The 72,089-nt window shown below is 37.8% G+C and overlaps 2 protein-coding genes and 2 pseudogenes across 3 annotated transcripts; all 4 read left to right on the top strand.

The window, feature by feature from the left end:
- The first annotated feature begins 14,570 nt into the window (after positions 1-14,570).
- Positions 14,571-18,547, top strand: LOC143876241 (putative glucan endo-1,3-beta-glucosidase BG1). Its single transcript, XM_077377971.1, has 2 exons — positions 14,571-14,729; positions 17,299-18,547. Exons 1-2 carry the CDS (start codon positions 14,714-14,716, stop codon positions 18,264-18,266), a joined length of 984 nt encoding a protein of 327 aa, XP_077234086.1. The 5' UTR covers positions 14,571-14,713; the 3' UTR covers positions 18,267-18,547.
- Positions 18,548-20,580: 2,033 nt separating this feature from the next.
- On the top strand, positions 20,581-24,958 carry LOC143886050 (pyruvate dehydrogenase E1 component subunit alpha-3, chloroplastic-like; annotated as a pseudogene).
- A 13,142-nt stretch (positions 24,959-38,100) lies between these two features.
- LOC143876236 (putative glucan endo-1,3-beta-glucosidase BG1) lies at positions 38,101-65,387 on the top strand. Of its 2 annotated transcripts, none has more exons than XM_077377959.1 (2): positions 38,101-38,419; positions 64,158-65,387. In XM_077377959.1, exons 1-2 carry the CDS (start codon positions 38,404-38,406, stop codon positions 65,207-65,209), a joined length of 1,068 nt encoding a protein of 355 aa, XP_077234074.1. In that variant the 5' UTR covers positions 38,101-38,403; the 3' UTR covers positions 65,210-65,387. The 2 variants fall into 2 exon arrangements, with proteins under 2 accessions (XP_077234074.1, XP_077234075.1); XM_077377960.1 differs by lacking the exon at positions 64,158-65,387 and adding an exon at positions 41,011-42,259 and having other exon boundaries at positions 38,262-38,419.
- Positions 44,305-48,682, top strand: LOC143886046 (pyruvate dehydrogenase E1 component subunit alpha-3, chloroplastic-like; annotated as a pseudogene).
- Positions 65,388-72,089: the final 6,702 nt, after the last annotated feature.

Below are 72,089 nucleotides of genomic sequence, written 5' to 3'. Positions count from 1 at the left end.
CATTAATTTTCAAAAAGCAGCGTACGGCCCACACCATAGGATGACCCAAACCGTCCATTAGATGGGACACAACCTAAATAGGTTGTGCCCCAAAAATCATTTCCATAGCTTGATCCCAACCGTCCGATCTATGCAAGGACCTCACAATAGAGGGTTGATCCTAACCCTCTATAGAAGTTAGAATCAATTCTTATTCTTTGGAGTGCTTCCAGAATTAGAATTACGAGGAATCACTTTTTTATTTTATTGTTTGGAATAGAATATGTTGTCTCGTGTGAACGACAACCATTATTTTTCATAATCCTTTCTTATGCATGGGATGCCCATTCGGGATGCGATCAAGACCATACAACACGCCTCTTTAGGTATTTGCTAGGCAATTTCGTAGAAAGCCATTTGTGGCCAACTTTTGCACGAGAGAACAGCCACCTCAGATGAATTAAATGAATAAGACAAAATCTGCTGAAAAGTACGCCTGTGTGGCTGTTTTCTCATGCAAAGGCCAGCTGCGAAATGGCTTTACCTGAAACTAACTAGCAAATCCCAAATAATTAATATTGATAAAGAGTGATAAATATTGTAGGCCACTGATGTGGCAATAGATGCTTTGATAATGTGGTAGCTCGTCTTTTATTATTTAACCCGCTGACAAACAAACAGAAATTGAATTAGAACTATGGTTTCTCTACAAACTATCTAATTTTCCTTCTGGACGGAGGATTCTATAATGATCCCTTCATGTTCAAAAACAGATTTTATCTTCCATGACTGGAATGATGCATATGGTTTGACTAAGCTATTTCCTTATAAATTTAATGTTAGTTTGATTATGTCAATAACTAGATTATTGAGATTACTCTAGGTTAAGAGATTTTCAATAATACAATCAATCCAAAATGGCTTGATTGAATATTTACAGAATGGTCTAAATCTTATATATTATTTGGATAATCTTATAAGATGATGATTTTCATGATCTCTCTCTCAGTGCATGGTACAACACCTCGTGGTAGAAGTCACTGGAATTTATGTTTGTTTGTTTGTTTGCAATAAATTTCTGAACTAGAATTTATAAGGGTTCCTTTCTTGGCGTGTCTCACGTTTTGTCTAGATCGACTATAGCTTAACCCTTTCATTTCCTTCGAGACACCGTAGAACCGTGTTGTTATTCTGTCTTGGATGAGTGGTCCAACAATCTTATCTCTTGGATGGAAAGGAGTGTCCTTAAGGATCCTCTTAAGAAATTTTTACTTTTTGATATGTACAGATAATGGACGTTCCTAAGTGTCACATTCCCCACCATAATTGTTTAGTTAGCATTGGTTCGACATGGGTCACTTTCCCCTTCGTAACAGATTGGCTCTTTCTCTATTTGTAAATGAAGGTGGAATCTAGTATCATTTTTACATTGTTAAATGAAGGTGGAATCTCTCTCTCTCTCTCTCTCTCTCTCTCTCTCTCTCTCTCTCTCTCTCTCTCTCTCTCTCTCTCTCTCTCTCTCTCTCGTGCGCGTGCTCTATAACAGAATAAAAATGTAAAAATGAATGAAACTAGTATTTGGTTTAAATGCTTGAAATCCTGCTTCTGGAGGTCATGATATGTGGTACCCGGCCCCAGTTTTACTAAAGATAGAATTCTGTATGGGATGAGAGAGAAATCTCATTGTTAGAGGGAGAGAGAGAATTCTGTTTGGTTGCCACTCCACGGGGCACACCCATTGGAGATGCTAAAAACATGTCTATTGAGGGAGAGGGAGAATCCACATATATATAGCCCACAGACTTTGTCTCCCTTTCCGATGTGGGATCTCACAATGCACCTCCTTGGGGCCAGCATCCTCGTTATCAAATTGTACTGTGGGAAACTTGGCTTTGATATCATAATGTCATGTCCTGATCCCCACTGTGTAAATACTGTCCAGTTTTGGGTCTTCTACCCATTGCTCTTAGAAGCGTTATTGTGTCTGACCGTCTCGGCGGGGCTCGCCCCTTGGAGATGCTAAAAGCGCATCTACACAAGGGGAGTTAGAATCCACATATATAGCCCACAAACTTTCTCTCCTTTTCCGATGTGGGATCTCGCAAAATTCATATGACATTTACCTCTCTTATATGAAAGATTGACCGATTGTGTTGTTTTGTAGTAGGGACAAAATGAGGTGTCTATAGGCATTAACCTGCATATCTTTCCAGAGATAGGAAAAGATAATTAGATAATGGAACCAAGTAATGTCCTTCCGATATAGAAAAAAGTCTCTTGAATCTCGTTCATCACTTAATATCAAGGTAGGATAATTTTTAGGAGTTTTTGCAAAAGAAGTCTTCAACTATGCTTTATTTGCCAAAAGGTTGCAAATAGAGTCGCTAGGTTTGAGTGACTTTTGTAAATCAGGTTAAGCCATCGGTTTGTGATCAAAATACGCACGGCAGAATTTTTCCAACTCCCTGAAAAAGACGAAAATGTCCTGATACGTGGAAAGGCAAAAATTAACTATGTAAAAAGATGGAAATATCCATGGCACAGATCTTATATGATTGGTGGCCATGTAAACCCTTATTTTTTAAAATGTACAGTACGGCCCACTCCATATGATGATCCAATTGGTCCATCTGTTGGGCCACCAGGTAATTAGGTTGTGCGCAAAAAATCAAAATGATCCTATAAAAGCTTACATAATGTGCGGTCCCTCTATAGATCGGAGGGTTAGGATCATCACATTAAAATGATTTTTTGGCCACAACTTAATTACGTTGTGGCCCAACAATTGGACGGATTAGTGGGCAGTACAGTACTTTTTGAAAAATACGGGTTCACACTGCCACCCATCATATAAAATCTCTCCATGACAATCAATAATAAGTTTTCAATCCAGGGTGTGGGAATATCATTTCTATATATACCAGCTTTTTATGCATGGGTGTAAAAAGTTGTGCCCACTCCCTCAAAACGTGACATGTAAAATTGTGGACACACCATGCACACGGGCTTGGTGGAAATTGTGGGACCTACGCACCCGATGCATGGGTTTGAATTGAGCTGGTGGGACCCATCCTATCAAAACATATCATGGCCATCACGAGTATTTTGGTCCTTCACAAGGTAATTTTCATGTGAAAGACCCGTCAATATACGAGGCAAAATGGCAGGCCCCACCCTATGCATGGGTTTGAATTGAGCTAGTGGGACCCCTCCTATCAAAAGACATCACTGACGTAATTTTCACATATAAGGACATTTTGGTCTTTTGTGAGTAAAAAAAATCTGCCATGGGTATTTTGGTCACAAATTGATGGAATGACCTGCTTTGCAAAATTCACGCAAACCTTGTGACTCTATTCGCAAATTATGAAACTAGAAGACTCTTTTGGCAAACAAATTATGACTCTATTCTATATATACCAGCTCTTTTGCAAAAACTCCATAAATAGTATCTTCAATCATTTCAATAAACAATAAAAGCAAACTTTTACCCCAGATATTATAATGTATCCCATTATTTATCTCGTGTTGAGAAAATCCACCGGGCAAATCCGATCCAATCGTGCACACGTAAAGTGAAAATCTGAAATAAACACAAGCAACAAGATAGACACCGAGATTTTATGTGGCTTGGCCAAGCCCAGGGACGGAGGCATGAATTTGCTTCACGGGGAGCAAAGAATGGCGTTATAGCATGTTGGAGCCCACCATTTTAGACTTCAAATTTTATTGGTGGGCCCACCATCTCCCCCTATCCCATGCATAAGGTGGAGCCCAAAATTTAAAACCTCATATTTTGATATAATAGGGCCCAATATTTACACCTCATGTTATGATGGACAGAGCATGCTAATTTACACGCATGCATAGCATAGCCCAAGAAAAAAAGGATCTCTTTCTGCTATGAAAATCCAAATAATTCTCCAAATTTTATATGTTGGCCACACATGTAGTCCAATATGTCTCAAAAAGTACTAAGTCCACTTCATAGGATGATCCAAACCATTCATTTGTTGGGCCATAACGTAAATGGGCTGCAACGCATAAATAATCTCCATAAGATGATCCTATGAAGCAATCACATTGTAGATCGGAGCTTTAGTATCATCCTATGGAGAAGATTCAAGGAGTGCAGCCTATTACATTGTGGCCTAACAAATAAACTATTTGAATCATCCTATTAAGTGGGCCACAGTGCCACACAATAGTTTTTTGAAAAACATTGGACTTCACTTGCAGACAACATATAAAATTTCATTAATTACCTATCTCAGTTATGAGTTTTGTGTTGGGATGTATGGTCCACCATTTAACAAAAAGGATTGTACAGCCCACTTCATGGAATGATCCAAAACCGTTCATTTGTTGGGCTCAACCATAGATAGGTTGTGCCCCAAAACTCATTTCCATATGATGATCCTTACCCTCTTATCTGTAGAGGTTGTCCCTTTTAGATCGGAGGGTTAGGATCATCCTATGAAAATGATTTATGGGGCACAAACTATTTACATTGTGGCCAAACAAATGAAGGATTTGGATCATCCCATGAAATTGGGTACAATCCTTTTTGAAAATAACATACCGTCACACACAATATAAAATCTCAATTATTTCCGCTTTTGGCCCTCAAATTTCTAAGATATTTTGTTGTTGAGAGAGAGAGAGAGAGAGAGAGAGAGAGAGAGAGAATGCTATAATATAGGTGCTAACGAAAAAAATGCTTAATAAAACTCACTTCACGGATAAGAATCCTGGGATTTACCAAAAAAGGCTTTTAAAAAATTCCCAAACTTCAGGGGGGGCCATTGACTCCGTCCCTGGCCAAGCCTATTTCCACGGAGCGTATGTCTTCATTTGAATGACATACAGCTATGAAATATATGTAGCGTTTTTATCATATAGAGAGTATCTCCTACTAAATATATTTATAATGAGGAATGATAGACGCACGGGTGCCCTTCCATAAAGAGCTTAAAAAGGGGCCCATGATTGGATCCATGTTATTTTCGGTAACCTTTTAAAATCGATTAAGAAAGTAAATTCTATTGCACTTAATGACATGGATCTAATCAAGGGCCCTTTTCTGGCTTTTTATGGGCGGGCGCCCTTCCGTCTATCATTCTTCTTAAAGAAATTAAGAGATATTTACTTGAGGATAAAATAATCGATATTCAACTCTAATGCTCCTCATGGTCATGGGGCATTTCTAATTGGTACCTTCCTCCATGGAAGCATCTGCTGTTGCCGCACTGCACCGTAATCCTTACAATAATTTATTGCAACTCTGAGATTATTTCTAACAGGATTATTAGAATTCACAAATTGTGAGATGAATGGTGTGTATAGGGATGGTTTTCAGACTATGGGATATGAAGATACGGAAAATTTGAGTTAATTTTATCTCATTTTAATCTTAACATTTGAGAAATGATTTAGGGAGACACGATTGCCTCCATAATATTACGAAAGCCTCTACGAGCTTGTTTATAAGCTGCCAATGCCATGATAAACTTTTACACAAATTATTTGGATAAATCTTAGATGATGAGGCCTTTTCAGATTACAACTCTCTCTCTCTCTCTCTCTCTCTCTCTCACACACACACACACAATCAAGAAGTTATAGGGAAGTTATAGGGGTCCCTTTCTTTGCATGTCTCACGTTTTCCCTAGATTATAGCTCAACACTTTCAGACTGCCATGAAAGCTATTTTTAACATTTTGCACCATTCAATTGCCATCTACAATTAACACTATCGTTTTTCCTAGATTTCCTTTGCCACTTTGTACATTTTGGATATAAAATTAACTATTACAAATTTATAAAACCTTATAAATTTACAAAACCTTATAAATTTAAATTTCCAAGTTATTTAAACCATTATAAATTTAAATTTCCATATTGCTGTTATTAAATCATTTTTAAATCTAAAATTTCTTTATAGCGATTAAATAACTGATAGATGCAAAATTTCTAAATGCTGTACACGAAAATATACATATACATACTAAATGTATAAAATATATTTATACATACTAAATTTAATTTGCACTATATGATTGCCATGTTATTTTCACCCTCATGTAGTACCCATTCGCCCCACTTTTAATGTGATTTGACGCAAAAAAGCTTTAAAGTTGCCCACTGTTCACGTTATAAGGGGGGCGAATGCGTACTGAAAGGGGGGCGGGGGTGAAAATATCTCTCTCTCTCTCTCTCTCTCTCTCTCTCTCTCTCTATCTATCTCTCCTGCCTTTGTTTTAAAAGGAAGAAGAGGATCTCATATATTTTAGAGTCTGAGTGTTAATTTTGAGAAGAGAAGGTAGAGGTCTAGTTTTAGGGTTTGAAAAATTCATTCGCGGAGTAAGAAGGAGAAGAAAGATAAAGTGCTGCAATAAAATGTTCGAATTTACCAGATAAACGGACACGGATAATATCCGAATTCGAACAACATCCATCGGAGTCGAATTTGGTGATAGATATTAGATATCCATTGAATTCGAATCCAAATCCGAATCCGGATAGTTTATACTGTAATCGAATTCGGATATAGCCATATCCGATTCGAATTCTATCCGTTACCCTTACAAATGACATACCTATATATATATATATATATCTGTGTGTGTAGATATGTATACGTATGTATGTATATGAGGAATTGCTGAGGACCATATGCTTAGACTGTACTTAGAGTAGCGCTTTATTATGTACTGAGCTTTTCAGCTGACTGTGGTTATATAACATTTTCAGGTCTTGACCCTTGTGAGGTTAACGAGGAACAGGATGCTTAGCATTTGAACTGGACTTTGGCTTGAAGATTAGTTTAGTTATTTTCAATTCATTAGGAAATGAGTACTTTGAATAAGATGTAACGACTTTATTATTTTACTTTTGATTCAGGGGAGAGTTGAGATTTGATTTGACCTTGTTGGGCCTGCAGTAATTGAGACTTTGATATATATTTTAATTATGGAATGCCAGGTTTATGTTCTGTTATTGCTTTGTAGCCTTGTACATTTGTGTGACTCGTCTTGCAGGTGTACGACGCTGCCACGTCCTACGCCCAGGGTGGGGTTTGGGTCGTGACAGGGATTCTCCTTTTTTAAGTGGTGAAGAATGAGAAGAGCGAAAATATCTCATAGAATCTTGTTCGGCTACTCGGCCCGTTGAGCCCGTTTCAGAAATTTTACATTCTCTTACGACGAAAAACTCAAATTCTTCAAAGCGACTAATAATCATTTATGAAGATTCTCATCAATCTGTTTTTCCCGCTTTTCTTGGGAAAGAATGGGATGGCGGGTGTGTTCTGCAAGGCTTCTCATTTTTAGCTGAGAGAAACGGATTGATGAGATCTCGGAAGCAACTCCGGATTGATGAGATCTCTTAGGGTGAAAAAGGCGCAAAAGTGAAATTTTTTAGAAATGCACTTGTGGTGGGTAGGTGAGCCGAACAAGATTATTGTGATTTCTATTTTCTCTAATTCTTAGGAATACAAAATAGGCGTAAATAGATTTTATAATGGTTGTCGAACGCGCATGCTAAAAAATCTGATTGCTTTGGAGATTGTACAAAAGAGTGGTTCAGTCTTTTTTCTGTACAGTGAAACTGACAGGTCAATAAGTTGAAAATCGACCCTAAATGTCATTTCAGAATCTTTAAGAATTTAAATGGTAAATTTCTCATTAATTAATTTCAAATACTACATTGAAAAATAGGTTATTGTATTTTAATCTATCATGTTTTGATATTACACTCACTCGGCCTGTCTTTTATTATTTAACCCATCTGTCAAAGGTTATTAATTATTACAATCATGGTTTAAAATTTCGGTTTCGGCCCTCACCGAAACTGAAATTTCGGCTGAAATCCATTAATTAAAAAAAGTCCTGTTTTATTCATTCCGAAATTTTGGCAGAAAAATTTCGGTAATTTCATCCGAAATTCGGCAATAAAAAAAGTCTTGTTTTATTCATTTCGAAATTTCTATAATTTCGGCTGAAATCTGATAATTAAAAAAGGCTTGTTTTATTCATTCCGAAATTTCGGAATAATATTATTTTTTATATAAAAAAACCAATTTACCTAATTTTGAACCGAAATTTGAAATTTCGCAAAATTTGGGGTTTGGCCTAATTTCGACTGAAATTTCATATTTCGGATGAAATTTAAAACCATGAATACAATTCCTAAAAAGCTCCTATAATCCAATTAAAAAAATAAAAGACAAGGTTACTTAGTACAATTATTAAAGATGAATGCTAGATTCACAAGCGCCTTTGGACAATAGGGAGCAAAGGGTGGCCCTATTGGTCAAATTCCCCTAGAGACATTTTCTTGTTTTAGGTTTACGTGCCATCTTAAATGGGATTTGGCCAATGAGGGAGCCCTTTGCCTTCTTTTTTCCAAGGGCGCCCATGAGTCTAGACTCCCTCGTCATTTAAAACATCGTATGTCAATATCATTAAAATAATATGAACTTGTGAGTTTTAATATGATGAAAGGCCTTATAGTCCATTATTTTTCAAAAAGTAGCGTACAGCCCACACCATAGGATGACCCAAACCGTCCATTAGATGGGACACAGCCTAAATAGGTTGTGCCCCAAAAATCATTTCCATAGCTTGATCCCAACCCTCCGATCTATACAAGGACCTCACAATAGAGGGTTGATCCTAACCCTCTATAGAAGTTAGAATCAATTCTTATTCTTTGGAGTGCTTCCAGAATTAGAATTACGAGGAATCACTTTTTTATTTTATTGTTTGGAGTAGAATAATGTTGTCTCGTGTGAACGACAACCATTATTTTTCATAATCCTTTCTTATGCATGGGATGCCCATTCGGGATGCGATCAAGACCATGCAACACGCCTCTTTAGGTATTTGCTAGGCAATTTCGTAGAAAGCCATTTGTGGCCAACTTTTGCACGAGAGAACAGCCACCTCAGATGAATTAAATGAATAAGACAAAATATGCTAAAAAGTACGCCTGTGTGGCTGTTTTCTCATACAAAGGCCAGCTGTGAAATGGCTTCCCGTGAAACTCCCTAGCAAATCCCAAATAAATATTGATAAAGACTAATAAATGTAGGGCGCCACTGATGTGGTAATAGATGCTTTGATAATGTGCTAACTCATCTTTTATTATTTAACCCGCTGTCAAACAAACAGAAATTGAATTAGAACTATGGTTTCTCTACAAACTATCTAATTTTCCTTCTGGACGGAGGATTCTATAATGATCCCTTCATGTTCAAAAACAGATTTTATCTTCCATGACTGGCATGATGCATATGGTTTGACTAAGCTATTTCCTTATAAATTTAATGTTAGTTTGATTATGTCAGTAATTAGATTATCGAGATTACTCTAGGTTAAGAGATTTTCAATAATACAATCAATCCAAAATGGCTTGATTTGCAAATTTACAGAATGGTCTAAATCTTATATATTATTTGGATAATTTTATGAGATGATGATTTTCATGATCTCTCTCAGTGGGTACAACACCTCGTGGTAGAAGTCATTGGAATTTATGTTTGTTTGCTTTGCAATAAATTTCTGATCTAGAATTTATAAGGGTTCCTTTCATGGTGTGTCTCACGTTTTCTCTAGATCTACTATAGCTTAACCCTTTCATTTCCTTCAAGACATCGTAGAACCGTGTTGTTATTCTGTCTTGGATGCGTGGTCCAACAATCTTATCTCTTGGATGGGAAGGAGTGTCCTTAAGGATCCTCTTAAGAATTTTTTACTTTTTGATATGTACAGATATTGGACGTTCCTAAGTGTCACTTTCCCCACCACAATTGTTTAGCTAGCATTGGTTCAGAAATAGGCATACAAACATTGTTCGGGGGAAGCATAGACGTATTCATTGAATTAATACCCTCGGGGTTTCTGCTTTGGGTTATGTACAGCATCACAGAATTGACCGCTTCTTTGTCAAAAATCTTCATCAGAGACTGGAGGATATCGTCATTATCAACATCAACCAAAGTGGTTATGTACGGATCAACAATGTATCGACATTTTATCAATAGTAACACCCAAGGTTTAAAATTTTGGTTTCGGTACCGGTTTCGGACCCTGAAATTTCAAAATTTCGATCGAAATCCAAAATCAAAACTAATATTTTATTCAATATTAAATTTCGGCCGAAATTACCGAAATTTCGGTGAAATATTAAATTAATTTAAAAAAAACAATTTTTTTGGGTCAAATTTCGGAAAAAGGAAATTTCGGCCGAAATAAATGACCATTTTGGTTTTTGGTGGTTTCGGTGTTGGTCTCCACCGAAATCCGTCGAAATTTAAAACCATGGTAACACCTCCCTACCTATACTCCCCATTGTTTTGTGGATAAGATCTTCAAAATCTAGCAAACTAATCCGACGACTCACCGAAATCAATGACTTCCTCCCTCCGACATATTCCCAAGAAACTTCATCATTCAAATAACCATCATAGTGTAAAAGAAACTCAGGCATTTACGAATACCTGCAACGACACAAAATGAACACAATTTCAATCATGTGTAAAGATAAAAAATTCAATAAGGTTGCTAGTTATAAAGAGGGGTTATAAGGGACAAATATGGCTTACCTATTGCATACATTAACAATTTCAAGAAGGATCCCTTATGTCAAGTCTAGAACAAATTATAAAGACTATACATTACAAATATCACAATTGCAAGCAGATTGGCAGCTCTAACCAAGGGGTTATGAAATACACAAAGGTGTTATCTATTGGATACAAGGTCTATCTGTTATATATCATTGAGATAGCAACTATGAATTGTGTACAGGGTAGTTTTCAAACACGTATGTAAAAACATTACAATTTCAAGTCAAATTTGAACATGTGAGCAAGGGTTATTATGTACAGATATGGATTATGTATTGGATACTAGGCCTATCTTTTATTTATGAATTACAGAGGGTTATCCAATTCTATACAGAAGTTTTCAATTTATATTGAGGTTGTTCAACTCTATACTGATGTTTATTCTATACTGAGGTTATCCAATTCTATACAGAGGTTATCCAATTTATACTGAGGTTATCAATTTAGAAACAAGGGTTATCCAATTCTTTACAGAGTTTTTCAATTTATACTGAGGTTATCCAACTCTATACTGATGTTTATTCTATACTTTGGTTATCTATACTGAGGTTATCCAATTATATACAGAGGTTATCCAATTTATACTGAGGTTATCAATTTAGAAACAAGGGTTATTCAATTCTTTACAGAGGTTTTCAATTTATACTGAGGTTATCCAACTCTATACTGATGTTTATTCTATACGTATGTTATCTATACTGAGGTTATCTAATTCTATAAGAGGTTATCCAATTTATATTGAGGTTATCAATTTAGAAACAAGGGTTATCCAATTCTGTACTAAGGTTATCAATTTTATACTGAGGTTATCCAACTCTATACCGAGGTTATCCAATTCTATATAGAGGTTATCCAATTTATACTGAGGTTATCAATTTAGAAACAAGGGTTATCCAATTCTTTAATGAGGTTATCAATTTTAGACTGAGGTATCCAACTCTATACTGATGTTTATTTTATACTTAGGTTATTTATACTGAGGTTATTCAATTCTATACAGGGGTTATCCAATTTATACTGAGGTTATCAATTTAGAAACAAGGGTTATCCAATTCTTTACTGAGGTTATCAATTTATACCATACCAACTTCTTCAGAACACACCAACAAAATGAAACTAAAAAATCCAAATATCAGTTATTAGTTTTAAAATAGGTTTCAGATCATAAGAAAAACAACGTTTCCAAATATAAATGAGGGTTATCTAATATTTACAGGGGGTATCAAATCTAAACGACGGATTATCAATGTAACCCACCATCTTCCCCTGAAAGTAAGCCGGAAAAACCAGTATAGATAACGATTATCCAATATTTACATTAAAAAAAAAAACTGAAAAAAAAACTTCCACTTACCTATTTAGGTTTTTTTCTGTTTTCTTGTAAAAATGGGTTGGAGTGAAGAAGAAGATGAAAACATGGTGATTGTACGGTTGATGTTTTCTTCATTTTTCTTGTAAAAATGGGTAAGAGTGAAGAAGAAGAAAACATGGTGATTATACAGAAGAAAGAAGAAAGGAGAAAGAAGAAAACCTTAACTGTAAAAATGGTTTGGAGTAAAGAAGAAAAAAGAAAGAAGAAAGAAGAAAACCTCAGCTGTAAAAATTGTTTGGAGTGAAAAAAAAGATGAAAACATGGTTTACTTGCATGGGAAGTAAGTAAAAAGCTTTTGATTTGACAAGGGGCATTTGGGTCCATTTTTCAGGCGGGAAATGGGCGTAACACCAAATGGACATGTTGAAATTGGGTGACTTCAATTGGACATTTCCCTACTTTTCCGATGTCACTTGAAAAATTTTCCTTATTGTTTTAAGTTTCCGTGCCATCTTAAATGGGATTTGACCAATGAGGGAGCCCTTTGCCCTCTTTTTTCCAAGGTCGCCCATGAGTCTAGACTCCCTCGTCATTTAAAACATCGTATGTCAATATCATTAAAATAATATGAACTGGCGAATTTTAATATGATGAAAGGCTTTATAGTCCATTATTTTTCAAAAAGTAGCGTACGGCCCACACCATAGGATGATCCAAACCGTCCATTAGATGGGACACAACCTAAATAGGTAAATAGGCTGTGCTCCAAAATCCATTTCCATATATGGCTTGATCCTAACCCTCCGATCTATACAGGGACCGCACAATAGATGGTTGATCCTAACCCTCTATACAAGTTAGAATCAATTCTTATTCTCTTGAGTGCTTCCATAATTAGAATTACGTTTTTTAAGACATGTATAGGAATCACTTTTTTATTTTATTTTTGGAATAGAATCATGTTGTCTCGTGTGAACGACAACCATTATTTTTCACATTCCTTTTCTCAGCTCATGCATGGGACGTCCATTCGGGATGCGATCAAGACCATGCAACACGCCTCTTGAGGTATTTGCTAGGCAATTCCGCAGAAAGCCATTTCGTGGCCAACTTTTGCACGAGAGAACAGCCAAAAGTACGCCTGTGTGGCTGTTTTCTCATGCAAAGGCCAGCTGCGAAATGGCTTTACCTGAAACTAACTAGCAAATCCCAAATAAATATTGATAAAGAGTGATAAATATTGTAGGCCACTGATGTGGCAATAGATGCTTTGATAATGTGCTAGCTCGTCTTTTATTATTTAACCCGCTGACAAACAAACATAAATTGAATTAGAACTATGGTTTCTAAGTATCTAATTTTCCTTCTGGACGGAGGATTCTATAATGATCCCTTCATGTTCAAAAACAGAGTTTATCTTCCATGACTGGCCTGATGCATATAGTTAGATTAAGCTATTTCCTTAAAAATTTAATGTTAGTTTGATTACGTCAATAACTAGATTATCGAGATTACTCTAGGTTAAGAGATTTTCAATAATACAATCAATTCAAAATGGCTTGATTGAATATTTACAGAATGGTCTAAATCTTACATTTATTATTTGGATAATCTTATGAGATTATGATCTTCACGATCTCTCTCAGTGGGTACATCACCTCGCGTGGTAGAAATCATTGGCAGTTGTGTTTGTTTGGTTTGCAATAAATTGCTGATCTAGAATTTATAAGGGTCCCTTTCTTGGCGTGTCTCACGCTTTCTCTAGACTATAGCTAAACCCTTTCATACTGCTGGTAAAGTTATCTTTAACACAATTGGTTTGCCTATATTTCCTTCGGCACATCGTAGAACACAATTGGTTTGCCTATATTTCCTTCGGCACATCGTAGAACCGTGTTGTTATTCTGTCATGCATCATTCTTGCATGGGTCACTTTCCCCACCGTTAACAGATTGGCTCTTTCTCTATTTGTCATTAATTTGCACTATACAGTTGCCATGTTATTTTCACCCTCATGTAGTACCCATTCGCCCCACTTTTAATGTGATTTAACGCAAAAAAAAGCGTTAAAGTTGCCCACTGTTCACGTTATAAGGGGGGCGAATGCGTACTGAAAGGGTGGCGGGGGTGAAAATATCATCTCCCTAACACTATCGTTTTCCTAGATTTCCTTTGCAACTTTGTACATTTTGGATATAAAACCAACTTATTTAAACCATTACAATTTTAAACGCCTTATAAATTTGCAAAACCTTATAAATTTATAAAACCTTATAAATTTAAATTTCCAACTTATATCAACCATTATAAATTTAAATTTCCATATTGCTGTTATTAAATCATTTTTAAATCTAAAATTTCTCTATAGCAATTAAATATCTTATAACTGATAGATGTAAAATTTCTAAATGCTTTATATGAAAACTACATTCTAGGAATCTATATATATATTAATACAAACTAAATTTATTGTGGTGGTTTTGATGACCTGCATTGTAGGAATCCATTTATTAGTAGAAGATGTCTAGAAAATTTCGGGTGAAAGCCATTTCCTAGGAGAGAACAGCCACCTTGTACCAGATTTTGTATTATTCATTTCCATCTTATTTAAAATTTATTGTGGTGGTTGTGAGCACTTATACTAAAGAGATGCAAGTGTGGACAGGGTTGTAGAAATTTAGCACTCCTTCCCTCTATATAAGGAGCAAGGGTGCAAGGGTTGAGGCATCCGCATTTGCATTTGAGTCAGTTTTAATTCAGAGTGTTCTTCTTTGTCTGTGATAGTGTTTTCAATGGCATCTCCTTCAGGCATGACACTCTCTCTCTCTCTCTCTCTCTCTCTCTCTCTCTCTCTCTCTCTCTCTCTCTCTCTCTCACAAAATATGTGCATGTAATGAGGTGAAAGTCAGTTTTAATTCAGATTATTCTCTCCCATCAGAGTATCCTCTCCCATCTTGTTGAAACAACCAATTACTACAATAGCTTAAGCTGTTGGAGATGGCGTTATTTAATCTTTTATGGTTTGACACTCCCCCTCATGTGTGGCCCCTCTTTTTAGGGTCGGCCTACACACGGCACAAGTGGCTCCTCTTTTGGGTTGGCCATGGCATGTCGATTTTTAATATCATGGAGTTTTGAACCAAGAACATGTTACTCTATACCATGTTGAAACAACCAATTACACCAAAAGCTTAAGCTGTTGGAAATGGTGTTATTTAATCTTTTATAGTTCAACACATCTGCTGGTAATGGTAGTTTTACTATTTTGCACTATTCAACTAGAAAATCCCTATACATATATGTATATATATTACTGTTTAATGCATGTTGATATTATACATTTAATTTGTTGTGGTGATTGATACAACATACATGCCAAGTATGGACAGGTAAAGAAATTTAGAGCGAGGGTGCTAAGGGTTAAGGTAGCATTTTCATTTGAGTCAATTTTAATTCAGAACTAATTGCAGACCTGTGCGATGCACGGGCACGGGAATGGAAAAAAAAAAAGAAAAAGAAAAAAATCAAATGTAGATATTATACATTTAATTTGTTGTGGTGATGGATACAACATACATGCCAAGTATGGACAGGTAAAGATATTTAGAGCGAGGGTTCTAAGGGTTAAGGTAGCATTTTCATTTGAATCAATTTTAATTTAGAACACTTCATTTGAGTCAGTTTTAATTCAGAATGTTCTCTTTCTCTCTTTGTGCGAGTGTTCTCAATGGCATCTTCAACTCCATGTACATATATAGGGTTTCACTAGTGACTTTCTCAGAAAGATATTCTTCAGCTGGCTGTTGCGCGAGAGAGCAGCCACCTCAGATGAATAAGACAAAATCTGCTAGAAACTAAACCTTTGTCGCTGCTTCCTCATGCAACAGCTAGCTGCGAAATGCCTTTCTACGAAAGTCCCTAGCAAATAAGTCCCATACAAATAAAGAGCGGTGATATTTTCAATACCCCCGCGGCAGTACACATTCACCCCCCTTTTAACATGACTTGTCGTCAAAAAGTGTTAAAGTTGCCCACTGTTCACGTTATAAGGGGGGCGAATGCGTACTGACAGAGGGGGTGAAAATATCATCCCCCTAAATAAATATATATAATACACTAATCATGTTTCTTTCCGCTGTGATTCGTCTATTTTCTGAGATTTTTTTTTCTTTGAAAAATTGTTTCCACTACAAATTCTTGTTTGTAACCATTAATATGACTTTCTCCCTCTCAACTCAACTCAACAAAGCCTTCGTCCCAAACTAGTTGACTTTTCGGCCTCTAAAAATTTGAATTTTTCTCAATTAATTTGCCACTATTATTGTGGGTTTGCCACACCAAATAAAATCAAAATTTCCAATTCTTTGATTTTCGCGCTCCATTTTTCTCTCGCACGAAATCCCATCCGAATATGATTTTCGTTCCCTAAATATGAACCTATCTTAAATATGAAACAATTTATATTTTCATTATTCTCTTTCCCTAAAATCTCTCTCTACTCTCCTTAAAAGGCTAAAAGCTCTCTATTTACTATCTATTCAATAGAATTTTTCCCTATTAATCTGCTTCAGGTTTTGTAGCTCACCTACTAATTTGATTGTGTCAATGTGGTCCAGTAAAATTACCCAAAATCCAAGTGACTTATTTAAGATTTTGCTTAAATCTCTCTCTCTCTCTCTCTCTCTCTCTCTCTCTCTCTCTCTCTCTCTCTCTCACACACACACACACACACACACACACACACACACACACCCCACACTGCCACCCAGCAGCCCTTTCTCAACACTACTAAAACCGTCATATTCTCCCTTTGCCGTCAATTAAACAGGGTACACCATCAAAACACACACACACACACACATATACATATACATATGAGAAAACGGTTCCTACACATATGTGTAGAGAGTTCTCTACACACTAGCTTAAAATACAGTGGGGGCCCACATTGTTTGGGTGATCCAAGCCATCCATTTTAAAGGCCCTCACATAGATAGGGTGTCTACAAAAAATCAGATCCATAGGATCATCCCAACCCTACGATTTGTGGAGGTAAAATGGATGTCTTTAAACCTTCACAAATTAGTCCATTTTTTGCCTCCACAGTTTGAATGGTTAGGATGATCCTATGGATCTGATTTTTTGTGGACACCCTATCTATGTGAGGGCCTTAAAAATTAATGGTTTGGATCACCCAAATAACGTGGCGCCTACTGTATTTTAAGCTAGTGTGTAGATAACTATAACGTGGCCCCTACTGTATTTTAAGCTAGTGTGTAGATAACTTATCTGCCTTCTTCTATGGTCCCTTGCAAATCCTATATATATGATTATTATGATTATGATACTGATGAAAATGATGATGATAATTTTGCAGCCCCTGCTCTCAGTTTCGTCTACGGAAATGATAGGAGCAACCCAATACCTCCTCAAGACACGGTCAGACATTGCCAAATGAACAACATCACCAAATTGTGGCTTTCAAAGGCAGACCTTGGTAACCGTGATATTTTGGATGCGCTCCGCAATACCAACATTAAAGTCATCATTCCAGTTGACAACAGTCATCTTAATGTATTCGCCAAAAACCCTCAAGAAGCAGCTTTGTGGGTTGGCAATTTCATATTGAGGTATTGGCCTCACGTCGAATTCCAGTATATCTGTGTTGGTCAGGACGTGTTATTACTTGATGAATCTGAAAGCTTGCACCAGGCAATGATCAACATAAATGATGCAATCCAACAAGATCCAAGAACTAAGGGAAAAATCAAGGTGTCCACAACCATTGGAATACATGATCTGGAAAACTATGATGTTACCAATCCGCCCTCTCAATGTATCTTCAGGAATAGCGTCGGGGTCATCCTAGCACCCATCATTGACTTCCTTATCTCCAATAAAGCCCCACTCTTCGTTAATGTTTACCCGTTACCATATCGTTTCCATAGCCATCATAACCTGGATCTCGCTCATTACCTCTTCACTGCCACAACCCCTCTGGTAACCGATGGAAACTATATATACAAATATGTGTTTGATTCTATGGTGGATGCATTCGATTCAGCCATTTATGCTCTGAAAAAACGCCATGTGAATCTTATCGTGGCGGCAACTGGATGGCCTCATAATGGAGAATTCGAAGCAACGATTGAAAATGCCCAAACTTACAACGATAACCTAATTCAGCATGTGATGAATGGAACTCCAAAGTTGCCGGGGCGTCTTGAGACCTATATTCTTGGTATGTACGATGAGGACGGTATGACTATGAATCAATGGAGCCGTTACTATGGAGTATTCCATGAGAATGGGAGCGCATACTACAACTTCCCCTACGCTACCTGATTAATTTGCAGCTTGGCAAAGAGAGATGGGTACTACTACTACTAGTATTAAAATAAGGGAGCTGATTATCTTCTTGCTCTGTCTTTGTGTATCTACGAATGTAATAATAAAGAGCCGAGGCTGTTATGCGGATGAGCCTCGCATCAATAAATAAATCTTATGTGTGCAGTGTGCTATGTTTATATGACCGATGCATGTAGATGAGGCAATGATATATGTGATGATTGTGGTTCCTTTTGTTTCCAACTTCCAAATGAACAATGCATTCCTCGTGGTGTGAAGTTTTAGAGAAAGTACTAGGAATAACTTGCCTAAATCGTATGTTCACTATATGTTTACATCGACTATTGATTTGTTATTATAATGGGATCGAGTTATTATCCAAAGAAAGTATCTATTTATTTTTAATATGAAATATGAGCAGGGACCTAGGAGATCTTAATTATATGGATCCATGAGATGGTTGAAGAGACTTCTCTCTCTCTCTCTCTCTCTCTCTCTCTCTCACAGGGGCGATGGCACTTGACAGGGAAGGGGGACAATTGCCCCCCTTAATTTTTTGGGAAAAAAAACCCTTATTTTTTAATATTTTTTTTATACTAACTCCCTTTTTGTAAAAATATGCCCCCCTTTCCAATCATCCCTAAGAAAGAAAATAAGTTTAAAATTTTAATTTTACCATTTTTATATCCCATTTCTCCAAACGGTCCTGTATGCCAACCTGATAGAAGGGAAGTAATAGATTGCGGGCAAACCCAAGAAATTCCAAAGGTTCCAATTGCTCTTTTCCATAGATGATAAGCAAAGAGGCAATGCAACATTAAATGGTCCAGAGTTTCTTCATCTTGGTGGCATAGGACACACATGCTCGCCATACTGAACTGTCTTTTCTTTAGGCGGTCGCATGTATTAATCTTGCGATGCATCAAGGTCCATCCATAGGCCACCACTCTTGGTGGCGCTAGTGATTTCCAAACCCGCCTCATTAGAGAAATAGAGCTGTCGTTCAACAGATTAAAGAAAGACTTAGCAGTGAAAACCCCATCAGAAGCTGGAATCCAGATTCTTTCATCCTCATTATGTTGCGAACAATATGTCACTTCGATCAATAAGTCAGAGCAATCTCTCGAACTCATGAGTTTCCTCTTCCTTAAGATTCTGACGCAAACGAATATCCGAGAATCCTCTCCCCCCTTGACCTTCTCTGACCACGTAATCTGCAACTGTAGCTTCTGGCAATTCTGAAAAGGCTCGGGAATTCCAAGCATAATTTTGATTGGCCACACCAAAGATCAAGCCAAAATCTAACCTTAGAGCCATGTCCAACTTTGTAACAAATTGCTTGGTCAAAATCATCTTTAACGGAGCAGATAGATTTCCACGCACCTGAGCCCTTTCCTCCCACGGGCTTCTTAGAACTCCAATCCCCCCAGTTGGTGCCGTATTTTAGTCCAATAACCCGATGCCACAGAGCAGATTTCTCCTTGCCATATCTCCACAGCCATTTGCCAATTAAGGATTTGTTTCGCAATCTAATCTTGCTGATACCCAGGCCTCCATTCGCCTTAGGTTGTGTAACTTTATCCCAGCTTACTAAGTGCCTTACCTTCTTTAGGGACCCTTCTCCATCCCGCAAGAAGTTCCTTTGCAATCTTTCAATAGTCAAAGCTACCTTGATTGGAATTTTGTACAAGGACATGAAATATACTAGCAGGTTAGATAGGGCCCCTTTAATCAGTGTAATTCTTTCCCCGAAAGAAATAAACCTCTTCCTCCATATTGCAAGCTTCCTCTCAATTCGTTCATACCATCGTAGTTGAATCTGCACTTTTCATTGCTGTGAATGTTGGTGTTAAATAGGTTTCTATGCCTATGCGAGCATAGAAAAAGCCCACACCATAGGATGATCCCAACCGTCCATTTGATGGGCCACAATATAAATAGGTTTCGCCTCAGAAATCATTTCAACAGGATGATCCCAACCGTCCTTCTTTAGATAGGAGGGTTAGAAAAAGCCTATGGAAATGATTTATGGGCACAAGCTATTTACATTTTGGCCCATACAATGGGCGGTTTGGATCATCCGATGGTGTGGCCTGTGCAGTCCATTTTGAAAAATAGGGGTTGATTTCATCATAGATGGGAGTGAATTTATCTCTGTCTAAAAAATTAGCCAACTTCCAGTGCGGTTTCTTCCACACCATTCCTCTCTGTTTTCTCCGCCCTCCCTCTACCTATTTATTCCCTCTCCCCTCTCCCTCCTTCCTCCTTGAAATCACACCCCCCAAATCCTCCCAATCCAGCCCCCTAAAAAATGTCTTCTTTTTCCGCCATCAAGATCCTTCACCCTCCACCTTTCACCACCACACGATCTCCCCCCTAAAATTCCCTCACTCCCACCCCCTTCCTCAGCTCCACCAAAAAATTCCGCATTTTCCCCAAAATCTTACCCTCATCCTCCCCCCATTCTTCCCCCACTGCTGCTGTCTCTGATCTGGTCAAGGAAAATAAGCTCAAATCCAATTTCTCCTCCTCCAACCTGGTAATCATTAAAAAAAAAAACCCTAATATTTCAATTTTGTATCTCAGAAAACCCTAATTTCTCAATTTTCTATCTCAGAATACCCTAATTTCTCAATTTTGCATCTCAGAAAGCCCTGTTTTTCAATTTTACATCTCAGAAAAGCCTAATTTATCAATTTTGTATCTCAGAAAGCCCTAATTTATCAATTTTGTATCTTAGAAAGCCCTAATTTTTCAATTTTGTAATTCAGAATACCCTAATTTTTCAATTTTGTATCTCTGAATACCCTAATTTTTTAATTTTGTATCTCAGGATGCCCTGATTTCTCAGTTCTGTATCTCAGGAATTCCTCAATTTTCCATCTCAGAAAACCCTAAGTTTCCAACTTTGAATCTCAGGATTCCCTAATTTTCCAACTTTCCATCTTAGAAACCCCTATTTTTTCAAATTTCCATCTCAGAAAACCCTAATTTTTCAATTACCCATCTCAGAACACAAATTCTACAATATTCTATCTCGGAACTGAAAACCAACCTTAACCCTAACCCTAACTTTCATTGATTTCTCTTCGCAGCTTATAACGAAAGAAGAAGGATTAGATCTATACGAAGACATGATCCTAGGCCGATCATTCGAAGACATGTACGCCCAAATGTATTACAGAGGAAAAATGTTTGGATTTGTTCATCTCTACAACGGCCAAGAAGCAGTTTCAACTGGTTTTATAAAGCTCTTAAAAAAGGAAGATTCAGTCTGTAGTACATACCGTGATCACTTTCACGCCTTAAGCAAGGGCGTCTCAGCTCGCGCAGTAATGGCAAAACCACAGGATGCTGCCGCGGCCAGGGCGGCTCAATGCACATGTTCTCCAAAGAGCACAATGTACTTGGAGGGTTCGCCTTTATAGGAGAAGGAATTCATGTTGCCACTGGCGTGGCTCTTACTTCTAGGTATAGGAGGGAGGTACTGTGAAACAACCAATTAGTCCAAAAGCTTAAGCTGTTAGAGATGGCGTTATTTAATCTTTGAGGAATGCTAGACTGAGGGGGTGAAAGGGCACCCCCATGGGTTGAATGTAACCAAAGGGCACCCCCACACTAAATGTACTTTGGTTACATTCGACCAATGGGGCGCCCTTTCAGATTTTTGCAAGGGCGTCCCTAGTATTCCGCTTAATCTTTTATACTTTAATACTCTCCCTCATGTGTGGCGCCCTCGTTTTTAGGGTTGACCTACATGTGGCACATGTGGCCCCTCTTTTGGGTTACATGTGGATTTTTAGTATCAAAGAGTTTGAACTCATGACCTTTTGCTCTGATACAATGTGAAGTAACCAATTACTCCAAAAGCTTAAGCTGTTGGAGAAGGCATTATACTTAATCTTTTTTATTTTAGCACACCCCCTCACGTGTGGCCCCTCTGGCCCCTCTTTTTAGGGTTGGCCTACACATGGCACATGTCATCCCTCTTTTAGGTTGGCCATTACATGTGCAATTTTAATATAAAGGAGTTTTGAACCAAGGGCAATTGCTCCGATACCATGTGAAACAACCGATTACTCCAAAAGGTTAATGTGTTAGAGATTGCGTTATTTAATCTTTTATACTTTAACAGGTACTTAAAGAAGAGGATTGTGATCATGTGACTTTGGCGATTTTTGGAGATGGGACGTGTAATAATGGGCAGTTTTCTGGATGTTTGAATATGGCGGCGCTTTGGAAATTGCCAATTGTGTTTGTGGTGGAGAATAATTTGTGGGCGATTTGAGGGCGACATCGAATCCGGAGATTTGGAAGAAGGGGCCGGCTTTTGGAATGCCGGGGGTACATGTGGATGGAATGGATGTTTTGAAGGAGGTGGCAAAAGAGGCGATTGGAAGGGCGAGGAGAGGGGAAGGGGGCCGAGTTTGATTGAATGTGAGACTTACAGGTTTAGAGGGCATTCATTGGCTGATCCCGATGAACTTCGCGATCCTGGTGAGAATTTGAATTTGAGCTTACTTTTTTCTAATTCGATTAGTGTTGCGTTTTCGGTTTTCGTTATGATATATGCTTGTTATGCTAGTTGGACTGCGATTGAATGGAATGCATGTTTGTGGGGTTCTCTATTTATGGGTGTGGTTGTAGGGGGGTGGATCTGATCCGTTCTTTATATGTTGGTGGTGATAAAAAAATATTTTGGTTATATTCTTTTCTTAATTTTTTGCTGTATTGTTCTTGGATTGGAAATTCGTGCTTGGATAATAAATTTGTGCAGGTTGGTTTGTAGTCCAGAGCCGAGCAGTTGGTTGGTGAAAATTAGGTTAGTGAAGTCTGGTGCCCAAGTTATTTTTTGTCAAATTAGGGAAATTTGTTGGTTTAACGTGAGATATTTCTATGCTGATCCAAAATATGCCTTATGTGTTTTGGTGCCGTTGTTGTTGTTTCTGATGATTATGATGATGACGATGATGCTTCTATTTGATCCTTACTATGTTTTCCCGTCATCTGAGCTTCCTCTATTTGTTAAATATCTAATTTTTCAGTCTTTCCAATCTCTAATTGGGGCAACGAAACACTATTAACAATTCAGAAAAACTTTCTTCCTCATTGAAGATAGGAGCTTGAGGTTTTAGTATTTGTACTTGTTGCGTTCATTCTTTCCAAAGTTTTTTGCAGTTCTTTGTCAGTTCCTCTGCCAATATGAAACCATACTTCTACCTTTCTCGTAGAACTCAGCTTCTGACTCTGACCAGTTTTGATGTCTTTTGATACTACAATTTGTGGATTTGGCTCTACTTAAGTCTCGAAACCTTAAAATGTACTATTTAGATATCATTTCCTTAATATGCGTAGCCAAATTGCGTCAATCATATCCCAAGCCAGGTGATTCGACACAAGTAATGTAAGAGTCTGTTTGCATCTACGTGGGAGGTGGATGCTTTTCTATTTTCTTCTCTTTCATTGATATTTTGAATTTATATCCTAGTTATTTACCTGATTCTTCGTCAAATTTTAAGATTCTATCTAAATTTAAGCTTCCATTTATACGTCTCTCTCTAGCTTGTTTTTTTGAATGGCCATTCTCTCTAGCTTAGTATTCTCATTTCCTTTATGAGGATGAATATAAAAAGAAAAAAGAAGCATGTATGACTTGGGATTCTCATTTCATTTATGTTGAGGAACATAAAAAGAATGAAGAAAATTTGTGCTCAAAAGGTTATTTATATATGAAAGACCACGCACCTAAGCAATAGCGCCAAAAAAAAAGAGCCAAAAGAGGATACCGGTTAGCCGTATCCAACACATATCCACACCATTATCTTTATCGTATCATCTTCGAGCTGGGTATTCCACCCATTTTGAAGGATCCTGGTTCTATAGCCTTAGATTTTGTGATACATGTTATGGTTCTACAATAAAAATCAACTCACTCCCTTACTAACTTGACACAATTCTTCGGCTGGCATTGTTGCTCAGAAAACATTATCATACAATACTGAATCTTTTTTTTTGAATGGTACAATACTGCATCTATTATTGATGATTTCCCCTCACATGTTCTTTGTTTTGGCAGCTGAGAAGTCTCATTATGCTGCTAGAGATCCCATCGTGGCCCTAAAGAAATACATTATCGTGACCAATCTAGCCAATGAATCTGAGTTGAAGGCTATCGAGAAGAAAATTGATGAGATAATTGAAGATGCTGTGGAGTTTGCAGAAGCGAGCCCTCATCCACAACGCAGCCAGCTTCTAGAGAATGTGTTTGCTGATCCAAAAGGTTTTGGAATTGGCCCTGATGGGAGGTACAGATATGAGGGTCCTGGATTTACGTTAGGCCCTGCTCAGGTCTAGGCGTATCACTTTCATGGTTTACAATCTACATGCTTTCAAATGATCAGGTGCCTTAGCATTGATAGTGGTTTTTCTGAAGTTTCATTTTTTTCCATGAATGAGCATCCTATTTAAACAAGTTTTTTTTTTGCTGTTTTTCTTATTTCTTTTAGTTTATTTATATATTTTTTGTGCGCCATTCATTCCCCTTGCAGTCTATTTATTTTTTAACAGATGAGTTGTTCATATCGGGCATCCTAAAGGCTTGGTGGCCTTGATTAGCACGCTCACAAAGTGTTTCCATTTCTCAGGGTTATGTGCTTTAGTTGAAACCAATTGTAAAACTCCATATTTCTTGAGAAAATGGAGGTTTATGTGTATTAGGGTATCTTCTCTGCCATCTTACATCCATCTCCTATTTTCTCTGGCTTATGGAATGGTTTTCGTACAAGATTTCAATTTGAATGGCCTTTACATTTACTATGTTTGGGAAGAGTAATAAGAGTAACCCTCCCGATTATAATGCATTTAAGCCTTTTTTATCTAAGAGGCGTGTATAGTTTGATTGTTGATCTGATCACAAGTATGATCAAATATCAACTTGCACATTTTTATATCGATTTGTCGTCAACTTTTTCCTCATTCACACACTGGGTGGTACCCTGTTGAGCTTGGATGGAAATGTGTACGAGGATATGCAAATCTCACTTGGATGAGTAATTTGAAATTTAACTCTAGTCTTGGTCTATTCCCCTGCTACCACATTATGGTCGCGAGGAGCTTTTCAGAGTGAGGCTCCCATCTCTGATTGCTTTTTGTTTTCTATGGAGATTGTTTCATGTTTTCTATGGAGAACCCGTGCTCCTCATTTTAAACCTCCACATATTGGAGAGTTAGGATCATCCTGTAGAGAAGATTTTTGGGGAGCCACCTATCTATGTCAGACCCCCTAACAAATGGATGGTTTACACGGCACTGTCCTTTTTCTGCTGCATTTGCGTGCATGACCTTTCACCATATAAAAACTCTGGGACATGGATTTGTCTTAGGTTATTTCTCTTCAATTCCCAATATTCAAATCCCCATTGGAAACTAATGGCACAATGGCCTGGAGCCACAAAGCATCTTGTTTCTACCACCTCATACACGTGGAATGTCTACACTGATTAGAATCATTTCTCAATAGAAAATACCAGTAGGTTTAGCTAGAGCCATAGAGATTTGAACATTTTGTCTACATTCTGCACGTCACACTAATGTTTCCTAGTTCATCGGTTTGCTTTGTTTGGGTTCGGGTTCGGGTTCAAGATTCACAACTTCATGCGAACCCAATTCGTAACAAGTGGGCTTCTTTGACTCAATTCTGTTGGCTAGGTTGGTATTTTTGGAAGGGAGGGAGAGCAAGGGTTTATCTATAGATATGGAAAAAGCGCATGATCATGTGAATTTATTTAGGAAAAGATAGAATTTGGTGAAAGATGGAGGTGGATTAAATCATTGCTAATGTTCTCAATCTTAGTGAATGGGGCTCTGGCTGGTTTCCGTGGGAGTTCGAGAGGCATTCCACAAGTTAATCTCCTTTCTCCTTATCATTTTATTTTAATAGCGGGAGTTCCAAGTCTTATAGTATTTCGAAGGGAAGAAAGGAGTCTTATTAAAGGTTTGAAACTGGGTAGAAATGCACAGCCTATATCCCACCTTCGTTCACAAATGACGTTCTTATCTTCATTGATCACATATTTACTAGGTCTGCTTAAAATCTATTAGGGCCCGTTTGGATACCTCATGCATTTGTATTTTGATTTGAATACAAACTACATCAATCATCTTCATGATCATGTTTAAAGAGAGAGAAAGAGAAGGAGGGAGCGAGGGATGTCTCGTTGCTGCCGGAGCAACGTCGAAACTGAAATTTCGGCTGAAATCCGTTAATAAAAAGAAGTCATGTTTTATTCATTCCGAAATTTCGGCCGAAAATTTTTAGTAATTTCAGCCAAAATCCAGTAATTAAAAAAGTCTTGTTTTATTCATTTCGAAATTTCGGCTGAAATCTGATAATTAAAGAAAGTCTTGTTTTATTCATTCCGAAATTTCGGAATAATATTATTTTTTATATAAAAAAACCAATTTACCTAATTTTGAACCGAAATTTCAGAATTTTTTGCCGAAATTACTGAAATTTCAGCTGAAATTTGGAATTTTGCAAAATTTGGGATTTGGCCTAATTTCGACCGAAATTTTATATTTTGGACGAAATTTAAAACCATGATTACAATTCCTAAAAAGCTCCAATAATCCAATTAAAAAAAATAAAAGACAAGGTGTCTTAGCACAATTATTAAAGAGGAATGCTAGATTCACAAGCGACCTTGGACAATAGGGAGCAAAGGGCAGCCCTATTGGTGAAATTCCCCTAGAGACATTTTATTATTTTAAGTTTTCGTGCCATCTTAAATGGGATTTGACCGATGAGGGAGCCCTTTGCCTTCTTTTTTCCAAGGGCGCCCATGAGTCTAGACTCCCTCGTCATTTAAAACATCGTATGTCAATATCATTAAAATAATATGAACTTGTGAGTTTTAATATGATGAAAGGCCTTATAGTCCATTAATTTTCAAAAAGCAGCGTACGGCCCACACCATAGGATGACCCAAACCGTCCATTAGATGGGACACAACCTAAATAGGTTGTGCCCCAAAAATCATTTCCATAGCTTGATCCCAACCGTCCGATCTATGCAAGGACCTCACAATAGAGGGTTGATCCTAACCCTCTATAGAAGTTAGAATCAATTCTTATTCTTTGGAGTGCTTCCAGAATTAGAATTACGAGGAATCACTTTTTTATTTTATTGTTTGGAATAGAATATGTTGTCTCGTGTGAACGACAACCATTATTTTTCATAATCCTTTCTTATGCATGGGATGCCCATTCGGGATGCGATCAAGACCATACAACACGCCTCTTTAGGTATTTGCTAGGCAATTTCGTAGAAAGCCATTTGTGGCCAACTTTTGCACGAGAGAACAGCCACCTCAGATGAATTAAATGAATAAGACAAAATCTGCTGAAAAGTACGCCTGTGTGGCTGTTTTCTCATGCAAAGGCCAGCTGCGAAATGGCTTTACCTGAAACTAACTAGCAAATCCCAAATAATTAATATTGATAAAGAGTGATAAATATTGTAGGCCACTGATGTGGCAATAGATGCTTTGATAATGTGGTAGCTCGTCTTTTATTATTTAACCCGCTGACAAACAAACAGAAATTGAATTAGAACTATGGTTTCTCTACAAACTATCTAATTTTCCTTCTGGACGGAGGATTCTATAATGATCCCTTCATGTTCAAAAACAGATTTTATCTTCCATGACTGGAATGATGCATATGGTTTGACTAAGCTATTTCCTTATAAATTTAATGTTAGTTTGATTATGTCAATAACTAGATTATTGAGATTACTCTAGGTTAAGAGATTTTCAATAATACAATCAATCCAAAATGGCTTGATTGAATATTTACAGAATGGTCTAAATCTTATATATTATTTGGATAATCTTATAAGATGATGATTTTCATGATCTCTCTCTCAGTGCATGGTACAACACCTCGTGGTAGAAGTCACTGGAATTTATGTTTGTTTGTTTGTTTGCAATAAATTTCTGAACTAGAATTTATAAGGGTTCCTTTCTTGGCGTGTCTCACGTTTTGTCTAGATCGACTATAGCTTAACCCTTTCATTTCCTTCGAGACACCGTAGAACCGTGTTGTTATTCTGTCTTGGATGAGTGGTCCAACAATCTTATCTCTTGGATGGAAAGGAGTGTCCTTAAGGATCCTCTTAAGAAATTTTTACTTTTTGATATGTACAGATAATGGACGTTCCTTAGTGTCACATTCCCCACCATAATTGTTTAGTTAGCATTGGTTCGACATGGGTCACTTTCCCCTTCGTAACAGATTGGCTCTTTCTCTATTTGTAAATGAAGGTGGAATCTAGTATCATTTTTACATTGTTAAATGAAGGTGGAATCTCTCTCTCTCTCTCTCTCTCTCTCTCTCTCTCTCTCTCTCTCTCGTGCGCGTGCTCTATAACAGAATAAAAATGTAAAAATGAATGAAACTAGTATTTGGTTTAAATGCTTGAAATCCTGCTTCTGGAGGTCATGATATGTGGTACCCGGCCCCAGTTTTACTAAAGATAGAATTCTGTATGGGATGAGAGAGAAATCTCATTGTTAGAGGGAGAGAGAGAATTCTGTTTGGTTGCCACTCCACGGGGCACACCCATTGGAGATGCTAAAAACATGTCTATTGAGGGAGAGGGAGAATCCACATATATATAGCCCACAGACTTTGTCTCCCTTTCCGATGTGGGATCTCACAATGCACCTCCTTGGGGCCAGCATCCTCGTTATCAAATTGTACTGTGGGAAACTTGGCTTTGATATCATAATGTCATCTCCTGATCCCCACTGTGTAAATACTGTCCAGTTTTGGGTCTTCTACCCATTGCTCTTAGAAGCGTTATTGTGTCTGACCGTCTCGGCGGGGCTCGCCCCTTGGAGATGCTAAAAGCGCATCTACACAAGGGGAGTTAGAATCCACATATATAGCCCACAAACTTTCTCTCCTTTTCCGATGTGGGATCTCGCAAAATTCATATGACATTTACCTCTCTTATATGAAAGATTGACCGATTGTGTTGTTTTGTAGTAGGGACAAAATGAGGTGTCTATAGGCATTAACCTGCATATCTTTCCAGAGATAGGAAAAGATAATTAGATAATGGAACCAAGTAATGTCCTTCCGATATAGAAAAAAGTCTCTTGAATCTCGTTCATCACTTAATATCAAGGTAGGATAATTTTTAGGAGTTTTTGCAAAAGAAGTCTTCAACTATGCTTTATTTGCCAAAAGGTTGCAAATAGAGTCGCTAGGTTTGAGTGACTTTTGTAAATCAGGTTAAGCCATCGGTTTGTGATCAAAATACGCACGGCAGAATTTTTCCAACTCCCTGAAAAAGACGAAAATGTCCTGATACGTGGAAAGGCAAAAATTAACTATGTAAAAAGATGGAAATATCCATGGCACAGATCTTATATGATTGGTGGCCATGTAAACCCTTATTTTTTAAAATGTACAGTACGGCCCACTCCATATGATGATCCAATTGGTCCATCTGTTGGGCCACCAGGTAATTAGGTTGTGCGCAAAAAATCAAAATGATCCTATAAAAGCTTACATAATGTGCGGTCCCTCTATAGATCGGAGGGTTAGGATCATCACATTAAAATGATTTTTTGGCCACAACTTAATTACGTTGTGGCCCAACAATTGGACGGATTAGTGGGCAGTACAGTACTTTTTGAAAAATACGGGTTCACACTGCCACCCATCATATAAAATCTCTCCATGACAATCAATAATAAGTTTTCAATCCAGGGTGTGGGAATATCATTTCTATATATACCAGCTTTTTATGCATGGGTGTAAAAAGTTGTGCCCACTCCCTCAAAACGTGACATGTAAAATTGTGGACACACCATGCACACGGGCTTGGTGGAAATTGTGGGACCTACGCACCCGATGCATGGGTTTGAATTGAGCTGGTGGGACCCATCCTATCAAAACATATCATGGCCATCACGAGTATTTTGGTCCTTCACAAGGTAATTTTCATGTGAAAGACCCGTCAATATACGAGGCAAAATGGCAGGCCCCACCCTATGCATGGGTTTGAATTGAGCTAGTGGGACCCCTCCTATCAAAAGACATCACTGACGTAATTTTCACATATAAGGACATTTTGGTCTTTTGTGAGTAAAAAAAATCTGCCATGGGTATTTTGGTCACAAATTGATGGAATGACCTGCTTTGCAAAATTCACGCAAACCTTGTGACTCTATTCGCAAATTATGAAACTAGAAGACTCTTTTGGCAAACAAATTATGACTCTATTCTATATATACCAGCTCTTTTGCAAAAACTCCTTTTATCGTATCTTCAATCATTTCAATAAACAATAAAAGCAAACTTTTACCCCAGATATTATAATGTATCCCATTATTTATCTCGTGTTGAGAAAATCCACCGGGCAAATCCGATCCAATCGTGCACACGTAAAGTGAAAATCTGAAATAAACACAAGCAACAAGATAGACACCGAGATTTTATGTGGCTTGGCCAAGCCCAGGGACGGAGGCATGAATTTGCTTCACGGGGAGCAAAGAATGGCGTTATAGCATGTTGGAGCCCACCATTTTAGACTTCAAATTTTATTGGTGGGCCCACCATCTCCCCCTATCCCATGCATAAGGTGGAGCCCAAAATTTAAAACCTCATATTTTGATATAATAGGGCCCAATATTTACACCTCATGTTATGATGGACAGAGCATGCTAATTTACACGCATGCATAGCATAGCCCAAGAAAAAAAGGATCTCTTTCTGCTATGAAAATCCAAATAATTCTCCAAATTTTATATGTTGGCCACACATGTAGTCCAATATGTCTCAAAAAGTACTAAGTCCACTTCATAGGATGATCCAAACCATTCATTTGTTGGGCCATAACGTAAATGGGCTGCAACGCATAAATAATCTCCATAAGATGATCCTATGAAGCAATCACATTGTAGATCGGAGCTTTAGTATCATCCTATGGAGAAGATTCAAGGAGTGCAGCCTATTACATTGTGGCCTAACAAATAAACTATTTGAATCATCCTATTAAGTGGGCCACAGTGCCACACAATAGTTTTTTGAAAAACATTGGACTTCACTTGCAGACAACATATAAAATTTCATTAATTACCTATCTCAGTTATGAGTTTTGTGTTGGGATGTATGGTCCACCATTTAACAAAAAGGATTGTACAGCCCACTTCATGGAATGATCCAAAACCGTTCATTTGTTGGGCTCAACCATAGATAGGTTGTGCCCCAAAACTCATTTCCATATGATGATCCTTACCCTCTTATCTGTAGAGGTTGTCCCTTTTAGATCGGAGGGTTAGGATCATCCTATGAAAATGATTTATGGGGCACAAACTATTTACATTGTGGCCAAACAAATGAACGATTTGGATCATCCCATGAAATTGGGTACAATCCTTTTTGAAAATAACATACCGTCACACACAATATAAAATCTCAATTATTTCCGCTTTTGGCCCTCAAATTTCTAAGATATTTTGTTGTTGAGAGAGAGAGAGAGAGAGAGAGAGAGAATGCTATAATATAGGTGCTAACGAAAAAAATGCTTAATAAAACTCACTTCACGGATAAGAATCCTGGGATTTACCAAAAAAGGCTTTTAAAAAATTCCCAAACTTCAGGGGGGGCCATTGACTCCGTCCCTGGCCAAGCCTATTTCCACGGAGCGTATGTCTTCATTTGAATGACATACAGCTATGAAATATATGTAGCGTTTTTATCATATAGAGAGTATCTCCTACTAAATATATTTATAATGAGGAATGATAGACGCATGGGTGCCCTTCCATAAAGAGCTTAAAAAGGGGTCCATGATTGGATCCATGTTATTTTCGGTAACCTTTTAAAATCGATTAAGAAAGTAAATTCTATTGCACTTAATGACATGGATCTAATCAAGGGCCCTTTTCTGGCTTTTTATGGGCGGGCGCCCTTCCGTCTATCATTCTTCTTAAAGAAATTAAGAGATATTTACTTGAGGATAAAATAATCGATATTCAACTCTAATGCTCCTCATGGTCATGGGGCATTTCTAATTGGTACCTTCCTCCATGGAAGCATCTGCTGTTGCCGCACTGCACCGTAATCCTTACAATAATTTATTGCAACTCTGAGATTATTTCTAACAGGATTATTAGAATTCACAAATTGTGAGATGAATGGTGTGTATAGGGATGGTTTTCAGACTATGGGATATGAAGATACGGAAAATTTGAGTTAATTTTATCTCATTTTAATCTTAACATTTGAGAAATGATTTAGGGAGACACGATTGCCTCCATAATATTACGAAAGCCTCTACGAGCTTGTTTATAAGCTGCCAATGCCATGATAAACTTTTACACAAATTATTTGGATAAATCTTAGATGATGAGGCCTTTTCAGATTACAACTCTCTCTCTCTCTCTCTCTCTCTCTCTCTCTCTCACACACACACACACACACACACACAATCAAGAAGTTATAGGGAAGTTATAGGGGTCCCTTTCTTTGCATGTCTCACGTTTTCCCTAGATTATAGCTCAACACTTTCAGACTGCCATGAAAGCTATTTTTAACATTTTGCACCATTCAATTGCCATCTACAATTAACACTATCGTTTTTCCTAGATTTCCTTTGCCACTTTGTACATTTTGGATATAAAATTAACTATTACAAATTTATAAAACCTTATAAATTTACAAAAGCTTATAAATTTAAATTTCCAAGTTATTTAAACCATTATAAATTTAAATTTCCATATTGCTGTTATTAAATCATTTTTAAATCTAAAATTTCTTTATAGCGATTAAATAACTGATAGATGCAAAATTTCTAAATGCTGTACACGAAAATATACATATACATACTAAATGTATAAAATGTATTTATACATACTAAATTTAATTTGCACTATATGATTGCCATGTTATTTTCACCCTCATGTAGTACCCATTCGCCCCACTTTTAATGTGATTTGACGCAAAAAAGCTTTAAAGTTGCCCACTGTTCACGTTATAAGGGGGGCGAATGCGTACTGAAAGGGGGGCGGGGGTGAAAATATCTCTCTCTCTCTCTCTCTCTCTCTATCTCTCCTGCCTTTGTTTTAAAAGGAAGAAGAGGATCTCATATATTTTAGAGTCTGAGTGTTAATTTTGAGAAGAGAAGGTAGAGGTCTAGTTTTAGGGTTTGAAAAATTCATTCGTGGAGTAAGAAGGAGAAGAAAGATAAAGTGCTGCAATAAAATGTTCGAATTTACCAGATAAACGGACACGGATAATATCCGAATTCGAACAACATCCATCGGAGTCGAATTTGGTGATAGATATTAGATATCCATTGAATTCGAATCCAAATCCGAATCCGGATAGTTTATACTGTAATCGAATTCGGATATAGCCATATCTGATTCGAATTCTATCCGTTACCCTTACAAATGACATACCTATATATATATATATATATATATATATATATATATATATATCTGTGTGTGTAGATATGTATACGTATGTATGTATATGAGGAATTGCTGAGGACCATATGCTTAGACTGTACTTAGAGTAGCGCTTTATTATGTACTGAGCTTTTCAGCTGACTGTGGTTATATAACATTTTCAGGTCTTGACCCTCGTGAGGTTAACGAGGAATAGGACGCTTAGCATTTGAATTGGACTTTGGCTTGAAGATTAGTTTAGTTATTTTCAATTCATTAGGAAATGAGTACTTTGAATAAGATGTAACGACTTTATTATTTTACTTTTGATTCAGGGGAGAGTTGAGATTTGATTTGACCTTGTTGGGCCTGCAGTAATTGAGACTTTGATATATATTTTAATTATGGAATGCCAGGATTATGTTCTGTTATTGCTTTGTAGCCTTGTACATTTGTGTGACTCGTCTTGCAGGTGTACGGCGCTGCCACGTCCTACGCCCAGGGTGGGGTTTGGGGTATGACAGGGATTCTTCTTTTTTAAGTGGTGAAGAATGAGAAGAGCGAAAATATCTCATAGAATCTTGTTCGGCTACTCGGCCCGTTGAGCCCGTTTCAGAAATTTTACATTCTCTTACGACGAAAAACTCGGATTCTTCAAAGCGACTAATAATCATTTCTGAAGGTTCTCATCAATCTGTTTTTCCCGCTTTTCTTGGGAAAGAATGGGGTGGCGGGTGTCTTCGGCAAGGCTTCTCATTTTTAGCTGAGAGAAACGGATTGATGAGATCTCGAAAGCAACTCCGGATTGATGAGATCTCTTAGGGTGAAAAAGGCGCAAAAGTGAAATTTTTTAGAAATGGACTTGTGGTGGGTAGGTGAGCCGAACAAGATTATTGGGATTTCTATTTTCTCTAATTCACATGTCAATAAGTTGAAAATCGACCCTAAATTTCATTTCAGAATCTTTTAGAATTTAAATGGTAAATTTCTCATTAATTAATTTCAAATACTACATTGAAAAATAGGTTATTGTATTTTAATCTATCATGTTTTGATATTACACTCACTCGGCCTGTCTTTTATTATTTAACCCATCTGTCAAAGGTAAGGGTGTCAATTGTGGCTCGGGCTCGGAAGCTCGCTCGAGCTCGGCTCGATAAAAGCTCGGCTCGAATCCTTAACGAGCCGAGCCGAGCCGGCTTGCTAGGCTCGTTAAGCTTAACGAGCCGAGCCCGAATTAGGCCAAGCTCGGCTCGGCTCGGCTCGGCTCGTTAAGGCTCGTTAAGAAAAATAGTCATATATTTATATATAATACAGTAACAGCTGAGGCATAATCATGACTTTTTCAGTAATTGTCATAACTTCCTACCGTTTGGTTGTATTTTTTTTATAATTGTCATAATTTCCTACCTTTTTTGGTAATTTTTCATTTAAAACTATATACATTCAGATATTTTACTTTTTCGTAATGATGACTTCTTTTTTTTATTATTTCGCTTTTGCTAGCAACCTTTGCTACCCACCTTGGCATGTGCGAATCTCACACCCTTGATAATCCAAACCGTGATAATCCACTGTGATAATCCAAACCGTGATAATCCAAACCGTCCATTTAATTCGTATATTCCAGATTATAACCCAAGCTCGATAGGCTCGCGAGCCTAGCCGAGCCGAGCCTGGTTCGAGCCCGAGCCGAGCCTTTGAGCTTAACGAGCCGAGCCGAGCCTGGCCAAGCTCGGCTCGGCTCGGCTCGTTTACACCCCTAGTCAAAGGTTATTAATTATTACAATCATGGTTTAAAATTTCGGTTTCGACCCTCACCGAAACTGAAATTTCGGTTGAAATACATTAATTAAAAAAAGTCATGTTTTATTCATTCCGAGCGGAAAAGTTTAGGTAATTTCGGCCGAAATCCGGTAATTAAAAAAGTCTTGTTTTATTCATTTCGAAATTTCGGTAATTTCGGCCGAAATCTGGTAATTAAAAAATGTCTTGTTTTATTCATTCTGAAATTTCGGCCGAAAAATTTTGGTAATTTTGGCTGAAATTTCAGAATAATATTGTTTTTATATAAAAAAACCAATTTACCTAATTTTGAACCGAAATTTAGAATTTATCAAAATTTGGGATTTGGCCTAATTTCGATTTGGGTCGATTTCGGTCCGAAATTTCAGATTTTGGACAAAATTTAAAACCATGATTACAATTCCTAAAAAGCTCCTATAGTTTAATTAAAAAATAAAAAGACAAGGTGACTTGGCACAATTATTAAAGAAGAATGCTAGATTCATAAGCGCCCTTGGACAATAGGGAGCAAAAGGCGGCCCTATTGGTCAATTCCCCTAGAGACATTTTATTGTTTTAAGTTTCCGTGCCATCTTAAATGGGATTTGACCAATGAGGGAGCCCTTTGTCCTCTATTCTCCGAGGACGTCCGTGAGTGTAGACTCCCTCGTCATTTAAAACATCGTATGTCAGTATCATTAAAATAATATCAACTTGCGAATTTTAATATGATGAAAGGCTTTATAGTACATTATTTTCCAAAAAGTAGCGTACGGCCCACACCATAGGTTGATCCAAACCGTCCATTAGATGGGACACAATAGAGGGACCGCATAGCTTGATCCTAACTCTCCGATCTATATAGGGACCGCACAATAGAGGGTTGATCCTAACCCTCTATAGAAGTTAGAATCAATTCTTATTCTTTGGAGTGCTTCCAGAATTAGAATTACGTTTTTTAAGACACGTATAGGAATCACTTTTTTATTTTATTTTTTGGAATAGAATCATTTTGTCTCGTGTGAACGACAACCATTAATTTTCACAATCCTTTCTCATGCATGGGACGTCCATTCGGGATGCGATCAAGACCACGCAACACGCCTCTTGAGGTATTTGCTAGCTTGATAGGCAATTCCGCAGAAAGCCATTTCGTGGCCAACTTTTGCACGAGAGAACAGCCACCTCCGATGAATTAAATGAATAAGACAAAATCTGCTAAAAAGTACGCCTGTGTGGCTGTTTTCTCATGCAAAGACCAGCTGCGAAATGGCTTTACCTGAAACTAACTAGCAAATCCCAAATAAATATTGATAAAGAGTGATAAATATTGTAGGCCACTGATGTGGCAATAGATGCTTTGATAATGTGCTAGCTCGTCTTTTATTATTTAACCCGCTGACAAACAAACAGAAATTGAATTAGAACTATGGTTTCTAAGTATCTAATTTTCCTTCTGGACGGAGGATTCTATAATGATCCCTTCATGTTCAAAAACAGAGTTTATCTTCCATGACTGGCCTGATGCATATAGTTAGATTAAGCTATTTCCTTATAAATTTAATGTTAGTTTGATTACGTCAATAACTAGATTATCGAGATTACTCTAGGTTAAGAGATTTTCAATAATACAATCAATTCAAAATGGCTTGATTGAATATTTACAGAATGGTCTAAATCTTACATTTATTATTTGGATAATCTTATGAGATTATGATCTTCACGATCTCTCTCAGTGGGTACATCACCTCGCGTGGTAGAAATCATTGGCAGTTGTGTTTGTTTGGTTTGCAATAAATTGCTGATCTAGAATTTATAAGGGTCCCTTTCTTGGCGTGTCTCACGCTTTCTCTAGACTATAGCTAAACCCTTTCATACTGCTGGTAAAGTTATCTTTAACACAATTGGTTTGCCTATATTTCCTTCGGCACATCGTAGAACACAATTGGTTTGCCTATATTTCCTTCGGCACATCGTAGAACCGTGTTGTTATTCTGTCATGCATCATTCTTGCATGGGTCACTTTCCCCACCGTTAACAGATTGGCTCTTTCTCTATTTGTCATTAATTTGCACTATACAGTTGCCATGTTATTTTCACCCTCATGTAGTACCCATTCGCCCCACTTTTAATGTGATTTAACGCAAAAAAAAGCGTTAAAGTTGCCCACTGTTCACGTTATAAGGGGGGCGAATGCGTACTGAAAGGGTGGCGGGGGTGAAAATATCATCTCCCTAACACTATCGTTTTCCTAGATTTCCTTTGCAACTTTGTACATTTTGGATATAAAACCAACTTATTTAAACCATTACAATTTTAAACGCCTTATAAATTTGCAAAACCTTATAAATTTATAAAACCTTATAAATTTAAATTTCCAACTTATATCAACCATTATAAATTTAAATTTCCATATTGCTGTTATTAAATCATTTTTAAATCTAAAATTTCTCTATAGCAATTAAATATCTTATAACTGATAGATGTAAAATTTCTAAATGCTTTATATGAAAACTACATTCTAGGAATCTATATATATATTAATACAAACTAAATTTATTGTGGTGGTTTTGATGACCTGCATTGTAGGAATCCATTTATTAGTAGAAGATGTCTAGAAAATTTCGGGTGAAAGCCATTTCCTAGGAGAGAACAGCCACCTTGTACCAGATTTTGTATTATTCATTTCCATCTTATTTAAAATTTATTGTGGTGGTTGTGAGCACTTATACTAAAGAGATGCAAGTGTGGACAGGGTTGTAGAAATTTAGCACTCCTTCCCTCTATATAAGGAGCAAGGGTGCAAGGGTTGAGGCATCCGCATTTGCATTTGAGTCAGTTTTAATTCAGAGTGTTCTTCTTTGTCTGTGATAGTGTTTTCAATGGCATCTCCTTCAGGCATGACACACTCTCTCTCTCTCTCTCTCTCTCTCTCTCTCTCTCTCTCTCTCTCTCTCTCTCTCTCACAAAATATGTGCATGTAATGAGGTGAAAGTCAGTTTTAATTCAGATTATTCTCTCCCATCAGAGTATCCTCTCCCATCTTGTTGAAACAACCAATTACTACAATAGCTTAAGCTGTTGGAGATGGCGTTATTTAATCTTTTATGGTTTGACACTCCCCCTCATGTGTGGCCCCTCTTTTTAGGGTCGGCCTACACACGGCACAAGTGGCTCCTCTTTTGGGTTGGCCATGGCATGTCGATTTTTAATATCATGGAGTTTTGAACCAAGAACATGTTACTCTATACCATGTTGAAACAACCAATTACACCAAAAGCTTAAGCTGTTGGAAATGGTGTTATTTAATCTTTTATAGTTCAACACATCTGCTGGTAATGGTAGTTTTACTATTTTGCACTATTCAACTAGAAAATCCCTATACATATATGTATATATATTACTGTTTAATGCATGTTGATATTATACATTTAATTTGTTGTGGTGATTGATACAACATACATGCCAAGTATGGACAGGTAAAGAAATTTAGAGCGAGGGTGCTAAGGGTTAAGGTAGCATTTTCATTTGAGTCAATTTTAATTCAGAACTAATTGCAGACCTGTGCGATGCACGGGCACGGGAATGGAAAAAAAAAAAGAAAAAGAAAAAAATCAAATGTAGATATTATACATTTAATTTGTTGTGGTGATGGATACAACATACATGCCAAGTATGGACAGGTAAAGATATTTAGAGCGAGGGTTCTAAGGGTTAAGGTAGCATTTTCATTTGAATCAATTTTAATTTAGAACACTTCATTTGAGTCAGTTTTAATTCAGAATGTTCTCTTTCTCTCTTTGTGCGAGTGTTCTCAATGGCATCTTCAACTCCATGTACATATATAGGGTTTCACTAGTGACTTTCTCAGAAAGATATTCTCCAGCTGGCTGTTGCGCGAGAGAGCAGCCACCTCAGATGAATAAGACAAAATCTGCTAGAAACTAAACCTTTGTCGCTGCTTCCTCATGCAACAGCTAGCTGCGAAATGCCTTTCTACGAAAGTCCCTAGCAAATAAGTCCCATACAAATAAAGAGCGGTGATATTTTCAATACCCCCGCGGCAGTACACATTCACCCCCCTTTTAACATGACTTGTCGTCAAAAAGTGTTAAAGTTGCCCACTGTTCACGTTATAAGGGGGGCGAATGCGTACTGACAGAGGGGGTGAAAATATCATCCCCCTAAATAAATATATATAATACACTAATCATGTTTCTTTCCGCTGTGATTCGTCTATTTTCTGAGATTTTTTTTTCTTTGAAAAATTGTTTCCACTACAAATTCTTGTTTGTAACCATTAATATGACTTTCTCCCTCTCAACTCAACTCAACAAAGCCTTCGTCCCAAACTAGTTGACTTTTCGGCCTCTAAAAATTTGAATTTTTCTCAATTAATTTGCCACTATTATTGTGGGTTTGCCACACCAAATAAAATCAAATTTTCCAATTCTTTGATTTTCGCGCTCCATTTTTCTCTCGCACGAAATCCCATCCGAATATGATTTTCGTTCCCTAAATATGAACCTATCTTAAATATGAAACAATTTATATTTTCATTATTCTCTTTCCCTAAAATCTCTCTCTACTCTCCTTAAAAGGCTAAAAGCTCTCTATTTACTATCTATTCAATAGAATTTTTCCCTATTAATCTGCTTCAGGTTTTGTAGCTCACCTACTAATTTGATTGTGTCAATGTGGTCCAGTAAAATTACCCAAAATCCAAGTGACTTATTTAAGATTTTGCTTAAATCTCTCTCTCTCTCTCTCTCTCTCTCTCTCTCTCTCTCTCTCTCTCTCTCTCTCTCTCTCTCTCTCTCTCTCTCTCACACACACACACACACACACACACACACACACACCCCACACTGCCACCCAGCAGCCCTTTCTCAACACTACTAAAACCGTCATATTCTCCCTTTGCCGTCAATTAAACAGGGTACACCATCAAAACACACACACACACACACATATACATATACATATGAGAAAACGGTTCCTACACATATGTGTAGAGAGTTCTCTACACACTAGCTTAAAATACAGTGGGGGCCCACATTGTTTGGGTGATCCAAGCCATCCATTTTAAAGGCCCTCACATAGATAGGGTGTCTACAAAAAATCAGATCCATAGGATCATCCCAACCCTACGATTTGTGGAGGTAAAATGGATGTCTTTAAACCTTCACAAATTAGTCCATTTTTTGCCTCCACAGTTTGAATGGTTAGGATGATCCTATGGATCTGATTTTTTGTGGACACCCTATCTATGTGAGGGCCTTAAAAATTAATGGTTTGGATCACCCAAATAACGTGGCGCCTACTGTATTTTAAGCTAGTGTGTAGATAACTATAACGTGGCCCCTACTGTATTTTAAGCTAGTGTGTAGATAACTTATCTGCCTTCTTCTATGGTCCCTTGCAAATCCTATATATATATGATTATTATGATTATGATACTGATGAAAATGATGATGATAATTTTGCAGCCCCTGCTCTCAGTTTCGTCTACGGAAATGATAGGAGCAAACCAATACCTCCTCAAGACACGGTCAGACATTGCCAAATGAACAACATCACCAAATTGTGGCTTTCAAAGGCAGACCTTGGTCACCGTGATATTTTGGATGCGCTCCGCAATACCAACATTAAAGTCATCATTCCAGTTGACAACAGTCATCTTAATGTATTCGCCAAAAACCCTCAAGAAGCAGCTTTGTGGGTTGGCAATTTCATATTGAGGTATTGGCCTCACGTCGAATTCCAGTATATCTGTGTTGGTCAGGACGTGTTATTACTTGATGAATCTGAAAGCTTGCACCAGGCAATGATCAACATAAATGATGCAATCCAACAAGATCCAAGAACTAAGGGAAAAATCAAGGTGTCCACAACCATTGGAATACATGATCTGGAAAACTATGATGTTACCAATCCGCCCTCTCAATGTATCTTCAGGAATAGCGTCGGGGTCATCCTAGCACCCATCATTGACTTCCTTATCTCCAATAAAGCCCCACTCTTCGTTAATGTTTACCCGTTACCATATCGTTTCCATAGCCATCATAACCTGGATCTCGCTCATTACCTCTTCACTGCCACAACCCCTCTGGTAACCGATGGAAACTATATATACAAATATGTGTTTGATTCTATGGTGGATGCATTCGATTCAGCCATTTATGCTCTGAAAAAACGCCATGTGAATCTTATCGTGGCGGCAACTGGATGGCCTCATAATGGAGAATTCGAAGCAACGATTGAAAATGCCCAAACTTACAACGATAACCTAATTCAGCATGTGATGAATGGAACTCCAAAGTTGCCGGGGCGTCTTGAGACCTATATTCTTGGTATGTACGATGAGGACGGTATGACTATGAATCAATGGAGCCGTTACTATGGAGTATTCCATGAGAATGGGAGCGCATACTACAACTTCCCCTACGCTACCTGATTAATTTGCAGCTTGGCAAAGAGAGATGGGTACTACTACTACTAGTATTAAAATAAGGGAGCTGATTATCTTCTTGCTCTGTCTTTGTGTATCTACGAATGTAATAATAAAGAGCCGAGGCTGTTATGCGGATGAGCCTCGCATCAATAAATAAATCTTATGTGTGCAGTGTGCTATGTTTATATGACCGATGCATGTAGATGAGGCAATGATATATGTGATGATTGTGGTTCCTTTTGTTTCCAACTTCCAAATGAACAATGCATTCCTCGTGGTGTGAAGTTTTAGAGAAAGTACTAGGAATAACTTGCCTAAATCGTATGTTCACTATATGTTTACATCGACTATTGATTTGTTATTATAATGGGATCGAGTTATTATCCAAAGAAAGTATCTATTTATTTTTAATATGAAATATGAGCAGGGACCTAGGAGATCTTAATTATATGGATCCATGAGATGGTTGAAGAGACTTCTCTCTCTCTCTCTCTCTCTCTCTCTCTCTCTCTCTCTCTCTCACAGGGGCGATGGCACTTGACAGGGAAGGGGGACAATTGCCCCCCTTAATTTTTTGGGAAAAAAAACCCTTATTTTTTAATATTTTTTTTATACTAACTCCCTTTTTGTAAAAATATGCCCCCCTTTCCAATCATCCCTAAGAAAGAAAATAAGTTTAAAATTTTAATTTTACCATTTTTATATCCCATTTCTCCAAACGGTCCTGTATGCCAACCTGATAGAAGGGAAGTAATAGATTGCGGGCAAACCCAAGAAATTCCAAAGGTTCCAATTGCTCTTTTCCATAGATGATAAGCAAAGAGGCAATGCAACATTAAATGGTCCAGAGTTTCTTCATCTTGGTGGCATAGGACACACATGCTCGCCATACTGAACTGTCTTTTCTTTAGGCGGTCGCATGTATTAATCTTGCGATGCATCAAGGTCCATCCATAGGCCACCACTCTTGGTGGCGCTAGTGATTTCCAAACCCGCCTCATTAGAGAAATAGAGCTGTCGTTCAACAGATTAAAGAAAGACTTAGCAGTGAAAACCCCATCAGAAGCTGGAATCCAGATTCTTTCATCCTCATTATGTTGCGAACAATATGTCACTTCGATCAATAAGTCAGAGCAATCTCTCGAACTCATGAGTTTCCTCTTCCTTAAGATTCTGACGCAAACGAATATCCGAGAATCCTCTCCCCCCTTGACCTTCTCTGACCACGTAATCTGCAACTGTAGCTTCTGGCAATTCTGAAAAGGCTCGGGAATTCCAAGCATAATTTTGATTGGCCACACCAAAGATCAAGCCAAAATCTAACCTTAGAGCCATGTCCAACTTTGTAACAAATTGCTTGGTCAAAATCATCTTTAACGGAGCAGATAGATTTCCACGCACCTGAGCCCTTTCCTCCCACGGGCTTCTTAGAACTCCAATCCCCCCAGTTGGTGCCGTATTTTAGTCCAATAACCCGATGCCACAGAGCAGATTTCTCCTTGCCATATCTCCACAGCCATTTGCCAATTAAGGATTTGTTTCGCAATCTAATCTTGCTGATACCCAGGCCTCCATTCGCCTTAGGTTGTGTAACTTTATCCCAGCTTACTAAGTGCCTTACCTTCTTTAGGGACCCTTCTCCATCCCGCAAGAAGTTCCTTTGCAATCTTTCAATAGTCAAAGCTACCTTGATTGGAATTTTGTACAAGGACATGAAATATACTAGCAGGTTAGATAGGGCCCCTTTAATCAGTGTAATTCTTTCCCCGAAAGAAATAAACCTCTTCCTCCATATTGCAAGCTTCCTCTCAATTCGTTCATACCATCGTAGTTGAATCTGCACTTTTCATTGCTGTGAATGTTGGTGTTAAATAGGTTTCTATGCCTATGCGAGCATAGAAAAAGCCCACACCATAGGATGATCCCAACCGTCCATTTGATGGGCCACAATATAAATAGGTTTCGCCTCAGAAATCATTTCAACAGGATGATCCCAACCGTCCTTCTTTAGATAGGAGGGTTAGAAAAAGCCTATGGAAATGATTTATGGGCACAAGCTATTTACATTTTGGCCCATACAATGGGCGGTTTGGATCATCCGATGGTGTGGCCTGTGCAGTCCATTTTGAAAAATAGGGGTTGATTTCATCATAGATGGGAGTGAATTTATCTCTGTCTAAAAAATTAGCCAACTTCCAGTGCGGTTTCTTCCACACCATTCCTCTCTGTTTTCTCCGCCCTCCCTCTACCTATTTATTCCCTCTCCCCTCTCCCTCCTTCCTCCTTGAAATCACACCCCCCAAATCCTCCCAATCCAGCCCCCTAAAAAATGTCTTCTTTTTCCGCCATCAAGATCCTTCACCCTCCACCTTTCACCACCACACGATCTCCCCCCTAAAATTCCCTCACTCCCACCCCCTTCCTCAGCTCCACCAAAAAATTCCGCATTTTCCCCAAAATCTTACCCTCATCCTCCCCCCATTCTTCCCCCACTGCTGCTGTCTCTGATCTGGTCAAGGAAAATAAGCTCAAATCCAATTTCTCCTCCTCCAACCTGGTAATCATTAAAAAAAAAACCCCTAATATTTCAATTTTGTATCTCAGAAAACCCTAATTTCTCAATTTTCTATCTCAGAATACCCTAATTTCTCAATTTTGCATCTCAGAAAGCCCTGTTTTTCAATTTTACATCTCAGAAAAGCCTAATTTATCAATTTTGTATCTCAGAAAGCCCTAATTTATCAATTTTGTATCTTAGAAAGCCCTAATTTTTCAATTTTGTAATTCAGAATACCCTAATTTTTCAATTTTGTATCTCTGAATACCCTAATTTTTTAATTTTGTATCTCAGGATGCCCTGATTTCTCAGTTCTGTATCTCAGGAATTCCTCAATTTTCCATCTCAGAAAACCCTAAGTTTCCAACTTTGAATCTCAGGATTCCCTAATTTTCCAACTTTCCATCTTAGAAACCCCTATTTTTTCAAATTTCCATCTCAGAAAACCCTAATTTTTCAATTACCCATCTCAGAACACAAATTCTACAATATTCTATCTCGGAACTGAAAACCAACCTTAACCCTAACCCTAACTTTCATTGATTTCTCTTCGCAGCTTATAACGAAAGAAGAAGGATTAGATCTATACGAAGACATGATCCTAGGCCGATCATTCGAAGACATGTACGCCCAAATGTATTACAGAGGAAAAATGTTTGGATTTGTTCATCTCTACAACGGCCAAGAAGCAGTTTCAACTGGTTTTATAAAGCTCTTAAAAAAGGAAGATTCAGTCTGTAGTACATACCGTGATCACTTTCACGCCTTAAGCAAGGGCGTCTCAGCTCGCGCAGTAATGGCAAAACCACAGGATGCTGCCGCGGCCAGGGCGGCTCAATGCACATGTTCTCCAAAGAGCACAATGTACTTGGAGGGTTCGCCTTTATAGGAGAAGGAATTCATGTTGCCACTGGCGTGGCTCTTACTTCTAGGTATAGGAGGGAGGTACTGTGAAACAACCAATTAGTCCAAAAGCTTAAGCTGTTAGAGATGGCGTTATTTAATCTTTGAGGAATGCTAGACTGAGGGGGTGAAAGGGCACCCCCATGGGTTGAATGTAACCAAAGGGCACCCCCACACTAAATGTACTTTGGTTACATTCGACCAATGGGGCGCCCTTTCAGATTTTTGCAAGGGCGTCCCTAGTATTCCGCTTAATCTTTTATACTTTAATACTCTCCCTCATGTGTGGCGCCCTCGTTTTTAGGGTTGACCTACATGTGGCACATGTGGCCCCTCTTTTGGGTTACATGTGGATTTTTAGTATCAAAGAGTTTGAACTCATGACCTTTTGCTCTGATACAATGTGAAGTAACCAATTACTCCAAAAGCTTAAGCTGTTGGAGAAGGCATTATACTTAATCTTTTTTATTTTAGCACACCCCCTCACGTGTGGCCCCTCTGGCCCCTCTTTTTAGGGTTGGCCTACACATGGCACATGTCATCCCTCTTTTAGGTTGGCCATTACATGTGCAATTTTAATATAAAGGAGTTTTGAACCAAGGGCAATTGCTCCGATACCATGTGAAACAACCGATTACTCCAAAAGGTTAATGTGTTAGAGATTGCGTTATTTAATCTTTTATACTTTAACAGGTACTTAAAGAAGAGGATTGTGATCATGTGACTTTGGCGATTTTTGGAGATGGGACGTGTAATAATGGGCAGTTTTTTGGATGTTTGAATATGGCGGCGCTTTGGAAATTGCCAATTGTGTTTGTGGTGGAGAATAATTTGTGGGCGATTTGAGGGCGACATCGAATCCGGAGATTTGGAAGAAGGGGCCGGCTTTTGGAATGCCGGGGGTACATGTGGATGGAATGGATGTTTTGAAGGAGGTGGCAAAAGAGGCGATTGGAAGGGCGAGGAGAGGGGAAGGGGGCCGAGTTTGATTGAATGTGAGACTTACAGGTTTAGAGGGCATTCATTGGCTGATCCCGATGAACTTCGCGATCCTGGTGAGAATTTGAATTTGAGCTTACTTTTTTCTAATTCGATTAGTGTTGCGTTTTCGGTTTTCGTTATGATATATGCTTGTTATGCTAGTTGGACTGCGATTGAATGGAATGCATGTTTGTGGGGTTCTCTATTTATGGGTGTGGTTGTAGGGGGGTGGATCTGATCCGTTCTTTATATGTTGGTGGTGATAAAAAAATATTTTGGTTATATTCTTTTCTTAATTTTTTGCTGTATTGTTCTTGGATTGGAAATTCGTGCTTGGATAATAAATTTGTGCAGGTTGGTTTGTAGTCCAGAGCCGAGCAGTTGGTTGGTGAAAATTAGGTTAGTGAAGTCTGGTGCCCAAGTTATTTTTTGTCAAATTAGGGAAATTTGTTGGTTTAACGTGAGATATTTCTATGCTGATCCAAAATATGCCTTATGTGTTTTGGTGCCGTTGTTGTTGTTTCTGATGATTATGATGATGACGATGATGCTTCTATTTGATCCTTACTATGTTTTCCCGTCATCTGAGCTTCCTCTATTTGTTAAATATCTAATTTTTCAGTCTTTCCAATCTCTAATTGGGGCAACGAAACACTATTAACAATTCAGAAAAACTTTCTTCCTCATTGAAGATAGGAGCTTGAGGTTTTAGTATTTGTACTTGTTGCGTTCATTCTTTCCAAAGTTTTTTGCAGTTCTTTGTCAGTTCCTCTGCCAATATGAAACCATACTTCTACCTTTCTCGTAGAACTCAGCTTCTGACTCTGACCAGTTTTGATGTCTTTTGATACTACAATTTGTGGATTTGGCTCTACTTAAGTCTCGAAACCTTAAAATGTACTATTTAGATATCATTTCCTTAATATGCGTAGCCAAATTGCGTCAATCATATCCCAAGCCAGGTGATTCGACACAAGTAATGTAAGAGTCTGTTTGCATCTACGTGGGAGGTGGATGCTTTTCTATTTTCTTCTCTTTCATTGATATTTTGAATTTATATCCTAGTTATTTACCTGATTCTTCGTCAAATTTTAAGATTCTATCTAAATTTAAGCTTCCATTTATACGTCTCTCTCTAGCTTGTTTTTTTGAATGGCCATTCTCTCTAGCTTAGTATTCTCATTTCCTTTATGAGGATGAATATAAAAAGAAAAAAGAAGCATGTATGACTTGGGATTCTCATTTCATTTATGTTGAGGAACATAAAAAGAATGAAGAAAATTTGTGCTCAAAAGGTTATTTATATATGAAAGACCACGCACCTAAGCAATAGCGCCAAAAAAAAAGAGCCAAAAGAGGATACCGGTTAGCCGTATCCAACACATATCCACACCATTATCTTTATCGTATCATCTTCGAGCTGGGTATTCCACCCATTTTGAAGGATCCTGGTTCTATAGCCTTAGATTTTGTGATACATGTTATGGTTCTACAATAAAAATCAACTCACTCCCTTACTAACTTGACACAATTCTTCGGCTGGCATTGTTGCTCAGAAAACATTATCATACAATACTGAATCTTTTTTTTTGAATGGTACAATACTGCATCTATTATTGATGATTTCCCCTCACATGTTCTTTGTTTTGGCAGCTGAGAAGTCTCATTATGCTGCTAGAGATCCCATCGTGGCCCTAAAGAAATACATTATCGTGACCAATCTAGCCAATGAATCTGAGTTGAAGGCTATCGAGAAGAAAATTGATGAGATAATTGAAGATGCTGTGGAGTTTGCAGAAGCGAGCCCTCATCCACAACGCAGCCAGCTTCTAGAGAATGTGTTTGCTGATCCAAAAGGTTTTGGAATTGGCCCTGATGGGAGGTACAGATGTGAGGGTCCTGGATTTACGTTAGGCCCTGCTCAGGTCTAGGCGTATCACTTTCATGGTTTACAATCTACATGCTTTCAAATGATCAGGTGCCTTAGCATTGATAGTGGTTTTTCTGAAGTTTCATTTTTTTCCATGAATGAGCATCCTATTTAAACAAGTTTTTTTTTTGCTGTTTTTCTTATTTCTTTTAGTTTATTTATATATTTTTTGTGCGCCATTCATTCCCCTTGCAGTCTATTTATTTTTTAACAGATGAGTTGTTCATATCGGGCATCCTAAAGGCTTGGTGGCCTTGATTAGCACGCTCACAAAGTGTTTCCATTTCTCAGGGTTATGTGCTTTAGTTGAAACCAATTGTAAAACTCCATATTTCTTGAGAAAATGGAGGTTTATGTGTATTAGGGTATCTTCTCTGCCATCTTACATCCATCTCCTATTTTCTCTGGCTTATGGAATGGTTTTCGTACAAGATTTCAATTTGAATGGCCTTTACATTTACTATGTTTGGGAAGAGTAATAAGAGTAACCCTCCCGATTATAATGCATTTAAGCCTTTTTTATCTAAGAGGCGTGTATAGTTTGATTGTTGATCTGATCACAAGTATGATCAAATATCAACTTGCACATTTTTATATCGATTTGTCGTCAACTTTTTCCTCATTCACACACTGGGTGGTACCCTGTTGAGCTTGGATGGAAATGTGTACGAGGATATGCAAATCTCACTTGGATGAGTAATTTGAAATTTAACTCTAGTCTTGGTCTATTCCCCTGCTACCACATTATGGTCGCGAGGAGCTTTTCAGAGTGAGGCTCCCATCTCTGATTGCTTTTTGTTTTCTATGGAGATTGTTTCATGTTTTCTATGGAGAACCCGTGCTCCTCATTTTAAACCTCCACATATTGGAGAGTTAGGATCATCCTGTAGAGAAGATTTTTGGGGAGCCACCTATCTATGTCAGACCCCCTAACAAATGGATGGTTTACACGGCACTGTCCTTTTTCTGCTGCATTTGCGTGCATGACCTTTCACCATATAAAAACTCTGGGACATGGATTTGTCTTAGGTTATTTCTCTTCAATTCCCAATATTCAAATCCCCATTGGAAACTAATGGCACAATGGCCTGGAGCCACAAAGCATCTTGTTTCTACCACCTCATACACGTGGAATGTCTACACTGATTAGAATCATTTCTCAATAGAAAATACCAGTAGGTTTAGCTAGAGCCATAGAGATTTGAACATTTTGTCTACATTCTGCACGTCACACTAATGTTTCCTAGTTCATCGGTTTGCTTTGTTTGGGTTCGGGTTCGGGTTCAAGATTCACAACTTCATGCGAACCCAATTCGTAACAAGTGGGCTTCTTTGACTCAATTCTGTTGGCTAGGTTGGTATTTTTGGAAGGGAGGGAGAGCAAGGGTTTATCTATAGATATGGAAAAAGCGCATGATCATGTGAATTTATTTAGGAAAAGATAGAATTTGGTGAAAGATGGAGGTGGATTAAATCATTGCTAATGTTCTCAATCTTAGTGAATGGGGCTCTGGCTGGTTTCCGTGGGAGTTCGAGAGGCATTCCACAAGTTAATCTCCTTTCTCCTTATCATTTTATTTTAATAGCGGGAGTTCCAAGTCTTATAGTATTTCGAAGGGAAGAAAGGAGTCTTATTAAAGGTTTGAAACTGGGTAGAAATGCACAGCCTATATCCCACCTTCGTTCACAAATGACGTTCTTATCTTCATTGATCACATATTTACTAGGTCTGCTTAAAATCTATTAGGGCCCGTTTGGATACCTCATGCATTTGTATTTTGATTTGAATACAAACTACATCAATCATCTTCATGATCATGTTTAAAGAGAGAGAAAGAGAAGGAGGGAGCGAGGGATGTCTCGTTGCTGCCGGAGCAACGTCGAAACTGAAATTTCGGCTGAAATCCGTTAATAAAAAGAAGTCATGTTTTATTCATTCCGAAATTTCGGCCGAAAATTTTTGGTAATTTCAGCCAAAATCCAGTAATTAAAAAAGTCTTGTTTTATTCATTTCGAAATTTCGGCTGAAATCTGATAATTAAAGAAAGTCTTGTTTTATTCATTCCGAAATTTCGGAATAATATTATTTTTTATATAAAAAAACCAATTTACCTAATTTTGAACCGAAATTTCAGAATTTTTTGCCGAAATTACTGAAATTTCAGCTGAAATTTGGAATTTTGCAAAATTTGGGATTTGGCCTAATTTCGACCGAAATTTTATATTTTGGACGAAATTTAAAACCATGATTACAATTCCTAAAAAGCTCCAATAATCCAATTAAAAAAAATAAAAGACAAGGTGTCTTAGCACAATTATTAAAGAGGAATGCTAGATTCACAAGCGACCTTGGACAATAGGGAGCAAAGGGCAGCCCTATTGGTGAAATTCCCCTAGAGACATTTTATTATTTTAAGTTTTCGTGCCATCTTAAATGGGATTTGACCGATGAGGGAGCCCTTTGCCTTCTTTTTTCCAAGGGCGCCCATGAGTCTAGACTCCCTCGTCATTTAAAACATCGTATGTCAATATCATTAAAATAATATGAACTTGTGAGTTTTAATATGATGAAAGGCCTTATAGTCCATTAATTTTCAAAAAGCAGCGTACGGCCCACACCATAGGATGACCCAAACCGTCCATTAGATGGGACACAACCTAAATAGGTTGTGCCCCAAAAATCATTTCCATAGCTTGATCCCAACCGTCCGATCTATGCAAGGACCTCACAATAGAGGGTTGATCCTAACCCTCTATAGAAGTTAGAATCAATTCTTATTCTTTGGAGTGCTTCCAGAATTAGAATTACGAGGAATCACTTTTTTATTTTATTGTTTGGAATAGAATATGTTGTCTCGTGTGAACGACAACCATTATTTTTCATAATCCTTTCTTATGCATGGGATGCCCATTCGGGATGCGATCAAGACCATACAACACGCCTCTTTAGGTATTTGCTAGGCAATTTCGTAGAAAGCCATTTGTGGCCAACTTTTGCACGAGAGAACAGCCACCTCAGATGAATTAAATGAATAAGACAAAATCTGCTGAAAAGTACGCCTGTGTGGCTGTTTTCTCATGCAAAGGCCAGCTGCGAAATGGCTTTACCTGAAACTAACTAGCAAATCCCAAATAATTAATATTGATAAAGAGTGATAAATATTGTAGGCCACTGATGTGGCAATAGATGCTTTGATAATGTGGTAGCTCGTCTTTTATTATTTAACCCGCTGACAAACAAACAGAAATTGAATTAGAACTATGGTTTCTCTACAAACTATCTAATTTTCCTTCTGGACGGAGGATTCTATAATGATCCCTTCATGTTCAAAAACAGATTTTATCTTCCATGACTGGAATGATGCATATGGTTTGACTAAGCTATTTCCTTATAAATTTAATGTTAGTTTGATTATGTCAATAACTAGATTATTGAGATTACTCTAGGTTAAGAGATTTTCAATAATACAATCAATCCAAAATGGCTTGATTGAATATTTACAGAATGGTCTAAATCTTATATATTATTTGGATAATCTTATAAGATGATGATTTTCATGATCTCTCTCTCAGTGCATGGTACAACACCTCGTGGTAGAAGTCACTGGAATTTATGTTTGTTTGTTTGTTTGCAATAAATTTCTGAACTAGAATTTATAAGGGTTCCTTTCTTGGCGTGTCTCACGTTTTGTCTAGATCGACTATAGCTTAACCCTTTCATTTCCTTCGAGACACCGTAGAACCGTGTTGTTATTCTGTCTTGGATGAGTGGTCCAACAATCTTATCTCTTGGATGGAAAGGAGTGTCCTTAAGGATCCTCTTAAGAAATTTTTACTTTTTGATATGTACAGATAATGGACGTTCCTTAGTGTCACATTCCCCACCATAATTGTTTAGTTAGCATTGGTTCGACATGGGTCACTTTCCCCTTCGTAACAGATTGGCTCTTTCTCTATTTGTAAATGAAGGTGGAATCTAGTATCATTTTTACATTGTTAAATGAAGGTGGAATCTCTCTCTCTCTCTCTCTCTCTCTCTCTCTCTCTCTCTCTCTCTCTCTCTCTCTCTCTCTCTCTCGTGCGCGTGCTCTATAACAGAATAAAAATGTAAAAATGAATGAAACTAGTATTTGGTTTAAATGCTTGAAATCCTGCTTCTGGAGGTCATGATATGTGGTACCCGGCCCCAGTTTTACTAAAGATAGAATTCTGTATGGGATGAGAGAGAAATCTCATTGTTAGAGGGAGAGAGAGAATTCTGTTTGGTTGCCACTCCACGGGGCACACCCATTGGAGATGCTAAAAACATGTCTATTGAGGGAGAGGGAGAATCCACATATATATAGCCCACAGACTTTGTCTCCCTTTCCGATGTGGGATCTCACAATGCACCTCCTTGGGGCCAGCATCCTCGTTATCAAATTGTACTGTGGGAAACTTGGCTTTGATATCATAATGTCATCTCCTGATCCCCACTGTGTAAATACTGTCCAGTTTTGGGTCTTCTACCCATTGCTCTTAGAAGCGTTATTGTGTCTGACCGTCTCGGCGGGGCTCGCCCCTTGGAGATGCTAAAAGCGCATCTACACAAGGGGAGTTAGAATCCACATATATAGCCCACAAACTTTCTCTCCTTTTCCGATGTGGGATCTCGCAAAATTCATATGACATTTACCTCTCTTATATGAAAGATTGACCGATTGTGTTGTTTTGTAGTAGGGACAAAATGAGGTGTCTATAGGCATTAACCTGCATATCTTTCTAGAGATAGGAAAAGATAATTAGATAATGGAACCAAGTAATGTCCTTCCGATATAGAAAAAAGTCTCTTGAATCTCGTTCATCACTTAATATCAAGGTAGGATAATTTTTAGGAGTTTTTGCAAAAGAAGTCTTCAACTATGCTTTATTTGCCAAAAGGTTGCAAATAGAGTCGCTAGGTTTGAGTGACTTTTGTAAATCAGGTTAAGCCATCGGTTTGTGATCAAAATACGCACGGCAGAATTTTTCCAACTCCCTGAAAAAGACGAAAATGTCCTGATACGTGGAAAGGCAAAAATTAACTATGTAAAAAGATGGAAATATCCATGGCACAGATCTTATATGATTGGTGGCCATGTAAACCCTTATTTTTTAAAATGTACAGTACGGCCCACTCCATATGATGATCCAATTGGTCCATCTGTTGGGCCACCAGGTAATTAGGTTGTGCGCAAAAAATCAAAATGATCCTATAAAAGCTTACATAATGTGCGGTCCCTCTATAGATCGGAGGGTTAGGATCATCACATTAAAATGATTTTTTGGCCACAACTTAATTACGTTGTGGCCCAACAATTGGACGGATTAGTGGGCAGTACAGTACTTTTTGAAAAATACGGGTTCACACTGCCACCCATCATATAAAATCTCTCCATGACAATCAATAATAAGTTTTCAATCCAGGGTGTGGGAATATCATTTCTATATATACCAGCTTTTTATGCATGGGTGTAAAAAGTTGTGCCCACTCCCTCAAAACGTGACATGTAAAATTGTGGACACACCATGCACACGGGCTTGGTGGAAATTGTGGGACCTACGCACCCGATGCATGGGTTTGAATTGAGCTGGTGGGACCCATCCTATCAAAACATATCATGGCCATCACGAGTATTTTGGTCCTTCACAAGGTAATTTTCATGTGAAAGACCCGTCAATATACGAGGCAAAATGGCAGGCCCCACCCTATGCATGGGTTTGAATTGAGCTAGTGGGACCCCTCCTATCAAAAGACATCACTGACGTAATTTTCACATATAAGGACATTTTGGTCTTTTGTGAGTAAAAAAAATCTGCCATGGGTATTTTGGTCACAAATTGATGGAATGACCTGCTTTGCAAAATTCACGCAAACCTTGTGACTCTATTCGCAAATTATGAAACTAGAAGACTCTTTTGGCAAACAAATTATGACTCTATTCTATATATACCAGCTCTTTTGCAAAAACTCCTTTTATCGTATCTTCAATCATTTCAATAAACAATAAAAGCAAACTTTTACCCCAGATATTATAATGTATCCCATTATTTATCTCGTGTTGAGAAAATCCACCGGGCAAATCCGATCCAATCGTGCACACGTAAAGTGAAAATCTGAAATAAACACAAGCAACAAGATAGACACCGAGATTTTATGTGGCTTGGCCAAGCCCAGGGACGGAGGCATGAATTTGCTTCACGGGGAGCAAAGAATGGCGTTATAGCATGTTGGAGCCCACCATTTTAGACTTCAAATTTTATTGGTGGGCCCACCATCTCCCCCTATCCCATGCATAAGGTGGAGCCCAAAATTTAAAACCTCATATTTTGATATAATAGGGCCCAATATTTACACCTCATGTTATGATGGACAGAGCATGCTAATTTACACGCATGCATAGCATAGCCCAAGAAAAAAAGGATCTCTTTCTGCTATGAAAATCCAAATAATTCTCCAAATTTTATATGTTGGCCACACATGTAGTCCAATATGTCTCAAAAAGTACTAAGTCCACTTCATAGGATGATCCAAACCATTCATTTGTTGGGCCATAACGTAAATGGGCTGCAACGCATAAATAATCTCCATAAGATGATCCTATGAAGCAATCACATTGTAGATCGGAGCTTTAGTATCATCCTATGGAGAAGATTCAAGGAGTGCAGCCTATTACATTGTGGCCTAACAAATAAACTATTTGAATCATCCTATTAAGTGGGCCACAGTGCCACACAATAGTTTTTTGAAAAACATTGGACTTCACTTGCAGACAACATATAAAATTTCATTAATTACCTATCTCAGTTATGAGTTTTGTGTTGGGATGTATGGTCCACCATTTAACAAAAAGGATTGTACAGCCCACTTCATGGAATGATCCAAAACCGTTCATTTGTTGGGCTCAACCATAGATAGGTTGTGCCCCAAAACTCATTTCCATATGATGATCCTTACCCTCTTATCTGTAGAGGTTGTCCCTTTTAGATCGGAGGGTTAGGATCATCCTATGAAAATGATTTATGGGGCACAAACTATTTACATTGTGGCCAAACAAATGAACGATTTGGATCATCCCATGAAATTGGGTACAATCCTTTTTGAAAATAACATACCGTCACACACAATATAAAATCTCAATTATTTCCGCTTTTGGCCCTCAAATTTCTAAGATATTTTGTTGTTGAGAGAGAGAGAGAGAGAGAGAGAGAATGCTATAATATAGGTGCTAACGAAAAAAATGCTTAATAAAACTCACTTCACGGATAAGAATCCTGGGATTTACCAAAAAAGGCTTTTAAAAAATTCCCAAACTTCAGGGGGGGCCATTGACTCCGTCCCTGGCCAAGCCTATTTCCACGGAGCGTATGTCTTCATTTGAATGACATACAGCTATGAAATATATGTAGCGTTTTTATCATATAGAGAGTATCTCCTACTAAATATATTTATAATGAGGAATGATAGACGCATGGGTGCCCTTCCATAAAGAGCTTAAAAAGGGGTCCATGATTGGATCCATGTTATTTTCGGTAACCTTTTAAAATCGATTAAGAAAGTAAATTCTATTGCACTTAATGACATGGATCTAATCAAGGGCCCTTTTCTGGCTTTTTATGGGCGGGCGCCCTTCCGTCTATCATTCTTCTTAAAGAAATTAAGAGATATTTACTTGAGGATAAAATAATCGATATTCAACTCTAATGCTCCTCATGGTCATGGGGCATTTCTAATTGGTACCTTCCTCCATGGAAGCATCTGCTGTTGCCGCACTGCACCGTAATCCTTACAATAATTTATTGCAACTCTGAGATTATTTCTAACAGGATTATTAGAATTCACAAATTGTGAGATGAATGGTGTGTATAGGGATGGTTTTCAGACTATGGGATATGAAGATACGGAAAATTTGAGTTAATTTTATCTCATTTTAATCTTAACATTTGAGAAATGATTTAGGGAGACACGATTGCCTCCATAATATTACGAAAGCCTCTACGAGCTTGTTTATAAGCTGCCAATGCCATGATAAACTTTTACACAAATTATTTGGATAAATCTTAGATGATGAGGCCTTTTCAGATTACAACTCTCTCTCTCTCTCTCTCTCTCTCTCTCTCTCTCTCTCACACACACACACACACACAATCAAGAAGTTATAGGGAAGTTATAGGGGTCCCTTTCTTTGCATGTCTCACGTTTTCCCTAGATTATAGCTCAACACTTTCAGACTGCCATGAAAGCTATTTTTAACATTTTGCACCATTCAATTGCCATCTACAATTAACACTATCGTTTTTCCTAGATTTCCTTTGCCACTTTGTACATTTTGGATATAAAATTAACTATTACAAATTTATAAAACCTTATAAATTTACAAAAGCTTATAAATTTAAATTTCCAAGTTATTTAAACCATTATAAATTTAAATTTCCATATTGCTGTTATTAAATCATTTTTAAATCTAAAATTTCTTTATAGCGATTAAATAACTGATAGATGCAAAATTTCTAAATGCTGTACACGAAAATATACATATACATACTAAATGTATAAAATATATTTATACATACTAAATTTAATTTGCACTATATGATTGCCATGTTATTTTCACCCTCATGTAGTACCCATTCGCCCCACTTTTAATGTGATTTGACGCAAAAAAGCTTTAAAGTTGCCCACTGTTCACGTTATAAGGGGGGCGAATGCGTACTGAAAGGGGGGCGGGGGTGAAAATATCTCTCTCTCTCTCTCTCTCTCTCTCTCTCTCTCTCTCTCTCCTGCCTTTGTTCTAAAAGGAAGAAGAGGATCTCATATATTTTAGAGTCTGAGTGTTAATTTTGAGAAGAGAAGGTAGAGGTCTAGTTTTAGGGTTTGAAAAATTCATTCGCGGAGTAAGAAGGAGAAGAAAGATAAAGTGCTGCAATAAAATGTTCGAATTTACCAGATAAACGGACACGGATAATATCCGAATTCGAACAACATCCATCGGAGTCAAATTTGGTGATAGATATTAGATATCCATTGAATTCGAATCCAAATCCGAATCCGGATAGTTTATACTGTAATCGAATTCGGATATAGCCATATCCGATTCGAATTCTATCCGTTACCCTTACAAATGACATACCTATATATATATATATATATATATATATATATATATCTGTGTGTGTAGATATGTATACGTATGTATGTATATGAGGAATTGCTGAGGACCATATGCTTAGACTGTACTTAGAGTAGCGCTTTATTATGTACTGATCTTTTCAGCTGACTGTGGTTATATAACATTTTCAGGTCTTGACCCTCGTGAGGTTAACGAAGAATAGGACGCTTAGCATTTGAATTGGACTTTGGCTTGAAGATTAGTTTAGTTATTTTCAATTCATTAGGAAATGAGTACTCTGAATAAGATGTAACGACTTTATTATTTTACTTTTGATTCAGGGGAGAGTTGAGATTTGATTTGACCTTGTTGGGCCTGCAGTAATTGAGACTTTGATATATATTTTAATTATGGAATGCCAGGATTATGTTCTGTTATTGCTTTGTAGCCTTGTACATTTGTGTGACTCGTCTTGCAGGTGTACGGCGCTGCCACGTCCTACGCCCAGGGTGGGGTTTGGGGTATGACAGGGATTCTTCTTTTTTAAGTGGTGAAGAATGAGAAGAGCGAAAATATCTCATAGAATCTTGTTCGGCTACTCGGCCCGTTGAGCCCATTTCAGAAATTTTACATTCTCTTACGACGAAAAACTCGGATTCTTCAAAGCGACTAATAATCATTTCTGAAGGTTCTCATCAATCTGTTCTTCCCGCTTTTCTTGGGAAAGAATGGGATGGCGGGTGTCTTCGGCAAGGCTTCTCATTTTTAGCTGAGAGAAACGGATTGATGGGATCTCGAAAGCAACTCCGGATTGATGAGATCTCTTAGGGTGAAAAAGGCGCAAAAGTGAAATTTTTTAGAAATGGACTTGTGGTGGGTAGGTGAGCCGAACAAGATTATTGGGATTTCTATTTTCTCTAATTCACATGTCAATAAGTTGAAAATCGACCCTAAATTTCATTTCAGAATCTTTTAGAATTTAAATGGTAAATTTCTCATTAATTAATTTCAAATACTACATTGAAAAATAGGTTATTGTATTTTAATCTATCATGTTTTGATATTACACTCACTCGGCCTGTCTTTTATTATTTAACCCATCTGTCAAAGGTAAGGGTGTCAATTGTGGCTCGGGCTCGGAAGCTCGCTCGAGCTCGGCTGGAAAAAAGCTCGGCTCGAGCTCGGCTCGAATCCTTAACGAGCCGAGCCGAGCCCGAATTAGGCCAAGCTCGGCTCGGCTCGGCTTGGCTCGTTAAGGCTCGTTAAGAAAAATAGTCATATATTTATATATAATACAGTAACAGCTGAGGCATAATCATGACTTTTTCAGTAATTGTCATAACTTCCTACCGTTTGGTTGTATTTTTTTTATAATTGTCATAATTTCCTACCTTTTTTGGTAATTTTTCATTTAAAACTATATACATTCAGATATTTTACTTTTTCGTAATGATGACTTCTTTTTTTTATTATTTCGCTTTTGCTAGCAACCTTTGCTACCCACCTTGGCGTGTGCGAATCTCGCACCCTTGATAATCCAAACCGTGATAATCCACTGTGATAATCCAAACCGTGATAATCCAAACCGTCCATTTAATTCGTATATTCCAGATTATAACCCAAGCTCGATAGGCTCGCGAGCCTAGCCGAGCCGAGCCTGGTTCGAGCCCGAGCCGAGCCTTTGAGCTTAACGAGCCGAGCCGAGCCTGGCCAAGCTCGGCTCGGCTCGGCTCGTTTACACCCCTAGTCAAAGGTTATTAATTATTACAATCATGGTTTAAAATTTCAGTTTCGACCCTCACCGAAACTGAAATTTCGGCTGAAATACATTAATTAAAAAAAGTCATGTTTTATTCATTCCGAGCGGAAAAGTTTAGGTAATTTCGGCCGAAATCCGGTAATTAAAAAAGTCTTGTTTTATTCATTTCGAAATTTCGGTAATTTCGGCCGAAATCTGGTAATTAAAAAATGTCTTGTTTTATTCATTCTGAAATTTCGGCCGAAAAATTTTGGTAATTTCGGCTGAAATTTCAGAATAATATTGTTTTTATATAAAAAAACCAATTTACCTAATTTTGAACCGAAATTTAGAATTTATCAAAATTTGGGATTTGGCCTAATTTCGATTTCGGTCGATTTCGGTCCGAAATTTCAGATTTTGGACGAAATTTAAAACCATGATTACAATTCCTAAAAAGCTCCTATAGTTTAATTAAAAAATAAAAAGACAAGGTGACTTGGCACAATTATTAAAGAGGAATGCTAGATTCATAAGCGCCCTTGGACAATAGGGAGCAAAAGGCGGCCCTATTGGTCAATTCCCCTAGAGACATTTTATTGTTTTAAGTTTCCGTGCCATCTTAAATGGGATTTGACCAATGAGGGAGCCCTTTGTCCTCTATTCTCCGAGGACGTCCGTGAGTGTAGACTCCCTCGTCATTTAAAACATCGTATGTCAGTATCATTCAAATAATATCAACTTGCGAATTTTAATATGATGAAAGGCTTTATAGTACATTATTTTCCAAAAAGTAGCGTACGGCCCACACCATAGGTTGATCCAAACCGTCCATTATATGGGACACAATAGAGGGACCGCATAGCTTGATCCTAACTCTCCGATCTATATAGGGACCGCACAATAGAGGGTTGATCCTAACCCTCTATAGAAGTTAGAATCAATTCTTATTCTTTGGAGTGCTTCCAGAATTAGAATTACGTTTTTTAAGACACGTATAGGAATCACTTTTTAATTTTATTTTTTGGAATAGAATCATGTTGTCTCGTGTGAACGACAACCATTAATTTTCACAATCCTTTCTCATGCATGGGATGTCCATTCGGGATGCGATCAAGACCACGCAACACGCCTCTTGAGGTATTTGCTAGCTTGATAGGCAATTCCGCAGAAAGCCATTTCGTGGCCAACTTTTGCACGAGAGAACAGCCACCTCCGATGAATTAAATGAATAAGACAAAATCTGCTAAAAAGTACGCCTGTGTGGCTGTTTTCTCATGCAAAGACCAGCTGCGAAATGGCTTTACCTGAAACTAACTAGCAAATCCCAAATAAATATTGATAAAGAGTGATAAATATTGTAGGCCACTGATGTGGCAATAGATGCTTTGATAATGTGCTAGCTCGTCTTTTATTATTTAACCCGCTGACAAACAAACATAAATTGAATTAGAACTATGGTTTCTAACTATCTAATTTTCCTTCTGGACGGAGGATTCTATAATGATCCCTTCATGTTCAAAAACAGATTTTATCTTCCATGACTGGCCTGATGCATATAGTTAGATTAAGCTATTTCCTTATAAATTTAATGTTAGTTTGATTACGTCAATAACTAGATTATCGAGATTACTCTAGGTTAAGAGATTTTCAATAATACAATCAATTCAAAATGGCTTGATTGAATATTTACAGAATGGTCTAAATCTTACATTTATTATTTGGATAATCTTATGAGATTATGATCTTCACGATCTCTCTCAGTGGGTACATCACCTCGCGTGGTAGAAATCATTGGCAGTTGTGTTTGTTTGGTTTGCAATAAATTGCTGATCTAGAATTTATAAGGGTCCCTTTCTTGGCGTGTCTCACGCTTTCTCTAGACTATAGCTAAACCCTTTCATACTGCTGGTAAAGTTATCTTTAACACAATTGGTTTGCCTATATTTCCTTCGGCACATCGTAGAACACAATTGGTTTGCCTATATTTCCTTCGGCACATCGTAGAACCGTGTTGTTATTCTGTCATGGATGAGCGGTCCAACATTCTTATCTCTTAGATGGAAAGGAGTGTCCATCATTCTTGCATGGGTCACTTTCCCCACCGTTAACGGATTGGCTCTTTCTCTATTTGTCATTAATTTGCACTATACAGTTGCCATGTTATTTTCACCCTCATGTAGTACCCATTCGCCCCACTTTTAATGTGATTTAACGCAAAAAAAAACGTTAAAGTTGCCCACTGTTCACGTTATAATGGGGGCGAATGCGTACTGAAAGGGGGGCGGGGGTGAAAATATCATCTCCCTAACACTATCGTTTTCCTAGATTTCCTTTGCAACTTTGTACATTTTGGATATAAAACCAACTTATTTAAACCATTACAATTTTAAAAGCCTTATAAATTTGCAAAACCTTATAAATTTATAAAGAGGAAAAGGATTGTACGCTCGGTACGCTCGAGTGCCAAATCACATGGGTCCCACATTTTTTTTGGTCATCTAAACCATTCATTTGCAAGGCCCCATCATAGATAGGGTGTGTACCAAAAATTAGCACCATTGAATCATCCTAACCCCTCCAAAAATTACACTAACTCAGCCTGTCTTTTATTATTGGGGAAAAATTACAGATAGACGCCCTGTGGTTTGGCCATTTTCTGCTTTAAACCATGTGGTGGAAGTTACCAAAGACACCCCTCAACTTCCTGTCATTTTTAAGTAGACCCCCTCCGTTGACGGTCCGTTAGTTTAACCTGACGGAATGACTAAAACTAACTATGGTTAATATTCTGAGGACAGAAATAGCCTTTATCACTGGTTTTGCACCGCCGTCGCCATGTCCAGCCATCGCCGCCGTCGCCTCCACCACAGACAATGAAACCCCACCCCATGGCTACATCAAACCCACATTTAAATAAAAAAACATTGATAAAAACATTGAGTCTAGACTCCCTCGTCATTTAAAACATCGTATGTCAATATCATTAAAATAATATGAACTTGTGAGTTTTAATATGATGAAAGGCCTTATAGTCCATTAATTTTCAAAAAGCAGCGTACGGCCCACACCATAGGATGACCCAAACCGTCCATTAGATGGGACACAACCTAAATAGGTTGTGCCCCAAAAATCATTTCCATAGCTTGATCCCAACCGTCCGATCTATGCAAGGACCTCACAATAGAGGGTTGATCCTAACCCTCTATAGAAGTTAGAATCAATTCTTATTCTTTGGAGTGCTTCCAGAATTAGAATTACGAGGAATCACTTTTTTATTTTATTGTTTGGAATAGAATAATGTTGTCTCGTGTGAACGACAACCATTATTTTTCATAATCCTTTCTTATGCATGGGATGCCCATTCGGGATGCGATCAAGACCATACAACACGCCTCTTTAGGTATTTGCTAGGCAATTTCGTAGAAAGCCATTTGTGGCCAACTTTTGCACGAGAGAACAGCCACCTCAGATGAATTAAATGAATAAGACAAAATCTGCTGAAAAGTACGCCTGTGTGGCTGTTTTCTCATGCAAAGGCCAGCTGCGAAATGGCTTTACCTGAAACTAACTAGCAAATCCCAAATAAATATTGATAAAGAGTGATAAATACTGTAGGCCACTGATGTGGCAATAGATGCTTTGATAATGTGCTAGCTCGTCTTTTATTATTTAACCCGCTGACAAACAAACATAAATTGAATTAGAACTATGGTTTCTAACTATCTAATTTTCCTTCTGGACGGAGGATTCTATAATGATCCCTTCATGTTCAAAAACAGATTTTATCTTCCATGACTGGCCTGATGCATATAGTTAGATTAAGCTATTTCCTTATAAATTTAATTTTAGTTTGATTACGTCAATAACTAGATTATCGAGATTACTCTAGGTTAAGAGATTTTCAATAATACGTACAATCAATTCAAAATGGCTTGATTGAATATTTACAGAATGGTCTAAATCTTACATTTATTATTTGGATAATCTTATGAGATTATGATCTTCACGATCTCTCTCAGTGGGTACATCACCTCGCGTGGTAGAAATCATTGGCAGTTGTGTTTGTTTGGTTTGCAATAAATTGCTGATCTAGAATTTATAAGGGTCCCTTTCTTGGCGTGTCTCACGCTTTCTCTAGACTATAGCTAAACCCTTTCATACTGCTGGTAAAGTTATCTCTAACACAATTGGTTGATCCTATGGAGCTGATTTTTGGTACACCCCCTATCTATGATAAGGCCTTGCAAATGAATGGTTTGGATCACTCCCCAAAATGTGGGACCCATGTGATTGGGCAAGCTAGCTCACCATAAGTTTGGTGAGCGCACCAAACTTATGGTGAGCTAGCTTGCCCAATCACATGGGGGCCCACTTTGTTAGGATGATCCAAACCATTCATTTGAAAGTCCCTTACATAGATGGGGGGTGTACCAAAAATCAGCTCCATAGGATCATCCTAACCCCTCCATTTGTGGAGGACAAAAATGGACAGACACAAATCTGCCCCATTTTTGTCCTCCAAAATGGAGCGGTTAGGATGATCCTATGGAGCTGATTTTTTGTACACCCCTTATCTATGATAAGGCCTTGCAAATGAATGGTTTGGATCACTCCCCAAAATGTGGGACCCATGTGATTGGGCAAGCTAGCTCACCATAAGTTTGGTGAGCTTACAGTTTCCTCTATATATATATATATATATATATATATATATATATATATATATATATATATATATATATGAGGAATTGCTGAGGACCATCGCAGAAGGCATTTTGCGGACCGAATTAAATAAATGAGACAAAATCTGAGGCTATATGGCAGCTCTCTCATCCAGTAGCCGATCTGCGGAATGCCTTCTTCTATGGTCCCTTGCAAATCCTATATATATATGATTATTATGATTATGATACTGATGAAAATGATGATGATAATTTTGCAGCCCCTGCTCTCAGTTTCGTCTACGGAAATGATAGGAGCCAACCAATACATCCTCAAGACACGGTCAGACATTGCCAAATGAACAACATCACCAAATTGCGGCTTTCAAAGACGCTAGACGTTGATAACGATTATGATATTTTGGATGAGCTCCACGATACCCACATAAAAGTCATCATTCATGTTCCCAACCATCTTATCATTCCATTCGCCAGAGATGGTAGAAAAGCAGCTTTGTGGGTTAAGAATCACATATTGAATTATTGGCCTAGAGTCGAATTCCAGTATATCTGTGTTGGTCTGGAGATGGATCATAAGGACACTCAGGAAGTGTTATTAACTAATGAACCTCGAAGCTTGTTGGCGGCAATGACCAACATAAAGGATGCAATCCAACAAGATCCAGGAACTAGCGGAAAAATCCAGGTGACCACAACCATTGGAATGCAGGATCTGGAAAACTATGACATCCAGAGGCTTCCCTCGCGTCCCTCTCAATGTATCTTCAAGAGTAGAGTCAAGCGCATCCTAGAACCCATCCTTGCAAGCAATGATTTCAATGATGCCCCACTCTTCGTTAATGTTTACCCGTACGAATATTTTGGCCAGCAAATCGATGTAAACCCGGATATCACTCATTATCTCTTCACTGCCAAAGCCCCTTTTGTAATAGACGGAGAATATGAATACAAATATGTGTTTGATTTGATGGTGGATGCGCTCCATGTAGCCGTTCATGATCTGTGGAAATCCTTTCGAAACAAATATGTGAAGCTTATTGTGGCAGGAACTGGATGGCCTCATGAAGGAGGAGACGAGGCAACGATGGAAAATGCCCGAACATACAACCATAACCTATTTCAACATGTGAGGAATGGAACTCCAAGGATGAAGGACGCTCTTGAGACCTATATTTTTGAAATGTACGATGAGGACAATAAAACTGAGCATAGATGGAGCCGTCACTACGGAGTATACGATGAGAATGGGAGGCCATACTACCCCTTCCCCTGCCCCGGCCCCTTCCCCTGCCCCTGCCCCTTCGCTCCGTAATTCTCAGCTTTGCAAAGAGAGATGGGTACTGCTACTACTACTAGTATTAAAATAAGGGAGCTGATTATCTTCTTGCTCTGTCTTTGTGTATCTACGAATGTAATAATAAAGACGTACCCGAGACTGTTAGGCGGATGAGCCTCGCATCAATAAATAAATCTTATGTGTGTTATGTTTATATGACTGATGCATGAAAATGTGGCAATGATATATGTGATGATTGTAGTTCCTTTTGTTTACATTGACTATTGATTGGTTATTATAATGGGAGTTATTATCCAAAGAAAGTATCTATCTATTTTTAATACGAAATATGAGCAGGGACCTAGGAGATCTTATATTGATCCATGAGATGGTGGAAGACGGGAGGAGCTACATGTAGTATAAGAGGGGCAGTTGCCCCTGTTGAGTTGGGCCAAATCCTTAATAGGCCCAACTCAATTTGGCCCAGCCCCTTTAAAATTTGAAGGCCTGCCCTCCTTATGTATAAGCTTGTATATGCTTGCCCCCCTTATGAGATCTTGTTGGTTACATCTTCCCAGCCCTCTCTCACCACTTGAAAAACCACTACTCGGTGTAAAAAAAATGTCATGGTTGCCAAGAATGGCCTTACTGGAAAAAATCTCATTATTGTGTCCATTTATTATTTTTGGAAACAGATAGGAAATAATGCGTTACTAGGATGGATAGTTATAAAATATATCTCTCCATTTGATGGGCCCTCACGTAGATAGGGTGTGCCCAAAAAATCAGCTTCATAGGATCTTCCTAACCCTTTGAACCATGGAGGCAAAAAATGGACAGATTTGTGAAGGTTTATACACGTCCATTTTACCTCGACGAAACGTAGGGTTGGGATGATCCTATGGAGCTGATTTTTTGTGGACACCCTATCTATATGAGGGCCAATCAAATGAATGGTTTGGAACACCCAAAAAATATGCCCTCCACTGTATTTTAAGCTAGTATGTAGATAACTTATCTACACTTGTGTATAGAAACCATTTTCTCATATATATATATATATATATATATATATATATATATATATATACTAGTAGGACCAACCGTGCGATGCACAGTTTGGAAGTCCAAAAGTCGTAAAATCATAGAAGAAGAAAGATATAAAGGAACCGATTATGCTATGGTATTAGTTTGGTCCGTGGGCTGGAGCTGCATGTTGTTTGTTCTCTAGTACTAGGGGTGTTCATTATTCGGTTCTAACCGAATAACCGAACCGAACCGAACCGAATTGGTTTGGTCAGTTCGGTTTCGGTTATTTTGTTTTCGAAATTCGGTTTCGGTTATCTCAAAAAAAAAAAAAGGTTAACCGAATAACCGAAATTATGATAAAAACCATTATTTTTTCCAAAAAAAAGTGCTATATAGGCACTCCGTAGGATGATCAAAACCGTCCATTTGATTGATCACAACTTAATTAGGTTGTGCTCAAAAAATCATTTCGATAGGATGATCCTAGCCCTCCGATCGAAACCAAGATTTTTCTTTTTCCTTGTTTTTCTCCCACTATTCGGTTATTCGGTAACCGAATAACCAAATTTTTAATCGGTTCGGTTTCATGTTCGGTTTTTAGAAATTTCAGTTCGGTTTCGGTTATCGAAATTTGATAACCGAAATTATTTCGGTTATCAAATTTCGGTCTATTCGATTCGGTTATAACCGAACGAACACCCCTATCTAGTACTGTTATGGTGTAACTGTTCTCTAGTAGTGTTATGGTGTAATTGTCTTAATGTTGGTGGGATGTCTCGTCCCGTTGACGTATTTCAGTTGATGCCATATTAATAAAGTTTTTTTTTCAATAGAGTTCTTGTTACCTTTAAAAAAAAAGGGAAAAATACATTTAGTCCCCTTGTGGTTTCTGACACATTCAACTTAACCCCAGAAGTTTAAAAAGTTACAAGTAGACCCCTTGTGGATTCATTGGGTTTTTTTAACAGATGGCGTCGGGGAAAAGACCAGAATACCCTCATCTTCCCCAACTGAAAATTAGGGTTTTCATAATTGAAAACTAAAAATTGGGGTTTGATTCAAACCCTTGTTGATTTATCAACATAAACCCTCCATTTAGGAGTTTTATTTGTCTTCATTCATATCATTATAATGATTTGTACATAAAACCTAATGTTTTAGGGCTTTATTTTTTATTTTTATCAAAGTTTTTTTCTTGAAATGTGGGTTTGATGTAACCATGGGGTAGGGTTCGATTGTCTGTGGTGGTTGTGACGGCGGTGGCCGGAGATGGTAAAGGTGGTGGCCGAAGGTGGCGAGGAAGGCCACCCGAAGGGGCGACGGCGGCGGTGGGAAATGCCGTAACCCTAATCCCTCTGCAAATGAGGGTATTTCTATCCTCAAAATATTAACCATGGTTAGTTTTAGTCTTTCCGTCAGGTTAAACTGACGGACAGTTGACGAAGGGGGTGTACTTGTCACGTTTTGAAACCACAGGGGGTCTACTTGTAACTTTTTAAACTTTTGGGGTTAAGTTGAATGTGTCAAAAACCCAGGGGGTCTAAGTGTATTTTTCCCTAAAAAAAATGTTTGGTTCCTAAAAACAACTGTTTTCCACTAATTGCATTAGTACACCTTGAGCTCTAACATATTTTTTGGTAAAATAGTAGTCACTTTTGATTTTTGAGCACATTTTATAAATCTGTATTTTTCTTTACTATTCATGTTTGCCCATCCTAATTTCTTTAGATTTTGATCCTTGAAGTCCAAAAATCTCACCATTCGAGCAATCCAGCCAATCACAGATTCAGTTTGACAAAAAGATCATTTTAGTCTATATGGTGGACGTTTAGGATAGACCAATCAAAGTAAGGTCACTGTCATGATCGTCACATCCATGTGCCACATGTACAGTGGGCCTACAGCCCTGTATTACAACGGGAATTGTTAAATAACGATGCTGGTTTGTCATTACCTAATAGAATTTTGTAATTTAGTGACATCGTTAATGGGACTCAAGTAATGCCATAGAGTCTGTTCAAAAGTAATGCCGTTACATACTCATAACTGAGAAATTATATGGTGGCCGCCCTTTACATATAAAGGGCGGAGAGAGGAAAAATCAGCTAGGTTGATTTTTGATAAAGGTAAAAGTCAAAAAATGGAGTTTGATCTGGATCAAAAATCAAGGGGGAGGGTTTTTTCTCTCTCTGTCTTTCTTGTTTGACAGTCGGCAACCATATAAAAACTCCACATAAGGACCCAATAACCATCATCATTCATTATAAAAGAAGGGAAAAAACACAGCTATGAAAATGTTAGACAGAAGAAAAAAACAAAGAAGAATAATAATAAAATGGAAATGACAATACAAACATAAACCTACTGAAATCCAGAGCTTTGCAAAGGATGATTGGGGCAACCACATGATAAAAAGAAATCAGAGTTCCAACAAACATATCGTAGCCCATGTATATGGATGTAGCCCATCACCACCACCATAAAAAAACACTCATATGAAGAATTCCTCTTCAAATTTGAAAGACAATCTCAAGGTTAGAATGATATATTTAGTTGGCAACTCCAATCGGTCAAACCCATTCACCTAAATTTCAAAATTCAAGAAGAAAATGATCAAAAGAATCTCAAAATCCAAAATTCACACCGAACTTCGTGAAATATTAGATAGCGTATACCATCATTGGGAACAGTATAAAACTTAATCCAAGGAATTTAAAAAATATGAACTGAAAGAAGCAAACAAAATGCTTACATCTAGAGTAAAACCCATATAGACCAGAGTAATAGCTTGCTCTTGGTGACATTACCATCTATGATGATATCGCCCTGATGGCTTTTGGGATGTCACGAGCATCGACGATATGCTTGAACAATGGTAATATCTCGTTCAAGCATTCGATGCGCATCAAATAAAATCATACTCATATATATATATATATATATATATATATATATATATATATATATATATATATATATATATATATATATATATATATATATGAGGAAACTGTTGGTGCGCTTAAGCTCACCAAGCTTATGGTGCGCTTAAACGCCCAATCACATGGGGGCCCACTTTGTTAGGATGATCCAAAGCATTCATTTGAAAGGCCCTTACATAGATGGGAGGTGTACCAAAAATCAGCTCCATAGAATCATCCTAACCCATCCATTTGTGGATGTCAAAATGGACAGACCTTGTTTGTCCACAAATCTGCCCATTTTTTGCCTCCACAAATGGAGGGTTAGGATGATCCTATGGAGCTGATTTTTGGTACACCCCCTATCTACGATAGGGCCTTGCAAATGAATGGTTTGGATCACCACATAAAATGTGGGACCCATGTGATTGAGTGCTTAAGCGCACCAACAGTTTCCTATATATATATATATATATGAGAAGAAGAAAATGAAAAGAAGAACACAGACAATTCACTTTTCTTGATTGGGACCCAGTGGGTAACAGGCATTCCTAACATAGATTTTGCATTTTCATCTGAGTCACAACTCAAGAGGTAGGAAAAAAAATGCAAATGCTCGCCTACTTGCAAATTGGGATAAACTACTACTTGCATCATCAAAACATCAACACAGATTAGAAGCCCTCTTTAGCAAAAAAAAAAAAGATGACCGGATTTGAGATGAACGTCACATCCCAATGAGCAGACAGAAAAAATAGAAGTTAGAACAAATTTAGCCTTCCGCCATTAAAAAAAAAAACAAACAAAGTTAGCTTTCTCATTACATAGACAACCAGGGAAAAGAAGGGGAAAAAATAGATACTACAAAACAAATATATTTGAGAGAAATTGAAAGGCAATAAAATAAAGGCGCAGCCCATTTCCAAGCGAAAAAAACCAGAATCTAATTCATCTACCTTATATCCAAGTTCAGCAGTCATTATGAAGCAAAAAGATCAGAGTAGTAGCTTCCTGTTTTTTACGGACCATCGATGATTATTCTCCCTGATAGCTTTGGGGACGTCTCTAATATCGACGATACGGCTGAACATCGGTAATAACTCGTTGATGCATTCCATCAAACACCTGGTGTGCATAAAATAAAATCATATTCATATACATAAAAAATGAGTAGTAGAAAAGGAAATTGACAAAAGAAATGGTTGAAAACCATTAGACGAAAAAAGGTAAACCCCCAAGAAATTCACAGATGCACAGAAATGATACGGGTAAAAAGATCTATGACAAAGATGCCCAGACACACGCACATCTATAAATAAACATAGAAGGAAGCTTTGTTTTTTTTTCTCTCTATACAAATAGCACAGTTAAGTTTATAGACGATTTTCTTTAAGGCATTTCATCGAGCAAATTGTGTGCACATGAACCATGTATATGAGGTAGGAGAAAGCCTCCATCATCTGTTGGTGTCGCTTTTAATGGGACCCCATCTTCTGGTTCTTCTTGTAAATCATCAACATGTTATTTGCCATACACCAAATGAATTGGTGTTCTCACCAATGTGTGTGCCAGAAACAAATTCATGAGCTAAAATGACAACCATAACTCCAGAATAGTTGCATCAACACAATTTCTATGAGACCATGCCTTAGTATAGAATATACACCAATATTAAACCCACCAACAAAATTAAATGAAATTATACATGTTTTATATATATATATATAATATATATATATATATATATATATATATATATATATATACACACACACACACACACACACACACACACACACTTGATGAGATAAACATGAAAGAAACAACAGAGGTAGAGCCAAACTATAACTAAAATAACCCTTCTGAAGAACAGAAGAAAGGAGAAATATCTCAAAATTGGAAGAACCGGTTTCCACCATACTACTATAACCTTTAAAAAGTTGTAGAAAGTCACGAATCCTATCATGGGCCTGTAATATAGGATTGGATTGCGGTGATGGAGAGAAGAAGAAGAGGTAGGTAGAGGCCATGGCAGCCATTGATTCTCAGAGAAGGGGATTAATGTTTGGGGAATGTGGAAAGTAATGGGCTAGCCATAAATCAAGGATATTCAGTGATGAAATGGCAAAACTGGCATTACGGGAATAGCAGGAGTCGGACCGTTTGGAATGGAAAGGTTGTATGCGTTTGGAGCTTCCCCTCTGAGGAAGCATTATGCGTTAGGTGAAGATTAGGTGAAGAGGCAATCGGCAAAACGAGACGTTTGAAGATACCAAAGGCTCTTGTAATTCCAACTTTTGCGTAAAAATTACTCTCTATTAAAATCGGAACTATAGATTTCCCAAAATTTTAGCCGCGCAATGAGGAGATACGTTATTTTTCTAAACTTTTGCATAGAGGAGTGACACGTGGCATCACCACGGCTTAGAGGATTGCGCTTTAAAATGTAGAAAACGTTTTAGAATTCGGAATGCTAATTCGGTGTTTAATTTTGGGAAGCTGTGGTGTGACACGTGGCACAACCTCAGCTTCCCACATTCAGCTTTACTTATGTACTAGTGAGTCAACCCGTGCCATGCATGGGTAGCCCTAAACAACATAAAACAATTTCTAACTAATGAAAAAATGGAGACAGAAAGGCGGGGAAGACATTATAAGAAATCAATTTTGAGAAACAACAGTTCTTATCAAGAACAATTGAAAGGAAAAGTTGATTTTGGTCATAACAATCTTGAGAACAAAATAAAACATTGTAATTAGGAAAAAAGAAGAAAGAAAAGGAATGCAAAATTGACCAACATGGTGTTTTGAAATGCAGCAGCGCCTACATGGATGATCCAACTATTGCTTTGTTGGCCCCCACTTAATTAAGCCTTGAGATCCTATATGATAAATATGCTTTGATCTGCACGTCCTTGATCGTAGTATATAGAAATGAGTGGAGCCCAAATGGATGATCCAAACCG

The sequence above is a fragment of the Tasmannia lanceolata genome, unplaced genomic scaffold (assembly GCF_043159265.1).
Source record: "Tasmannia lanceolata isolate RefF3 unplaced genomic scaffold, GAP_Taslan_0.1 ptg000002l, whole genome shotgun sequence".
In the NCBI taxonomy this organism is placed as follows: Eukaryota; Viridiplantae; Streptophyta; class Magnoliopsida; order Canellales; family Winteraceae; genus Tasmannia; species Tasmannia lanceolata.
This window is presented reverse-complemented; position numbering and strand designations above follow the sequence as displayed.